Source organism: Macaca thibetana, chromosome 15 (genome assembly GCF_024542745.1).
Source record: "Macaca thibetana thibetana isolate TM-01 chromosome 15, ASM2454274v1, whole genome shotgun sequence".
NCBI classification, from domain to species: domain Eukaryota; kingdom Metazoa; phylum Chordata; class Mammalia; order Primates; family Cercopithecidae; genus Macaca; species Macaca thibetana.
Genome location: NC_065592.1, coordinates 77,993,888 through 78,065,976, shown reverse-complemented (window position 1 = coordinate 78,065,976; position 72,089 = coordinate 77,993,888). Strand labels below are relative to the sequence as shown.

At 38.6% G+C, this 72,089-nt stretch overlaps 1 protein-coding gene across 1 annotated transcript; it reads right to left on the bottom strand.

Annotated features, from left to right (window-relative positions):
- Positions 1-29,103: 29,103 nt before the first annotated feature.
- On the bottom strand, positions 29,104-70,319 carry PUM3 (pumilio RNA binding family member 3). The gene is made up of 18 exons (XM_050762016.1): positions 70,204-70,319; positions 63,133-63,224; positions 61,864-62,082; positions 58,736-58,871; positions 58,062-58,137; positions 55,946-56,039; positions 55,617-55,683; positions 54,255-54,429; positions 53,134-53,237; positions 51,491-51,569; positions 49,126-49,224; positions 48,170-48,223; positions 44,917-44,997; positions 37,160-37,302; positions 36,296-36,518; positions 35,270-35,357; positions 32,762-32,852; positions 29,104-29,405 (listed from the first exon to the last, which is right to left on the bottom strand). Exons 2-18 carry the CDS (start codon positions 63,212-63,214, stop codon positions 29,273-29,275), a joined length of 1,944 nt encoding a protein of 647 aa, XP_050617973.1. The 5' UTR covers positions 63,215-63,224; positions 70,204-70,319; the 3' UTR covers positions 29,104-29,272.
- Between the last annotated feature and the right edge of the window lie 1,770 nt (positions 70,320-72,089).

The following is a 72,089-nucleotide window of genomic DNA, read 5'->3' as shown; positions in this document are numbered from 1 at the left end:
TAAAGAAGCATGTTCTAACCCAATGCACAGAAGCTAAAAACCATGGTAAAACATTACAGGAGTTGTTACCCAGAATAACCAGTTTAGAGAAGAACATAAATGACCTGACAGACCTGAAAAACACAACATGAAAACTTCACAATGCAACCACAAGTCTCAATAAATAGACCAAGTAGAGGAAACAGACCAAGCAGAGGAAAGAATTTCAAAGCTTGAAGACTATCTTTCTGAAATAAGACAGACAGACAAGATTAGAAAAAAAAAAAAAAGAATAAAAAGGAATGAACAAAACATCTGAGAACTATGGTATTATGTAAAAAGACTGAACCTAAAACTGATTGGGGTACCTGAGACAGGGAGAATGGAACCAAACTGGAAAACATACTTCAGGGTTTCATCCAGGAGAACTTCTCCAACCTAGCAATAGAGGCCAACATTCAAGTTCAGGAAATACAGAGAACACCACTAAGATACTCCATGAGGGATCAGCGCGAAGACACATAATCATCAGATTCTCCAAGGTCAAAATGAAGGAAGAAATTTAAGGGCAGCCAGAGAGAAAGGCCAGGTCACCTACAAAGGGAAGTCCATCAGACTAACAGTGGACCTCTCAGCAGAAACCCTACAAGCCAGAAGAGATTGGGGGCTAATATTCAACACTCTTAAATAAAATAATTTCCAACCAAGAATTTCGTATCTGGCCAAACTAAGCTTCATAAGCGAAGAAGAAATGAAATCCTTTTCAGACAATCAAATGCTGAAGAATTCATCACCACTAGGCCTACCTTGCAAGAGCTCCTGAAAGAAGCACTAAATATGGAAAGGAAAAATCATTACCAGCCACTGCAAATACACACTAATGTACAAAGACCAATGACACTAGGAAGCAACTATATCAATAAGTCTGCAAAATAACAAGCTAGCATCATGATAACAGGATCAAATTCACACATAACAATATTAACCTTAAATGTAAATAGGCTAATTTCCCCAATTAAAAGATACAGAATGGCAAGATGGACAAGGAGTCAAGACCTATTGGTGTGCTGTATTCAAGAGACCCATCTCACATGCAAAGACACACATAGGCTCAAAATAAAGGGATGGAGGAAAATTTACCAAGCAAATGAAAGCAAAACAGGGGCTGCAATACTATTTCTGACAAAACAGACTTTAAACCAACAAAGATCAAAAAAGACGAAGAAGGGCATTATGTAATAGTAAAGAGATCAATTCAACAAGAAGATCTAACTCTTCTAAGTATATAAGCACCCAATACAGGAGCACCCAGATTCATAAAACAACTTCTTAGAGACCTACAAGGAGACTTAGACCACTACACAATAACAGTGGGAGGCTTTAACACCTCATTGTCAATATTAGACATATCATCAAGACAGAAAATCAACAAAGATATTCAGGACTTGAACTCAGCTCTGGATCAAGTGGACTTGATAGATATCTGATATGGTTTGGATGTGTCCCCACCCAAATCTCATCTTGAATTCCCACATGTTGTGTGAGGGACCCAGTGGGAGGTAACTGAATCATGGGGGGAAATCGTTCCCATGCTGTTCTCATGATAGTGAATAAGTCTCATGAGATCTGATGATTTTAAAAAGAGGAGTTCCCCTGCACAAGCTCTCCTCTTTGCCTGCCGCCAGCCATGTTAAGATGTGTCTTGCTCCTCCTTGCCTTCTACCATGATTGTGAGGCTTCCCCAGCCACGTGGAACTGTAAGTTTAATTAATTAAACCTCTTTCTTTTGTAAATTGCCCAGTCTTGAGTATGTCTTTATTGGCAGCATGAAAATGAACTAATACAATATCTACAGAACTCTCCACCCCAAAACAACAGAGTATACATTCTTCTGGGTGCCACATGGCACTTGCTCTAAAATCGATCACATAATTGGAAGTAAAACACTCCTCAGCAAATGCAAAGAAACTGAAATCATAGTCTCTCAGACAACAGTGCAATGAAATTAGAACTCAAGATTAAGAGACTTACTCAAAATCACACAACTACATGGAAATTGAACAATTTGCTCCTGTATGACTCCTAGGTAAATAATGAAATTAAGGCTGAAATCAAGAAGTTCTTTGAATCCAATGAGAACAAAGAGACAATGTACCAGAATCTTGGGATGCACCTAAGCAGTGTTAAGAGGAAAATTTATAGCACTAAAATGCCCACATCAAAAAATGAGAAGGATCTCAAATTGACATCTTAACATCACAACTGAAAGAACTAGAGAACAAAGAGCAAACAAACGCCAAAGCCTGCAGAAGACAAGAAATAACCAAGATCAGAGCAGAACTGAAGGAGATACAGACATGAAGAACCCTTCAGAAAAATCAGTGAAGCCAGGAAATGGTTTTTTTCGAAAAAGTAATAAAATAGACCACCAGCTAAACCTATTAATAAAGAAGAAAAAAGAGAATAATAAAATAGACACAATAAAAAAAGATAAAGGGGATATCACCACTGACCCCACACAAATACAAACAACTATCAGAGAATACTGTAAACACCTCTATGCAAATAAACTAGAATATCTAGAAGAAACTGACAAATTTCTGAACACATACATCCTCTCAAGACTGAACCAGGAAGAAGTTGAATCCCTGAGTAAACCAATAACAAATTCTGAAATTGAGGCAGTAATAAATAGGCTACCAATCAAAGAAAACCCAGGACCAGATGGATTTACAGCTGAATTCTACCAGAGGCACAAAGAAGAGCTGGTACCATTTCTTCTGAAACTATTCCAAACAATTGAAAAGGAGGAACTTCTCCTTAACTCATTTTATGAGGCCAGCATCATCCTGATACTAAAATGGCAGAGATATAACAACAACAACAACAACAACAACAATTTCAGGCCAATATCCCCAATGAACACTGATGCAAAAATTCTCAAAAAATACTCACAAACTGAATCTAGCAGCACATCAAAAACTTATCCACCACAATCAAGTAGGCTTCATCCCCAGGATGAAAGGCTGGTTCAACATATGCAAATCAACAAATGTATTTCATCACATAAAATAAAACAAAAACTATATTATCTCAATAGATGCAGAAAAGGCCTTCAATACAATTTAACATCCCTTCATGTTAAAAACTCTCAATAAACTAGGTATTGATGGAACATACATGAAAATAATAAGATCCATTTATGACAAACCTACAGCCAATATCATACTGAATGGCAAAAGCTGGAAGCATTCACCTTGAAAACCAGCCCAAGGATTCCCTCTCACCACTCCTATTGGAAGTATTGGAACATAGTATTGGAAGTCCTGGCCAGGGCAATCAAACAAGAGAAAGAAATAAAAGGTATTCAAATAGGAAGATAGGAAGTTATACTGTCTCTGTTTGCAGATGACATGATCCTATATCTAAAAAACACCATCATCTCAGCCTGAAAGCTTAAGCTTATAAGCAACTTCAGCAAAGTCTCAGGATACAAATTCAATGGGCAAAAATCACAAGCATTTCTATACACCAAAAATAGACAAACAGAGAGCCAAATCATGAATGAACTACCACTCACAATTGCTATAAAGAGAATAAAATGCCTAGGAATATAGGTAACAAGGGAAGTGAAGAACCTCTTCAAGAAGAATGACAAACCACTGCTCAAGGAAATGAGAGAGGACACAAATGGAAAAATATTTCATGCTCATGAATAGGAAGAATCAATATCGTGAAAATGGCCATATCTCCCAAAGTAATTTATAGATTCAATGCTATTCCTATTCAACTATCATTGACACTTTTCACAGAATTAGAAAAAACTACTTTAAAATTCATATGGAATCAAAAAAGAGCGTGTATAGCCAAGACAATCCTAAGCAAAAAGAACAAAGCTGGAGGCATCACACTACCTGACTTCAAACTATACTACAAGGCTACAGTAAACAAAACAGCATGGTACTTATACAAAAACAAACACATAGACCAATGGAACCGAATAGAGACTTTAGAATTAAGACTGCATATCTACAACTGTCTGATGTTTCACAAACCTGACAAAAACAAGCAATAGGGAAAGGATTTCCTATTTAATAAATGGTGCTGGGCAGAACTGGCTAGCCATATGCAAAAATTGAAACTGGACTTCCTTCTCTTTTTTTTTTTTTTTGACATGAAGTCTTGCTTTATCACTCAGACTGGAGTGCAGTGGTACAATCTCGGTTCACTGCAACCTCTGCCTCCTGGGTTCCAGCAATTCTCCCGCCTCAGCCTCCCAAGTAGCTGGGGCTACAGGTGTGTGCCACCACACCCAGCTATTTTTTGTATTTTTAGTAGAGGCAGGGTTTCACCATGTTGGCCAGGCTGGTCTTGAACTCCTGACTTCAAGTAATCCACCTGCCTTGGCCTCCCAAAGTGCTGAGATTACAGGCGTGAGTCACCGTGTCTGGCTGCTTTCCTTCTTATACAAACATTAACTCAAAATGGATTAAAGAATTAAATGTAAAATCCAAAACCATAAAAACTCTAGAAGTAAATCTAGGCAATACCACTCAGGACATAGGCATAGGCAAACATTTCATGATGAAAATGTCAAAAGCAATTGCAACAACAACAAAACAAAAACAAACAAAAGAAAAGCAATTGTAACAAAAGCAAAAATTGACAAATGGGATCTAATTAAACAGCTTCTGCATAGCAAAACAAATTATCATCAGAGCAAACAGACAACGAATGCAATGGGAGAAAATATTTGCAATTTATCCATCTGATAAAGGTCTAATATCACGAATCTACAAGGAACTTAAACTTACAAGAAAAAAAAAACCCCATTAAAAAGTGGGCAAAGGACATAAACAGCCACTTCTTAAGAGGAGACATTTATGTGGCCAAAATACATGAAAAAAACCCCCACATCACTGACCATTAGAGAAATGCATATCAAAATCACAATGAGCTCTCATCTCATGCCAGTGACAATGGTGATTATTAAAAAGTCAAGAAACAACAGATACTGGCAAGGCTGAGGAGAAATGGGAACATTTTTACATTATTGGTAGGAATGTAAATTAGTTCAACCATTGTGGAAGACAGTGTGGTGATTCCCTAAAGACCTAGAACCAGAAATCCATTTGACCCAGCAATCCCATTACTGGGTATATACCCAAAGAAATATGAATAATTCTATTATGAAGATACACGTACATGTATGTTCATTGCAGCACTATTCACAATAGCAAAGACATTGAATCAACCCAAATGGCCATCAATAATAGACTGGAAAAAGAAAATGTGGTACATATAAACCATGGAATACTATATAGCCACAAAAGGAATGAGATCATGGCCTTTGCAGAGACATGGATGGAGCTGGAAGCCATTATCCTCAGCAAACTAACAAAGGAACAGAAAACCAAACACCGCATATTCTCACTTTTAGGTGGGAGCTGAACAGTGAGAACACGTGGACTCAGGGAGGGGAACAACACACACTAGAGCGTGTTGGTGTTGGGGTATGGGGGAAGGAAGAGCATCAGGATAAATAGCTAATGCATGTGAGGCTTAACACCTAGGTGATGGGTTGGTAGGTGCAGCAAACCAGCATGGCAAACATTTACATATGTAACAAACCTGCACGTCCCACATATGTATCCCATAACTTAAAATAAATTAAATTAGATTAAAAAATAAAAACAAAAATAAAACCTAAAACTATAAAACCTCAAGAAGAAACCCTAGAAAATACCATTCTGGACATAGGCCCTGGCAAAGATTTTATTATGAAGACTCCAAAAACAATTGCAACAAAAATAAAAATTGACGAGCAGGACCTAATTAAACTAAAGAGCTTCTCCACAGGAAAAACAAAACAAAACAATAAAACAAAAACAAACAAAAAAAAACTATTGACAGAATAATTAGACAACTTACAGAATGGGAGAAAATATTTGCAAACTACGCATCTGACAAAGACCTAATATCTAAAATCCATAATGAACTTAAACAAATTAACAAGCAAAAACCCAACAACTCTATTCAAAAATGGGCAAAGTACATGAACAGACACTTCTCAAAAGACATACATGGGGCCAACAAGCATATGAAAAACTGATCGGCCGGGCGTGGTGGCTCACACCTGTAATCCCAGAACCTTCAGAGGCCAAGGTGTGTGGATCATGAAGTCAGAAATTCAAGACCATTCTGGCCAACATAGTGAAACCCTGTCTCTACTAAAAATACAAAAAAAAATTTAGCCCAGTGCGGTGGTGTGTACCTGTAATCCCAGCTACTCAGGAGACTGAGGCAGGAGAACCAAGTGAACCTGGGAGGTGGAGGTTGCAGTGAGCCGAGATCGCTCAACTGCATTCTAGGCCAGGCGACAGTGCAAGACTCTGTCTCAAAACAAAACAAAACAAAAAACAAAAAAAAACACAAAACTGCTCAACATCACTAATTATTAGAGAAATGCAAATCAAAACCACAATGACATATCATTTCACACCAGTAAGAATGGCTATTATTAAAGTAAAAAAAAATAACAGATGCTGATGAGATTGTAGTGAAAAGAGAACACTCATACATTGCTGATGGGAATGTAAATTAGTTCAGCCATCATGGAAAGCGGTTTGGAGATTTCTCAAAGAAGTTAAAACAGAACTTCCATTTGACCCAGCAATCCCATTACTGGTTGTATATTCGGAGCAATACACATTATTCTGCCATAAAGACACATGCACACATGTTTGTCACAGCACTACTCACAATAGCAAAGACATGGAATCAACCTAGATGCCCATCAATGGTGGACTAAATAAATACAATGTGGTACATATACACCATGGAATATTACGCAACCATAAAAAAGAATGGAATTATGTCCTTTTTAGCAACATGGATGGAGCTGGAGGTCATTATCCTAAGTCAACACAGGAACGGAAAACCAAATACTTCATATTCTCACTTACACATTGAATACACGAGGACACCAAGAGAGGAACAATAGACACTGAGGCCTACTTGAGGGTGGAGGATTGGAGGAGGGTATGGATTGAAAAACTACCTATTGGGAACTATGCCACCTACTTGGGTGCCAAAATAATCTGTACACCAAACCGCTGCAACACACAATTTACTTAAGTAACAAACCTGCACATGTACTCCCCGGAACCTAAAATAAAAGTTGGAAGGAAAAAACAAAAGTAGGAAGTATTCCCGTGAAATTTTTACCAAATATTAAAACATAGGCCATTCTAATTAAAAAATAAAAGAATCATAAGCACACACAAAAAAAGGAAATTAAAGCCTAAAATTCAGACTGATTCAACTGATGTGAGGGAACAACTTGTTTTTTTTTTTTTTTTTTTTTTGAGACGGAGTCTCGCTCTACTGCCCAGGCTGGAGTGCAGTGGCCGGATCTCAGCTCACTGCAAGCTCCGCCTCCCGGGTTTACGCCATTCTCCTGCCTCAGCCTCCCGAGCAGTTGGGACTACAGGCGCCTGCCACCGCGCCCGGCTAGTTTTTTGTATTTTTTTAGTAGAGACGGGGTTTCACCGTGTTTAGCCAGGATGGTCTCGATCTCCTGACCTCGTGATCCGCCCGTCTCGGCCTCCCAAAGTGCTGGGACTACAGGCTTGAGCCACCGCGCCCGGCCGGGAACAACTTGTTAATCCCTCTGCTCTTCCTACCTTCCACTGCCTGATTACCCTGAATACACTAACTCTTGTGCCTTTTCTCTTTCCCCTTGAACTCTCTAGCAACAGATGTCCTTTAACATGGGGATCTTCTAATAAACCTCAGGGACCAGCCTCAGCACAATTTAAACCTTGATCTCAAGCCAAACTCTGAGCCATTTTAAAGGATTTTCCAGACCCTAAAAAAGTCCAAACTAAATTTACAGAAGAATTTAAAATTATTCTTTGTACTTATGATTCAGGACTCACTGATTTATATCAATTTGTCAATATGATAATCCTGGATATGCTCAAAAATGGCCTCAAAAATAGATTAGAAGTAACCCACTAAAGATTTTGAAAATCCTACTAAGCATTCCTCTAAGGATGGAATAAAAAGAGCAGTAAAATAGGACAAATACTTCTTGATACCACACCTGAGGTTTTTCCTATAAGAATAGACTGGGCAGGCTGGGTGCGGTGGCTCACGCCTGTAATCCCAGCACTGTGAGAGGCCGAGGTGGGCAGATCACGAGGTCAGGAGATCGAGACCATCCTGGCTAACACAGTGAAACCCTGTCTCTACTAAAAATACAAAAAGATAAGCCGGGCATGGTGGTGGGCGCCTGTGGTCCCAGCTACTAGGGAGGCTGAGGCAGGAGAATGGCATGAACCCAGGAGGCGAAGCTTGCAGTGAGCCTTGATGGCGCCTGCACTCCAGCCTGGGAGACAGAGTGAGAATCTGTCTCAAAAAAAAAAAAAAAAAAAAAAGAATAGACTGGGCAGTAATCCAGTCCTGCAAACAGGAAAAAAGGTGAATCTGCTATGAACTACCATATCTACTTAGAAAAAACATTTAAGCTGCACTCTGGCTTTAATGGCTGAGATGATGAATTAGTCTTATAATCCCATTTTGTTAATGGATTGCATACAGAGATAAGTGATTTATTGAATAATCATACACTAGAATAGGAAGTTACTCCCTTGGTGGAGTTACAACATTTAGCTGAACATCTTCAGGGAACATTGGAACAGGAAAGAAACCACGGGGTATGCAAATTAATGACCTTGCAATTACATTTGCAGGAGTCCTGCCCTAACTTTAAAAGACTTTTATAACTCTTTTGATAAAGACACTTATGGTTATCGCAAACAGAAAGGAATTTGGAAGAATTTAAACAGCCGTCTGGACCATCTGACATAGCACAAAAGGGAGACCCTCAACCTCCCACCTCTGATGATAACTGTCAATGTTGATAGAGCTCCAAGGAATCACCATGTAAGGAACTTTCAATAATTCCTTTAAATCAACAAGGAGAAACTAACTTAAATAGAGAAATGTGTACTGTGTTGGCAGTTACTGGAGTAATTCTTTATTCTTAAACCCACTATGATACACTATGATACATACATAGTGTATGATATACACTATGATACATACATAGTGTATGATATACACTATGATACATACATAGTGTATGATATACACACTATGATACATACATAGTGTATGATATACACTATGATACATACATAGTGTATGATATACACTATGATACATACATAGTGTATGATATACACTATGATACATACATAGTGTATGATATACACTATGATACATACATAGTGTATGATATACACTATGATACATACATAGTGTATGATATACACTATGATACAATTATTATTCTTCATCCTTGGAATAATAAAAATATCTTAGTGGTGGGAGTTTCCTATCAAATACAAAGAGTTTCTCTGTTGGAACCCATAACCGTCACCCTTGGCCTTATCTCTGAAAGTCATGCTTTTCTGTGTTACTGTCCCTGTGAATCTCCTAGGTAGAAACCTGCTTTCCGAACTAAAACGTCAAACAAAATCTCCTCTGAAGAAATAACCATAGAAATTTCAATTCATCAGACACTGAAGCATTATGTTCTCCAAGCCCAAATTGATTGTCCTGAGGAGACTATTAAATTCCATAGAAATATAGATATTACAGATCTTGCTGAAATACCTGATATTCTATAGGCCTCTTCTTCAACAGATATGAAAAAAGTTAAAAAAAAATCCTGAACCTATTACAATTCAAATTGATGCTTCAAAACTATCTCCTAAATTGTCTCAGTACTCCTTAAAATCTGAAGTCATACAAGGACTCACTCTTAGAATAGAAGATTCAATGAATCAAAGGCTTATTTCTTGTTTTTCTTGAAATACTCTTATCTATGGAGGCTAAAGCAACTCCATCTTGAATGGGAGACTAAGCAACTCCATCTTTGATGCTAATCCACCATGTTGACTTCTGATTAACCCCAGTTCCAGGAAGGCCTCCAAGATTTCCAGTTTATCTATTGTTTCTTGTATAAAAGCAGGTACTTATTGTAAATCCTGCCCTTAGGTCAAATAACCTTAATGTTACTGCACTTCAATTGTCTTACAACATTCCCTCTGAATCACCTCTCCACTATGGTATATAATCCCTGAATCTAGGGGGTAATGGCATGGGATCCACCATCTTGTCTTGCTGCCACCTGAGACATAGACACTAATTTGTTTGTAAATCCCTATTAAATGTTTCTTCCTGAAAAACTAGATATGTCAGCCTCTTTCTTTGGTCTCTCACCTTCCTTGAATTTGAGGGGTAGGTGTGCATAAACCTACCCACTAGTGAAACACTAGCCTACCTATGGGCAGAACCCATGAAGAAGAATAGAGATCTATACAAGATCTTAGAGCTGTAAGTAAAATTATTCCAAGATTTCCTTTAGTGCCTAACCTAACCACCCAATTGAGAAATACATCAACTGAATCCAAATGGTTCATAGTAGTGAATTTATGCCCTGCTTTCTTTAGCATTCCTGTAGACAAAGGGAGCCAATAATTATTTGTCTTTACTTAGAAAATTTAGCAATACACTTTGACAGTAATGCCTCAGAGATTTACTAAGGCTCCCTCATACTCTTCTCAGGTTTTACATCAGGATTTTAAAATCTTACTATTTCCCAGAAATTCTACCATGATTCAATATGTAGATGATTTGCTTTTTTGCTTTGCATCCAAAGAGGACTCAGAAATTGCTTTGATATATTACTGTAACAATTGGCTTGCAAGACCACAATGCTTCCTGAATAAATTTTATTTCTCATAAGATTTAATGCACTATTTCTTGTGAGAATTGATATTTATTCACAAAATGATTTTTTATGTCTCTAGAAATAATAAATACTATTCCAAGTTATTCTAAACTGGTGACTAAAAGACAATTCAGAGGATTCTTCAGACTTGCAGGATATTGCAGGTCCTGGGTGACTAACCGTTTTATGAGATTATGCTCTGTCTCCCTCAGACCTACATATTCTTCACTGTAACTTGCTGAACCCGGTTAATCCTCTTACTTTGCCAAATGAAGGAGAGGCTCACAATTGAGTCAAAGAGGTTTCCCAAAATTTGACTCTTAGCCTAGATTTACAAGAAACACTATTGGTACTTGATTTACAAGAAACAGAATTGGTACTCAATGTTGACAGCTCCTGTACCAAAAATTCTAAAAGAAAATACCAAGCTATCAGAACTCAGTATGAATTTTTAGAAAGAGTACTTCCTCAGTTTAATTCAGCCGAACAGGCAAGATTATTTGCCCTCACTTGAGCCTGTGAATTAGCCAAAGACAAGACTGTAAATATCTATGCTGATAGCAGAACGCTTTTAGCATTATCCATAATTTTGGTATGTTATGAAAACCCGGGAGGTTTATGATAGCACACCTATGAAAAGTGAACGTGAAGTTGCCAATCTTTCTGTATTACTGCCACCTTCACAAGTTGCTATCAGAGCTGAAGCTCATATCCACAAATCTGACCCTGAATATCAAGGAAATACTGTGGCCAATGTTCATGCTAAACCTGCAACTCCAGAGACACCTAATGTACTAAACCTCTGTAACTTGAATGAGCTCCTTAAGGTTGACCCAAATCGAGTAATTTATGATGATTTGTTAATAAACAATGGTATGCTCCTGAAACAAAACAAGACTGGCATAATAACAGATGCAAATTTAATTGTAAAAAAACCCAAAAAACAAAAAATAGGGACTCATGCAGGGCCTATGTGGATGCTTGGTATTTCCAGAATCTTTAAAACTTCCTTTGCTGAAAGCCTTGCATTCAGCAAATCATAATGATATTAATAAGATGACACAAACTATGGAATAATGTTGATGGAGAGATTGCTCCAAGGTGGCTAGATAGGGATATAATCAATGTCTGACTTGTCAAACTCATAATCCTGGAAAGACCATTGAAGTGGCCCCAGGAACAACTCCCCAACCATCAGAACCATTTGAACATTTGTGGATGTTTCATTCAATTAACCATCTTTATGGGTTATCAATGTGTGTGTATAACAATCTGTATGGTTTTTGGATGTATGGAAGATTTTCCCCCATTAAAAGGCTGATGTAATTACTACTGTCAAAAAATTATAGAAAATGTTTTTCCACTTTGGGGAATTGCAAATAAAATTTCTAATAATAGACTCACTTTACTGTATAAAATGTAAAACAACTAAACAAGATTATTCAAACATCATCATATTATCATTGTCCCCAGTATCTCCAATCTTCAGCAAAGGTAGAATGAACCAATGGCATTCTAAAATCAGAACCAGCAAAACTAACTGAAACCACAGGATTACATTGGTCTAAGGTGTTGCCTTTAGCTCTTATGATCTACACCTTTTAGAAAACAAATTGACTCCTTATGAAATTGTTACTTGATTATCTATGCTTTTAATGATAGAACCCCATGTTCATCCAGTACTTGTAAACTCTGACACACCCAATATTATAAAGCATTAATTCAATATTCCAAAGTATATTTACAACAGGTAAAATAAGTCTTCAGAGACTCACTGCCTAATGATGACTTCCTGCCCAACACATTGCAACTTGATGACTGGATGTTCTGAAAAAGACTTCAATGAAAAACTGTACTTGAGCCTCACTGAAAAAATAAATAAATAAAAAATTCTATCACGTTCCTGTAACCTCTCAAATAGTAGTTAAATTACAGGGCATCAAAACTTGGATCCATATCTCTCAACTGAAAAGAGCTTCCTCAGGCTATTGGACATGTCAAGCCACAGTTGACTTAAAATTAAGTATATTGAAGGAAAAGTTTTCCCCAGAAACATGACAAAATGAGGTGGACGGTTTCTGCCCAAGAAAATGGAACAGTACCCCGTTGTATTCCCTTTTATCTTTCCAGAATTTGCTCTTAACTTCCAAAATAATTATAGTAGGATGATTGTGATCCTACTACTTTGCAAACTAATACACAATATTTAAACTCACACTTTTATTTCTGTTACGAACATACACCACACAAGCTGAACATGTACTAAGGTCTACTCTCCAACACACAGCTTCCCTCACTAATCCAAATAATTGATGCTTTTGTAGCCATCTAAATTCTTGGGAAGGCTGGATGCAGTGGTTCATGCCTGTAATTCCAACACTTTAGGAAGCCAAGGCAGGAGGATCATTTGAGCCCAGGAGTTCAGGATGAGCCTGGACAATACAGCAAGACTTTTTTTTTTCTTTTTTAATTAGCCAGAAATGGTTGCAGGCAACTGTAGTTCAGGAAGCTGAGGCAAGAGGATCATTTGAGCCCAGAAGTTTGAGGTTAGTGAGCTATGATCCCACCACTGCACTCCAGCTTGGGCAACAGAGCTAGACCCTGTCTCTGTTAAAACAAACAGACAGACAGACAAACAAAAACTTGGGAAGAACTGCTATTAATACTAGAACCAGCTCCTATATATGCTTGGTTGACCCATTCAGGAAAATGACTTTACAAAAAGGTTTAATGTAAGTAATTTGACTAATACTCACGGCCAGCTGGTTTGGCATTGGGAAGAAGCACTGGAAGCCATGGGATAGCTTCCAGTTACTTTAAGTGTTATTACTGGTGACTTACCTGTATGCATAGAAAGCCTTAATGGTACTAGATCTAACTTAGGTAAGGTCCCAGATTCACTCTGTAATAAAATCCTTTGGTTTGATTCAGATGATGTAGACTGGACTTCTATACATAACATAAAATCATTAAAAATTGACAATGTTACATCATTAAGGAACTTATTGAAACCCATATGTTGGCTCGATGGAAATTGTAGGTAAATGGAATGCCTAAAATGTACCACTATGTAAGGTAGATAACAGTTCTGAATTCTGGATAGATCAATACACAGGACATATCAAGAAAGGGAGTTAATCAAACTTAATTTATGACTGCATAGATTACTTTATCCAATTCGAAGAAGTGTTTTTTGCTCCTATCCTGGTTTAAACCACAATCATTCAAACTGACAATGTGCACACGCCAACATGCCAAAAAATAATCATGATATTCATCTCACTCCTGATTTGTGGGTAGCGGGATCTGTCTTCATAGTTTATCTCGGTAATACTGGGTTTTTCATTCTGTGTGGTAATAAGACCTATACATGTTTTCCATTCGAATGATCTGGACACTGTGATTTGGGTTCTCACTCCAATTAACTAAATATGACTTCTAAATGATACTCAAATTCTTAACAGGATCATCTGTACATAGAACAACTCCCCTTCCCCATAAGTTTCTCATGAGCCTCAAAACCTCATTATATGAAGAAGTTCTGGATCTTGTTCTCTTACTAGAGAACTCTGCCCTCAAATGGTAGTGTCTGTATTACAAAAATCACTTATCAATGTTTCTGCAACTCTTGCAAAATAACTTAATGGTACCTTAAGTTCTCTTCAACTGATAAAATCTGAAATGAGCAGTTTAGCCTCAGCAGTGCAGATGCTCCCCAACCTATAATGGGGCTATATCTGGATAAGGCCATAAGTAAAAAAAAATCTTAAGTTGACAGCACATTCTAGACTTGTATTTTTAATTTACCATGGGCTTACTGGGACATAATCCCATCTTAAGTCAAAGGAGACTAGTGAAAACATCTCTTTTGCACCATCATTAAGTTGAAAAATCATGAGTCCAACCATCATAGGTTGAGGACCTTCTGTACTTCAAAACAGAAAAGTTCTTGATACCCTAACTATTCAACAAGGAAGAGTTTGTGCACTTATTGGAGAAAAATGCTGTTTTTATGTCCATAAACAAGGAATTGTACACCCAGAATCTGGAGACCTAAAAGATAAAATCCAAGTATTCCACCTAATTGGGAAAGCCCAATCAGTTTATCTGTTAATGGTTAAAACTTGACTCTGGGGGACCTTGGCTTTGGGGTATTTCTCAAACTCCTGGTATTACCCTCCTATTAGTCATACTAACAATATCCCCTGTATTCTTTCAACAGGCTTACACGCTTGTCAGCAGCCACTACATCATTGGATGATCTCCATGAGAATTGAAGGACAGAAACTGTATGAACTCAAATCATAAGAAAATAACCTATACTTTCAGTATGCAATCTTTAGATGATCATGGGAGAAGAAAGCAATATGTGGTGATTGAGAGTAACACTTAATAGTTGGCCACACTCCCAGTTAACTGAGAGCACGACCAAAGAGGCAAAAATGTTAAAGATATATATTTTTAGAGGCCACAGTTTGATTATCCACCTAAAGCAGACATCCATAGCCACTTGCGTGAAAACTAAAACTGTCCTGATTCCCCTGTAATACTAGCTGTAACCATAAACACAATTCAAGCTTTCCCAGGTCAGCGTGACCTTACAATTTCCAGCCAATCAGCTATCAACAGGTAAGCTTACAGAGCACAGCGGCCTGAAGTTTCAAGTAGCCCACCATGATAGGGAATAACGTTCTTCCTCATTCATACTTTATAAACTGTGCTGTAACTGCTGTGGGCTGAGCTTCTTAATGCTTTCAGTTTGAAATTCACCAGATCCTGGCCTGTACTTCAAAAACTTTTAAATTGTTCCAATTTGATCTGGTTTTAATTTGCCAAACTGAAAAGTACAGGTTAAAGCCAGGTTTAGGCACAAGGAAGCTGGACTCAAATGATGTCACAAAGACTTTCTCCCCGGGTTACTCAGTTCTGCTTTCCTCCATGTTGGCTTCCTTCAGTAGTAATTCAAGGCTTTTATCATATTAACAGTTGCAACCCCAATAGCTTAAGCAAAAGATCCAGTCACTTTGGTGACAGGGGACTAGAACACTGATTGTTTAGTCCTGGGTTATTATTTCTATCTCTGGGTATAGAGACTGAGGGTAGAAAAGTGCTGGCCAAGGAAAAACCATGATCCAGTTACCAGGAGAAAGAGAAATCAATGCTGAGCACCCAAAGACAACACACGCCCACCAACACACATCCAAGTGCATTACCTGATCTGTGAAAAAGAGTGAGGAATTCTAATTCACCTCAAAAAAGTGTAATATTAGGATCATTGAATTAACGAACATCAAATATCAAATTATGAAATGTATAACAGTTTAACTACTCTTATAGTATTGTATACGGTACTTGACATTTTACTTTATAGGGGACATTAAGTATTCAAGAGAAAGTAGAGGAGGTTTTCCTAAAAACATCTATGTAGAAAGATTTACAAAACATAGTTGAAGAAACCAGGAAATGTTTGTTTTGGAGAAAAGAAGGCTTAGGGGATACAGGATCTCTGTCTCCAAACATTTAAAGCCCTTACTTCTGACAGAGGATGTCCTGTGTGGTTCTAGAGGGTACAATCATAGGATCAGGTGGAAGATTTAGGCTCCAGATAAGAAACCACCCTCTAAAATGAAGGCTGCCCATGGGTTGACTCTTAAATCTGGGAGGACTTCTTGTCATTAGAAATGTTCAAACAGGGTTTGGATAATCAAACTTCTGGAAGGCTATTGAAGTCTGCTGGGGATATTGCATAGTGGAACAGCATTTTACTTCAAAGTTAGGCTCTAAAGTCAGTGAGGCAAAAATCACATATGCCAAAACTGCCTTGAAAATTACCTGTAAAGTATGGTCTATGAATCATGGTTTTAGGACATGTGATATATATGTACAAATGTATTATATATTTAATAATGCACAATATGATAAATAATGCAATTTTTTAAACACTGGCATCACAAAACCCTGTGAGAGGTTTTACAGATGTGTGGGAACTAAATAAAACAACCACTGCAATCACTGATTCAAGTATCCTATTTCACGTTCACTTTGGGGCACACACTGATGGGGTATACAGTAGGTGCATTGCTGTAAACACCTCACTCTTTGCTCTCACTAACAAACAAGCATATTTAGTTGAATCATCCTCTTGTATAATAAAGAATTTGACTAGCTTTTGTCCCTGGTTCCTGGGAGGGAGACTAAATCCTTAGAGTTTCCCAATTAATAGCAGTGTCTTTGTTATTCATGAATCTCTTGGATCACACCTGAGTTCATGGTAAGAGATGAGATGACTCAGGATGGGGGTTGGTCACCAGAAAAACCTACTGTATGAGGAGAGCTTTGGGACTTTGAGCCAGCCTGACCTCCAGAAGGGTAGAGGGGCTAGAGATCAAGCCAATCCATGGTCAGTGATTCAATCAATCATGCCTACACAGTGAGACCCCAACAAAAACTCTGAACATTGAGCTGAGTGGGGGAAACTTCCCGGTTTTTGAGACCATCAGTGGCCCAGAGGGTGGTGCATGGTGGTTCTACAGGAATAGGACACGGAAGCTTTGCATTCAGGACCCTCCCAGACCTTGCCCTATCATCTATTTGGCTGGTTTATATCTTTTATAAAACTAATTGTACATACAGTGCTTTCTCGAGTTTTGTAAGTTGTTTTAGTGAATTATCAAACTTAAGGGTGTTGGAATCTCTGAATTTGTAGCTAGTGGTCATAAGTGTGGGTGGGCTGGGGACCCCTGAGGTATGGCTGGCATTTGAAGTAAGAGCAGTCTTGTTGGTGACTATGCCCTTAAACCGGCAAATTCTGACACCAACTCTGGGTGATTAGCATCAAAATTGCTTGGCAGTACATCAGTTGGTGTCAGAGCATGTCTTAAAGAAATACAGAAGGTGGTTGCACAGTACCTCCAAAGAGCCTTGTCATTCTAAGATTCTATTTTTTTTAAGGCAAAGAACCAAACAAAATTAATAATTTTATTCTGGCCCATATAGAAGTGATTAGGCAATTGTCTGTTTCACTATCTTGCTTTATGAAATTTGTGTTCAAAAAACACAAGAAAAATGGAATGTAGGAGTCTTTAACTCATGAAATCTTAGCTTAAAGAAGATAAGGTCTAATGATAGAACAACAGCTTGTCCACAGTGAGGCTACGCCAATCAGGAAGAGAAGGCAGAGCCCGTTTCTAAATCAGAATATGGCCTGGAAGACAACAACATTCTAATAACAAGATGAGCATTCCCACAGCCTAATGGCTTAAGGGTTGCCAAGATTTTTCTTTTCTTCTCTTTCAGAGAAATGTGAGTCAAAAATACCTACGGCTAATATTAATGTAGGGGGAGGGGAAATCTATTTGCAAGGTCTTTTGGGGCCAGAAGGACAAGGCATTATTTTCCCAGTCCCTTTAGTCAGAGCCTAACAGCAGCAGTATTCATCTCAAACACATCTATTCAAATCCCTTATGATGAGCCAGAGACGCTGCCCTGTTCCCTTGGCACAGAAGGGCAGAGAACGAATTCCCAGAGAGCAGAATTGGGAACAAGGGTGGAAGTTACAGGGGACCTTCTCAGCTGACTGTAAAGAACTTTCTGGTGGAGGAGTATCCTCAGGAGATAGAGAACAAACACCGTGTTGCCAACAGGGTCTAAACTTAGGGCCACAGCCGTATTCTGGGGACGAGTGGATGAGGATGCACACAGAGAAGGAGCAAAGACACCAGATGATATCTAGATCCCTGTAGTTCGACAGTCTAGTTCTAACCTGACTGCAGATTCAAAGAAAAACCAGGGAAAATATTCTCACATAAGGAGTTTTCTCAGCTGTGTTCTTACCACAAATATTCTTCAACAATAAAGCCCACTAGAATACCTAGCGGCACATTATTTAGTGCAGTTAAGGGAGATTTTAGAATTACTGCAATGCTGTTTAAATTCATTATCTAATGCTAATTAAAATGATCTGTTTTGCTGTCACCAAGGAAAATCTTGTTAGGGAAACTGATGAGGTGCAGCGAGCTCTCTGGTACTGACAGCAGATGTGTGCTTAACAACATCATACATTTTGTGCCATTGACAATTAAGACTGAGAGAGAATTAACCTGGCAGTACACCCTGCCTCAGGCAGGTTTGGGGGCCAGCCAGGCATCTAAAGAGCACTCGACTACACAGCAGACCTGCCTGTGACCCTCTCTGCCAGTCACCTTGGGGCAGTCACCTCACCTCTTTGGGTTGGGTTAGATCAGTGGTTTTAAATCCTGATGCACTTTAGAATCACCGAGGGAATTTTTAATCCAGATTCCCCACCTAAACCAATTAAATAAGAATCCCTGGAGGTGGGGCCCAGGCATAAGGATTTTAAAGCTCCTCAGGTGATTCCAATGTGAAGGTGGGGTCGATTACGACTGCATTTGATGGTCCCTAAGGACCATGCCCATTTCCAGACTAATTGACAGATGAAAAATCATTGGCTTACTTCAACACTCCCTTGCAGACATTGGTTATTAGGAGTGTGACTCAACTGAGTATTCCACGTGGGTATCAGCTAGGCAGTAATCGCTGTTAAACCATGGTCCATGTCTTGGTTATTTTCGTAAATGCCTAGCATATCCTAGGCGCTCAGTACTCATTTGATAAATGAATGGTTCAGAGGGCAACAATTCAATTTTCAGTTCACCCTTTCGGCTTCATTTTGGGTGGCAAAATGAGTTACAAGAGTTACAAATTTTAAATAATGTATTAAATTCATCTTTAATAACAGCACAAAATAGCAGTAGCTTAAACAAAAGTTTATTTCTCTAACACATAAAACATTGGCTTTCAAAATATGGTCCTTGAACCAGGATGATCCAAATGACCTGGGGAGTTAGAAATGTAAACTCTTGGGCTCCAAACCACACCTACTAAAATAGAAACCGTGGGGTATGGCACAGAAATCTGTTTTAATAAGCCCTCCAGGTGATTTAAGAAGCACTGCCATAAAAGAATTTGAGAGGTAGGCAGTGCAAGGCTAGTATACCAATTCCATGAAGTTGGGACCTGAACTCTCTGCTCACCATTCCTTCACTCCTAAGGCACAAACCTTGTCCACATGATATGATATGGCTGCTGGAGTTCCAGCCATCATATCCAAGCTCAAAGGAGAAGGATAGAGAAAAACCTAGAGAAGAGCACTCACTCTTCTTTCACGTGAGTTCCTGTCTGAGAGGATTTCTTGTCCTCTTAGATCTCATTGGCACAAAAACTTTTCTGTGAAGAAAACTAGAAAATGTTATCTTTTAGCTGGGCACATGACCACCCACTAAAAATTAAGGTTCTATTACTGAGGTGCTAAGACAGTAATCTAGTTGTTTCTGCCTTAAATAATTACTCAACAGCGGTAATAAAGAAAATTAAAACTTAAGTGCTAATATGTCCAGGTATTGTGTTAAATTCCTTATGACAGTATCTTATTTAACCTTCATAACTCTATGTGGAATTGTTTTTCTCATCTTGTCGAGTAAAAAAACAAACAGAAAACAAACAAACGGGTTTTTGGAGATTGGTTAATGTGCTTGATGTCACATAACTAGGAAGTGATAAAGCAGAATTTCAACCTAGGTGGTTTATCGGCAAAGCATGCATTCTTAGCTTCTAAGATATGCTACTCTGATAAAAAGTTTTGGTGGAGATGAAAAATGAGTAATAAATGACATTTTATATGTGTTTCTCATTAGCAGGAATAATATAACACTGGTTTTGCCATCATTTGATTAGGTTGAGCTTGCAAAGCAACTCCCACCCCACTCCAAATGGCTGATATGTTCTAAGACTATGTTTTCAGGTCACTTAGGACAGGTCTGCAGTGGTGTCTGCACATTAAGCATTGGGGCTAACGCTAGGGAGAATCCAGGGCTCATGGGACCTGAGGCTTGTACAACTTAGGATCCCCTATTAAGAAAAAAACCATTAAATTGTGAATACACAATTAGGTAGTGGGCTTTGGAATGCCCAGGAAGTGAGGGGCAGTGATACTTAAGCCTCATTGGCTTCATGGGAAATCTACCTCCAGCCTAACGCTTCCTTTCCCAGCACTGCTTGCCTGTAGCATGGAGGATACAATGCAGATCACTGCAATCAAGCAATCACCAACTGTAGAAGAAATACTAGAGATGACATTGATCAGTGGTCTTCCAACTTTGGTTTGTTTGTTATTAATGGCAGAACCCTGTTACAAAAAGAAATCTCACTCTGAATCTGAACACATTGAACAGATACAAGTGTGGCTGCTCTGGCTGGAGACCAGGTGGTAGTAGGTCAAAAGTCCCATCTGTTCTTGCCCATAGTGTAATCTCCCAATGAGTTAGTCTTCCTCCTGCACAGATAAATCCAATTCACTGAGAGAGCATTATTGCAGTAAAGAAGGAGTTTAATTAATGCAAAGCCGGCCAAGAGGAAGGACTGGAGTTATTACTCAAATCAGTCTCCCTGAGAATTTGGAGGCTAGGGTTTTATAGATAATTTGACGGGCAAGGGGCTAGGGAATGGGTGCTGCTGATTGGTTGGGGATGAAATCATGTGGGAAATGGCCCTTGTGTGTTGAGTCCATCTCGGGGTGGAGGCCACATGACTGGTTGAGTCATGTTTCATGGGTCCAGGTGGGGTCAGTTAATTGCCAGGATGTAAAAATCTGAAAAACATCTCAAACGACCACTCTTAGGTTCTACAATAGTGATGTTATCTACTGGAGCACTTGGGGAAGTCACAAACCTTGTGTGACCTCTGACCACATAACTGCTGAGCAGTAAGGAGTTATAGAAAGTACACCTACGTTTTAGCAGAATCCAGGCCCCTTCCATAATCCTAATCTTACGGCCTTTCATTCATTTTACACAGACAGTTTCAGTCCCTGAATAAGGAGGAGGGGGCTGTTTTAGGGAGGGACTATTATCATCCTTGCTTTAAAGCTAAACTACAAACTAAATTCCTCCCATAGTTAGTGTGATGGTTAATAATGAGTATCAACTTGATTGAAGGATACAAAGTATTGATCCTGTGTGTGTCTGTGAGGGTGTTGTCAAAGGAGATTAACATTTGAGTCAGTGGGCTAAGAAAGGCAAACCCACCCTTAATCTGAGTGGGCACAATTTAATCAGCTGTCAGCACAGCTAGAATATAAGCAGGCAGAAAAATGTTAAAGGAGACTCTGGCCTAGCTTCCCAGACTGTATCTTTCTCCTGTGCTGGATGCTTCCTGCCCTTAACATTGGACTCCAATTTCTTCAGTTTTGTGACTCAGACTGCCTCTCCTTGCTCCTCAGGCTACAGATGGCCTATTGTGCGACCTTGTGATCATGTGAGTTAATATTTAATAAACTCCCCTTTATATATATACACACACACGTATATATATACACACATATATATACGTATATGTGTGTATATGTATATATACGTATATATGTATATACATATATATGTGTGTATATGTATACATACGTGTGTGTGTGTGTGTGTGTATATATATATACTAAATTCCTCCCATGGTTAGTGTGATGGTTAATAATGAGTATCAACTTGAAGGACACAAAGTATATATATATATATGTATATGAGTGTGTGTGTGTATATATATGTATATGTATGTGTATATATATATCTTGGGGTGCCCTGGGGCCTCAAGGAACCTATCTAAAAATCACCTGATGTATTCTAAGCCCCTCTTCTTATGGCTGAGAGAACAAAGACCCAGGAAGACTAAGTAACTCAGCCTAGGTCATCACCTGGTTACTGGCAGGGTGGGGACCACAACTGTTATCTATCCACAGATCTTTTCACTATACCAGAATAATCCTTTGATTTCTAGGCCAGCCTTCAAAAGCCTTTTATTGAGCTGTCTCTTGCCTTTTCCCAAATGTAGTATTTGTAGTATATGATAGAATCAAACCACAAGGTATTATTCATTTCTATGGGAAAAGTCAGAAAATGTCTCCCCAGCTGCAGCCCTAGTAGAGAAGGGGTGGGTACTCGCTCAGCTTAAGTCACTAGAGGTTATTCCCCTGAACTGCTGTTGTTCTTCCTCCCCTTGTTTTACCCTGCATCACTAGCCAAGCCCCTGGCACACCCCAGGGAAGGCAAGAGGCAGAGAATGGAATCAGTGGGTAGCATTTGTACCACTGACAGGGAAAAAGCAACAATCCCTTGGGTCACAGGGACATAAAATGTGTAAGTTGTGTATAGAGAGAAGCTACCTTCTTGTATAAAAAAAGGAAACCAACATGCAATGAAATATTACACATAGGCACATGGCTATTTTCTTTTCCATCTTTGATTTTGATTGCTGACTGACTTAAATATGGGCTGCAAATTTAATCCTCCTCACTTGCTGGAATTTCATTTTTTTTTTCTGACTATGCTTCTGGTCCTGGCAAAACTTTGCCTTACGAAATCTCTCCAGAGATATTTTAACTTGATGCTCATTTTCATGGAAGTATCACTGATTTTTGCCCACCTAGGTCTTACACTCAACTTTCTCATCGGGTTGCTTTTTCTTTCACAGCTTTCCTTGATTCAAACAATTCTCAAATAAGTTGTTAGTGGGCAAAATTACTTCATTTAGGTCTTCTAATTAGAAAGGAAAAATTCTTCCATCAGTCCCATGCTTTCCTCAATTATAAAATTTCACTTAAAAATCTCAAACTGGTAAGAAGGCTTAATGTTATTCAGTAACTAAAATTATAAATCTCTAAAGCTTTCTTTAAAACAAAAGAAACCTAAAATGCAATCTGAATGTAACAGAATCGTTTCCACAGAATAGTCACATCATGACCACAGCTGACAATAAATGGTAACTGGAAACAGTTTGTTCTTCTACTTGGGAAATGGGCATCAACGGGCCAACTTTTAAAAGAAGTGAATATCTCTCTTAGGTTTTGTTTTGTATTAGTCCGTTTTCACACTGCTGTAAAGACAATACCTGAGACTAGGTGATTTATAAAGGAAAGAGGTTTGACTCACAGTTCTGCATGGCTCGGGAGGCCTCAGGAAACTTATAATCATGGCAGAAGGGGAAGTAGGCATGTCTTACACAGCGGTAGGAGAGAGAGGAGAAAGCAAAAGGGGAAGAGCCGCTTATAAAACCATCAGATCTCATGAGAATTCACTCACTATCGTAAGAACAGCATGGGGGAAACCACCCCCATGATCCAATCCCTCCTTCAACACGTGGGGACCACAGGTACCCTACTCCACACGTGAGGATTACAATTTGAGCTGAGATGTGGGTGGGGACACAAAGCCAAACCATATCAGTTGTACAAAAAGGCGGCAAAATAACCATTACCTCTAAAGTGAAATAAACAAACGGCTACTTTGTGATGTCAGAATATTAAAAACATGGTTCTCACAAAAATATATGTCAAATATTTACGTAACTCATTCATGAGAAAACAAGCAGGTAAAACTAGTTCAAAGGAGGATACGGTGGACTGTGTTATATATGTACATTTTTCTGTATGTCCATTTCAAGAAAAGTCTACTGGAATAAGATTGCAGTTAGATTAACACCAGGTAATAAATAGGGCAATACTGTAATTTCTGGTGTTGTCTCTACTATTGGGCAGAAATCATTTGCAATTTACTGATATCCTGCTCAGCATTATCCTCCTTCCCAGAGTCTGGGCCCTAACAGAAGAGCAAGTCAAACAAAATCACCCCCCCTCCAGAAAGTCAAACAGCCCTGTGGTTTTGCAGACCATGCCGTAGCATGTCTTTAAATGGGACAAATCTTTTTGCTTTATTTCTAGGCTTTGGATAATTTTACTTAATGGTAGTAGAGCTTTTTTGTTTTTGTCTGATTTTTTATTTTTTTTCTTTATAATCTGTAAACTACAACCCTGTGACTTGAGAACCAAAAAAGGAATATTTGGATCTATCTGGGGAGTCATAAACACAATGTTTTTATAAGGCATCTTCACATATGGTCTTATTTGATTCTGACCCCAGCCTCCTGAGATGTGCAGGTATCATCCCTATTTTCACAGATAAGAAAATAGAGGTTCCTAAAGATTGTGACTTGCCCACATTCCTGGTCAGAACCAGGGTCAATCTGCAAAGCCAGATCTTCTGATAACAAACACCAAGGGCTTTCACTGTGGTGCTGCTCTCAACAACCCCTCACATTGTAGAGAAGCTTATGGTTTAAAAAACCCTTGGCAAATTGAGGGCGCACAAAGCAGGTGGTTTTGTTTCATAGATGGGGAAACTGAGGACCATGATCACCTGCCTAGCAAGTGACAGAAGCCAAATCATGTCCAAGTTGCCCCAAACAAGTCAAAGGCTAGTTCCTCCACAAAACAATCACCTGGAGTTAATCCACTTTGTCCCTTGGCGCTGACCCAGATTTCATCTCTGGATGCCAAGACCAGCAAACAACTTGAAGCCCCCACTTCTCTGCTGTACCTCCACCTAATAGGGGTGTGAGTTCAGTTCACCCCTTTCTCCTGCCCCAAGAAACAAACTCCCTTGTTAACCTAACTCTCTGCCATCTACCTCGGCAAGTTGATAGACTTCACAGGAAGGCGTTAATGACAGCTAGTGGTGCTATTCCACCAGGGTTATTTGTATTTTCAAAGCAGCCCTATTTTGGTTTAAGTACTTTCACCTTTTGCTTCCTAATCTATATTGGCAGAAATGATTACAAGGAGCCTGCAAACCCAACTTTAGCCCAAGCACCAGCTGCCAAGGGAATGAAGGCTCATGTTTTGACTACTTTTCAAATGTATAGTGCTGATGTTCAAAATTGTAAATAATATATTTTAAAGTGGTAATGAATTTGTGGATATTCTTATGTGACTTCTTAGCAAATATATGTTTAAAAATGTAACTGTAACTATGTGTAGGGGCAGAAGCTGCTGAAATGTTTTACGGGAAAAAACTCGAGGGGAACCTAACCCTCACAAAGACACAGCGAAGTGTGATTATCTTCATTTTAAAAATGATGAAAATGAAGCAGAGCGGGTATGTAACTTACAAAGATCATCCAGCTACAGAGCCAGGCTTCAAATGTGGTTCCAGGCCTGTGCTCCCAGCCACTGTTTTATATTGCCTTTAATTTTACCTGATTTTCATTTTCCAAAAGGGTGTGACCTATGTGGCAGAAAACACCTCATCCTAATGCTGATCATCTGTCGGAGGGTCCAGCAATAAAGAAAACTTTTGAGGGGTGAAAAGCTACTACAGAAAAGCAAACCAGGCTTGTGGAGACTGAGAAACATTTGAGAGAGGAAAAGATGGAACTGTATTTTACCAACTGTAACACTTTGCCTCTAAGACGTAACACTATTTTATCACTCAGAAAAAAAGCTGCCTATCAACGGTCATGTGAATATGCCACTGACTGTAAGTGATGTCCTGAAAGATTTGTTAAACGCAAAATATGAAATACAGTAACACGCAGGCAGGCAGCCCAGGTGATAGTCTAAGTTTGAGATTCCAGAATAAGGGAGAGCATCTTTCACATTTTTCTTCCAGAAACTGACTTGATGTTAGTACATTCAACAGTGTTTTAGCCAGAGAACTGTAAGTGCTCTGGTTTCAGTCTCATGCCAGATCCTGATATGGTGCTACTCTTAGTATTAAGAGTACAGACTGTCCCTGATTTATAATAGATCAACTTACGATTTTGTTTTCTTCTGAGACAGAGTCTCGTTCTGTCACCCAGGCTGAAGTGCAGGGGCACGATCTCAGCTCACTGCAACCTCCACCTCCCAGGTTCAAGCGATTCTCCTGCCTCAGTCTCCTGAGTAGCTGAGACTATGGGTGCTTGCCACCATGCCCAGCTAATTTTTGTATTTTTGGTAGAGATGGGGTTTCACTGTGTTCGCCAGATTGGTTTTGAACTCCTGACCTCAAATGATCCGCCCACCTCGGGCTCCCAAAGTGCTGGGATTACAGGTGTGAGCCACTGTACCTGGCCTACTTACGACTTTTCACCTGTGCAAAAGTCAAAATGATGAAGCAAAGTGATACAAATTCAGAATGCTCTTCAACTTACCATGGGACACGTATACTTCATTAATTAATCACGGTGGCCAAGAGAGTGTTGTGGTTCAGAGGCCAGAGTCACATGCCACTGGTCGAGGCAAATCATAATTCCACTCCAACCAAAAAGGCGACTGAAATGTAGGAGGAGGGGAACCTCCAGAAAGGTGCCAGGCAGGGTATTATCACCAAAAGAGCAGATTCCAACAGATATTTAGAACTAGACTTAGATATCGAGTAATACAATGGGGCCAAATAATTGATCTGGTAAGAACAACCGAACCCATGTCTTGTCTGTTTCTTCAAAAGGATATTCCTGCTATTACAGGTCTTTAAGATTCAGAGTTTTTCTATCACTGCCTACTGCTAAATGTGATAACATCAAGTCAGTACGTGCTTACTGGTAGATATACCAGTAAGAACCTAAGTTTTAAATGCAAGAGGATTTTCATCTAAAAGGAAAGTCTGTTGTCAAGCATCTGGAAGTCATTTTAAGATATCTAAATTAGTAATTATGTTTAATTATAGTCATCAGGAGCTTAAAGTCAGATGATTCCCATGACCTTACCAGACTCCTCTCACCTTTCCCTCAAGTAGTTATCACATATCAAGCACAACGAAGAGCTAATCATTTCCTCCCAAGGTACAATTAACTCCCTAACAACAAGAGCGCATAGACCAAAATGTCTCATTCCCACAATTTTGCAGCTCTATGTGTCCACTTACATTCAGCCATGGGCATGAGCCCATGTTTAAAAACTGGATAAAACATTTTGATGAAAAATATTCCAAACACCGTTCTTTTACAGGGTGTTATCTGTGGTATCATCCAGGGCACTGTCATGGGTACAAACATACATAGCAACCAGTGTCTGTCTGCACACTCTGGAATGCAGAGCAGCCATTTAGTTACTATTCATAAAAGACACTCAATCCAAAGAGCGTACCATATCTCTTGGTTAAGGCCATTCATTAAAAAAATTTACTAACGCATTTGGGGAAGTAAGGAGACTTGGGGCACTTTGGTGGCGGTGTTTTTAGGTTCAGAAAAGATGAGGACGATCATAAACTTAGTTTCCTTAGGTTAAGCACTATCAAAAGGTAAGACAAGAGCTCAAATCTCAAATTTTTATGCTTGTTTAGGTCATTAATTTTGGCCTAGAAATAGTTTGATTACGGGCTCCATACTAACTGCTGCTACTTTGTGATCTTGTGTTCTCTTAACCATTATTCTAAATACATATATCCATAAATTTGCCAGACTTAATCTTAAAAGTGATTAATCTGCTAAAAGTAATATGTAACTTTTTCAGATTTTCACTGAAATAGAAACAGAAGTGCCATCTCATGTTTCAAGAGCCAGTCCTTTGAGTTTGTTCAGGTAGGAAGCCATTTCCTCTAAGGGGCCTTTATTCTGTTATGCAAATACTTATTACACCAGACTTCAAGGGAAAATGGGGTTCTCCTTCCTTCTAACAACAGCTGATTCCTAGGAAAAGCAGGGTTTGATGCAAACTGAAAATACAATAAGCTGAATTTTCAAATAAAAGACATTCTCAGATCTGCTAAGTTCATCCACGGAAAAGAAGACCACCATGAAGCCAGGTAGGTTGTTTTCAATCTGTTTAAAGCCATTTGTGGATTTCTGCTTAAAAATGGTGCATTGCTGAGTTTATCTCTGTTCCTTTCAGAAACAGTAAGATAAGACTAGAAAAATAAAATTGTATAAACTCACAGGAACAAAGTAAACAGAGGAGAAGCTACAGTGGGTGAGAGATAGCACCAAGTATCTGGAAGAACAGGAAGCAGTAGGGAAGGCAGCAGAACCATGGACGTGGAATACCTAGCGCATGGAGAGGAGTGAGTCCATTCTCTCCATGATAGACCAGAAAATTCCAGTAGCACATTTCCTCCTATGAGCTTAACTTACCTGAGTGGCTTTCAAACAAAATCTAGCATGGAACCTAATCCATAAGACAGCTAGGAAGGCAGCTGTGGACCCCTCGCTCCCCCGGTACTCATTAAATTCCACTTTACTGTGCCCACGACTCCCCCTGGCTCTTCTTTTCCACATCCTGCCTTCCTTTGACAAGATGAAAGTCTTTTCAAGTCCCACCTTCTCCAGGAAGCCTTCTGAGACTATGCTCACTGAAGATGTCTTCTCCCCTGAATCAACTCGTTCAACTACACTTTATATATTTGGTTGGTCCCACCACATATGATTGGTAAACCTTCCACATTAATTGCCTCACACATTGATATGCTTACTACTCGATGTAACAGAGGAGACAGCTGAGATTTTTGAAAAAGACCATTTTAAAAAACAATTTATATAAATAGATTCGTATACAAAGAAGAAACACATATACAGAGCACCCCAATTACCAGTATGGTGGATCCTACCCCTTCTTTTCTGCATTGGGAAACAGAGAACAGAAAAAAATGATTCCATCTTGCTTTTAACTCTTTCCACCTATGTGCTCAGTTTTTCAAGTAGAGTTTCTATTCCTTTGCTGGTGCTTTTGTTTTTTTCCAATGTGGGAATCAAGCTTTTCAGTGCAGCTTTGACTTTGTTTGCAACTTCTAGGTCACAACTCTGAAGAAGACTGAAGAGAGGAAAAAAATTAAATTTCATAAGAACTCCTACATCATCTCCAATACTACCTGTACCAATAGTATAAAAGACTTGGTTAACTGTGAGACAAGCCTTGTAACTATATACACATTATTTTTCATTCAAAGGATGAATGATGAGGACCAGTAGCTTATATTATAAAGCCATGGAAAAAAATGTTTTAGAATCTTGCTGGTGGAGTCACCCAAGCAAAGACATTTGCAGGACCAACAGCATTCCATACAGAGTTGGCTCTACCTTCACATTATCTTAGGACTTACTTACATCTGTCTTAAAATGATTCTACATGTATTCTATCTTCCCTTCCCCATCTCAGGATTATAAGCTCAAGAGCAGGGACCGTATTTTATTTATTTCATGATGCTACATTTATAGAGCAGCCAGCCAAAAAACGCCCAGCACATGGCTGAATGAAAATGTGTGAAGAGAGGCACAGAGAGGTCAGACTTAGCAGCCTTCTCACTGAACTCCACAGCACTAACGTTTAGTGAAGGGGCGAAGAGCTTCACTGTGGAGCTTCACTGCTTGGGTGTGAAACCTGCCTCTACCACTCAGTAACTGTACATCCAAGAGCACGCTATTTAAATTCTCTTAAGACTCAGTTTCCCAAATGGTAGAATGGGATTCACAACAGAGTCCACCTTCTACCTCACAGAGTTGTTTTCTGAGGTTCAAATGGCCTTGTATCTAAAGCTCCCAGCCAGAGCCTGACACTTAGTAAGCACTCAATAAATGTTAGCTATTCAACAAAATAACCCCGGCCTCTGCTTTCCGAAACCCTGCCCGAGTACCCTATCAAAAGTGAAGGGAGCCCTAGACGCTGGTAACAGCGGGCCCATTTCTCTGTGAATAGGACGTACAGCTCTGACCGCAGAGCACCAGGCCTGAATTTCCTGTTCTCTTCTTTTTCAGGACCATATGTAAATACGGACCTCTGAAACACATTCTAGAAATGAGGTACTTGGTATTTTCCAAAGTCCCTGGTCCCAATAACTTCCATTATGTCAATAAAGAGGAGGATAAATGATCAGTACCAAGCAGTATTCTACTGCTTCTGGAAGACAAGCAACAGATTCAGCTTGCCACCTATGATGCTAAAAAGTAAGGTTCCCTTGTAATGAATTCGTGACTCACTAGGTGTTTTAATTTCATGCATCTTGGCTAAACACACAGTTATATAACACATAATAGTTATTGCTTACTAAGCATATGCCACATATTAGACATAATACTAGGCATTTTATATGCATCATTCCAATCTAGTTTTCATAACAACCATAGGGTTATGATTAATCTCATTTTTTTGCCACCAAGAAAATTAAGGCCCAGGAAAGCTGAATTTTCCCAAGGCTATGCACTAAGCTGGAACCCAGGCAGTCTGTCGAGAGCCAATACTCCCAAATGATAGAGAATTTTGCTTCTCTGAATTACTTTTCAGCCAACATACAAGGCTGATTTTCTTTTCACCTAAAATTTACAAAAACAATTTTTTGTATTATTGTTACATATAGCTCAACTTCCCTTTAGACCTTCAAATATTTCCTGTGCTTCTGTTCCAATTCTAAGTAGTGCTCCATAATAAACCTATAGTATCCTTCCTATGTTTGAAATCCACCTAATGGGAGTTCTGATTGATGAACATCCTTTATAAATTAATTTCATGGCATTGCTGAAATTTCCAGTTAATTGAGTGTAAAGAAAGAATGTGTCAGTAGATGTTAATACTCCAAATGCCTGGTAAAAGAATTTGTAACAAAAAAGTTCATGTATCAGCTAATGAATTCTGACCATTTGACATCAACTGGAAAATTAACTAATTTTAAGCAGAAATGAACAAAAGGATCTGTAACACTTACATATTGGGAGACACTGACATACCTGAAGATACGAATGCTCCTACGTGTGTTTGTGAGTATATGTGTACCAGATCAGGTATATGTTGAAGAAACATTTAAAATAACAGTTGCAAACAATATAAATTAGGTTGCATAGCATGTTGCAAGTGAAATATCTTGAGAAATTCAAACTAGAGTTGGTATCTGTTTTCCCAAACCTTAATAACACAGCAGGGGAAAAATCAACAGTAATTGCTTCAAGGCAACATACAAATCTTTTTTTAAATGAATGCTCTTAACAGAAGGTTTTCATCTGCACATAGAATGTTTGGAAAATTTCAATGACTTGTGGATTGATAAACTCAACTAAGTTCAGAGAATAATACAAAACAGGCCACAGTTCATCACTGTTTTTTTCTCATTTTAAGTCAGATATCAACAATTAGCATACAGACTTCAGTAGCAAATGCTCTTCCAATCCTTTTAGAATCTTTTAAAACAATGAAGGAAATTACATGTAGAATTAGGCATGACTTAAGAATCAACATTGTCACAGTTTTCACAGGGACATAAGTTATTCATTAAAAAAAATACAAGTTGGGCGCGGTGGCTCACGCCAGTAATCCCAGCACTTTGGGAGGCCAAGGTGGGCGGATCACAAGGTCAGGAGACTGAGACCATCCTGGCTAACACAGTGAAACCACGTCTCTACTAAAAATACAAAAAATTAGCCGGGCATAGTGGCGGGCACCTGCAGTGCCAGCTACTTGGGAGGCTGAGGCAAGAGAATGGCATGAACTCAGGAGGCAGAGCTGGTAGTGAGCCGAGATCGCACCACTGCACTCCAGCCTGGGCGACAGTGCGAGACTCCGTCTCAAAAAAAAAAAAAACCATTATGTTTTTGTCAAAACCATAAACATGGTGAAGCCACCTGATATCTTGTGAATGTTATAATTTGTCAAAAAGATGGTAGTTAAAAAATCCTAAGGGCCAGGCACAATGGCTCATGCCTGTAATCCCAGCACTTTGGAAGATGAAGATGGGAGGATTGCTTGAGCCTAAGAGTCTGAGATCAGCCCAGGCAACATGGGGAGACCCCCATCTCTACAAAAAATAAAAAATAAAAAAAAAGCTGGGTGTGGTGGCATGCGCCTGTAGTCTCAGCTACACAGGAGGCTGAGGTGGGAGGAAAACTTGAGCCCAGGAGGTTGAGGCTGCAGTGAGCTGAGATTGTGACATTGTAGTCCAGCCTGGGTGACAGAGTGAGATGGAGTCTCAAAAAAAAAAAAAAAAAAAAAAAAAAAAATTCTAACGACTGACTGAAAGAGTTACATTTGCTTTCTAATATTTGGTATGCTTGTCTAGACCATGACTGACTGGAAGTAATACTAGACTACTGAGAACAAATACTAGAACTGATAAATCAATGTGAAGGAAGTATGTCTTCTGCATGACCAGGCCCTGCTCATAGAAGGGCACACGATATACATACCTAGAAAGAATAATGGCACCTCGATTTACACTAGCCCAGGATTTCAGGTTCTTCATACCAACATGCTCTACAAGAGTTTTTGCAAAACAACCTGTAAAATATACTGAAGCTTAGTGAACATCATATAATAAGATTTATACTCCCCAACCCATTCTCTACTGCCCTCAAACGTGCAAATATTTTTAAATAAAAAAGCTAATAAAAGTAGCTTTCACCCAGTCTCCCTTTTAACACTAAAAATTCCAGTGCAGGTTTATCTAATGCATTTTCAAAAGAGCGATTTCTTTTAACTCTGATCCAAAACCTAGGCTATGTTTAGCAGTAATTACTCAAGATAAACAATGAATTCTAATAAAACACTCACTGAGTTATGTCTGCATTTCTTTGTACTATTTAACGATTTAACTTTGACCTGAAAGCTATTCAGTAAATAAATGTTTCACAGTAGCACCTCATGGTTGGTTGAAATCAAGTTCTTCTTCATGGAGAAATGCTTCACTCAGAAGGTGCCATGAACATAACACAGTGTTCACGTGTTCAACAGTGGTTGATAAATGATTGTTCTAGCTTACACTTGGCATTTCTCTTTACAACACTTACATACTCACAAACCAAAAATACCATTTGTCTCCTGTTATTCTGGTACTTCTGATTCCCAAGGTATTGGTATTATCTTTTTCACTGTGCAATTAATGCTTGGACACAGGAGAAATTCTGATAGCTAAGATTTAGTGTAGATGGAGGTAGGGACAACCTATCTTGACGGCAAACATCATAGTCAGGTAGCATGTACTACATAATTCATTCAGATACCTAAATGTAAGGACTCTTTAAACGTCAAGAGGCCTATGGCTACTCAGCCTTTCATGGTACCTGCTAAAGAGGGACAGAGTTCACCTAGTGAGGCAAACTGTTTTCCAAAGCTGACAACAGTAATATCTCCCGTCCTGTGTGCTCTTCTAGAATGCAGCCACTCCCCCATCTACAGGGGGAATCCATGTCTTCTTTTGAATCACGAGGGGCCTCTGTGATTGACTTGACCAAAATAGTATGATGAAAGTGGCATTAAATGACTGCTAAGGATAAATCATGGAAGTGCCAGGCATTTACTTTGTTCTCTCAGGATGCTCATTCTTAAAAAAGCAACCACTATCTCGTGCAGGAGCCCAAGCAGCCTAGGAAGGGAAACTGAAGCTGTTGATCTCCAGTCAACAGTCAGTACTCACTTGCCAGCCATGTGATTGAGTTATTCCGAAAAGTGGACACTCCAGCCACAAACCGAGCAGCCTTAGATGACTGACTCTGAGCACAGAGGAGGCAAGCTCCACCAGACCCTGATCAAGTCATTGTTTTGAAAATTACTATGTTTTAAGACTATACAGTAAAAGAGAATCAAAACAGCTAGACATGCAGGAGGACCAACTTATTTGGTGCTATAGGAATATGACAAGACAAACACATCAGACCCAAACAGGCAGATTTTAGGGTTCTCAGCACATTTTAATTAAGAGGGATAAAAACCACTGGACGTTAAGCCAGACTACTTTTCTGGCATAAACTCAACTATACATTACCTTTTTAATAATGAAAAAGATGATTCCATATGTTATCTTTTTCTTTAATATTCATCACAAGGCTTCTCTTTTATAAAAAAATTTTCAGTGAAAAATAGCCCCAGGTCCCCATTCTTAAAGGTAAAGTGAGAAGAGACAGCTCTACTGCTATACTGATTGCCTCACTAGCCATTAGAGCTGCCACTTGCCGTAAGACATGAATTCACGATCTGTCACTTTTTTTTTCAGTCATTGTAATGAAAAGCCCAAACTGTTTTAATTCACTAGGGGAAAAAAATCTCTCCAGTGGTTTAAATACCAGATGCAATTTGGATTTCCTAAGTGAAGGTCTGGTTGGAGATAGGACTGAGAGGGGAATGGCATGCAAATGCTAATGCTGTCCTTCTCTAGAGAGCTGAGTTTCTACAGAGCAGCTGTAAGGCTTACAAAAAAACAGAAAGCGCCAAAGACTGGCTTACTCTTTGGTCACATGTATTTCAATACCAAATAAACAGGCACTAGTCCAAAATTCTCTTACGAGGATAATCTTCCTCTGCTTATTCTTTCTTCAAACATAGAGATAAATATCATGCCTTTCTACTGAGGTAATGATACTCAACAATTGGGACCCCCTGCCCCGCTCACCATCCTCATTAGAATGGCATTTTAAGGCATTGACCAAGCCAGGTTAGAAGCCTGCAGCAGCAGAGGAAGGAGAACAGAGAGAGTGAGAGGGGGTGGAAAAAAGAAAGAAAATTAAAGAGTTCTCGGGCACAAAGTTCTAGGGGAAAAAGCATTACCAGCAACCACTGAATCATTTCTTATTCACAGACATCATTTCTAAACACTCAACAAACTTCATTTGAGCCTAAATGGCCGGTATAAAGTTCAGGGATGGCAGGAATTACTGGAATTCCATATAAGATACAAGAAAAGGTCAAATTTCATAGCCTACCTTCTCTCCCATTGTCTTTCATCTTTTTATCTTGCTCTATTAACCACTTCAGAACTAGATGTCCTGCAGGATGTTCTGCAATGTGAAGCTATGAGGGGTCAAGAACAGTCAATCTTAAAAGCTGTTTTCATTCATGCAAATACATTTGAATGAATACATACAATTTATGTCACCACATACTGATAAGGACTCAGCCACTTTTAAAGTTCCACAGGCTTAAGAGGTCTTTATCTAGAACAACCATCATACTTGGGGGGACCAGAGATCTATTCTAATCCCCAGACCAAAAGACGTTTATGTCAGATAACACAACCACTGCACAGCACTTTAGTCTCAGCTTCATGAAATGTGCTCTGAACAGTAGCAGCACAAGGCTCATCTTAATGCCAATCATGTCTTAGACTGAAATATTCCATTCTCAGACACAAATAAACCTACAGGACAGAACACTGGAGCAGAAACATCAAAACCCAGTGCTGCATGCTGTTTAAGTACACCTGACTACCTAAGGGGATTATCTGATGAGCAACTCAAGAAAGCATCTCTTCAGCTCAACCTTACTCCTTTTCAAGAGCAATAGCGATCGTTCCCAGTTACTTGGGTTTCTCCTTAGCAAGTACGGGAGGCAACCGGCTCAGTCTCCTTATAGCGAAACTTTCAAGCTGCATTCATCTTTCCCATTTGTTAATATGGTCAGGAGGAGCCAGGGCTTCTCTAAGATCTCTTCTCTTCCCCAATCTTCTCTTCCCCAATCTCAGGTGTCAGAAGCACCTTGGGCATTCAACACTTGGCAATGATTTCATTCATAACCAAATACACGTCTGCAAAACGTTCCCAAGTGCCAGGCTTTGACCCAGATGGTTAGAGAAAATTAAAGATGAATGTAATTGCTGCTGTGGGAGGTTCTTTGTTGTTATTCAACAGGCATCTCCCTCCCCAGTTTTCTTACTGACACCCCGCATCCTCCAAAAATGAAGTTTTTGTGGCCTTTGCAGCTTTCCTGCCTGGCCTTTAACGGCATATTACCTCTCCGTCCTTGCCACCAGGATGCAGTTCTGTTGCTGCCAAGCTGGCGATGGCATTCATGGCAGGCTGAGCGTCTCCAGTGGCAGATCCCAGAATGTCAGACACCAACACACACGCAGACTTATCTAGCACCACTTCTCGGGCGTGTTCTTGCAGGTAGCTTAACAAAGCTGGAGAAATGGATTCTAGGAGCTCCCGTCTGCGGACCTCTGTATCTTTCTTACTGTTGAATATGTTGAATGGGGTATTAGGGTAAGATAAATCGCAAAGGAAATGTGATCTTATTATCACAAAAACCTCTAAGAGCTTATCACAGACTGTATCACACTCTATTATTATTGTCTATCTTTCTGTTAAGCACGTAGACAGTGAGTGATTTGAGTATGTGTTCTATCTGTTTTTAAAAATATTTCTGTCCCGCGATCTGAATAATGCCTGCCACAGAACAAGCGCTCAATAAAGGGAGTCTGGCTTGTGTAATACCAAAAAAAAAAAATCCAAAAACCAAACAACATACCCACAAAACAACACATTTACACTGCCGTATGGACACCATACTCTAGGTAGTCAAATACGTGGTATCGGTAGCTTTGAAAAGAAAGCAAAACAAAAATCAAACCACACACCTGAATGCCTACTACGTGCCAAGGGCTCAGAGGTATTCTTTTGGCACGACACTTTTGTTTCCTTTTCAAGATAAAAGCTTTAAGAATCTGTCAAAAATACAGGCGTGACAATGGAATTCACCTTTTCAGCAATTTTAGAGAGAGGCGTAAGTGGATTTCTGGACGCATGCACTATTCAACATTAGCAGACAACCAGAGCAGAGGAATAAAGAAGTCAAGCCATTCTACTTGTTTTTACCTGTGTGCATTTCCATCTCCTTTTTGCAGAACTTCAATGATTTCTCGTACTGTATGTGCAGGATCTCTGGGGCTTAGTAAGTACAACAGGACCTTCCTTCCATATTTGTCATTTACTATGCTAGGCAACGAACTGATAATTTCCTATAACATTATAAACAAAAAGAAGAATCAATATCTGCATTCTTAAAAAAGTACCACAGGACCTTCCTTCCATATTTGTCATTTACTGTGCTAAACAAGGAACTGATAATTTCCTATAAAATTATAGTGTATGTGCCGCCGAAGTGAGCACAATGTCCTATAAAATTATAAACAACAACAACAAAAAGAATTGATATCTACAGTCTTAAAGTATGCCCGGAATTTCAATGGTGAAGGACATACTTAACTATTTTTCCCAGCGTACTTCATGGAAAATGTGGAGCTAGTTCTGAAATTGTCTCATTAAAGCACACAGAGATTTACACTTAGAACACAGAATCAATTCTCTTTTGTGACTAGCATTACTGAACAACTCATTTATATTAACTGACCAAGCCCAAGGACTTAAAAAATATTTAAAGGTGTTATCTTCATTCATTATGGCCAGTATTTCTTGGGCCACTATTACGAGGGACATCACTTGCTGAGGTCACTGAGTAGAGACAGTTAATTTGCAGCTGCATTTAAATGTAGCATCGGCATGAATGAAGAACATTTCTATTAGAATTTCCCTGCTGGGATGTATGTGAAAGGAGATAAAGAAACTCTGTTAAATCGAACAAGTGGATAAAGGCTTTTAAAGTTAGGTTGCTTATTCATGGCAAATGAAGGCTGTTCAGCTACCACAATGAAAAACAAAAACAGAGGAGGAGGGGAAACCAAATCCAGAAAGCCTCAACTAAGCAGTTACAAATTTACACTATATGACATTTCCAATCAACATACCCACGAACAGTAACCTCCTTTTCTAGTTGTTCGAATTTAAGGGACAAAAGCAATGTCATCCCCACCCTAACTAAACTCCTGTGTAAATCTGATGTTTTCAAAGACAGAGAAGTCACCTGAAAATTTTTAAAAATTCCTTTATTCTTAATAGAGAAGATGCAACAGAAGAGTCATCAATTTGTTTCCCCACCTCTGACACTCCTATTTCTTGTAACAAACTTTACAAGTATTCAATGCATGTTTGAGCACCCCATATTCTTTAGAACTGGCTGGGCCTCGGAAAGAGTTCTGTCCAACTGGCCAGGTTTACAGATGAGGCATCCAGAAAGAGGAGAGGACCTGCCAGAGGACTCACAGTGGCAGTGTCCTGGTTCTCCAACTCCAAATCCAGTCTCTTTCAAACATAAAACCTCCTCTTAAGGAAAGGGATTCTCTCTGAGAGGACACATTCAGATCTGCTCTTCTTAAAAGGGCCTATTTATTATGATGAGATTAGCAATTTCAGTGTAAGGAACCGAGCTCAAAATCAAGTCAGCCATCAACCATGGGACCATGAATCTCGCTGTGTCATGATCCTACAGCTGATGATGCTGCTCCAGGTTCCAAACACCATGTTTCTCTTTTTAAAATCCCAACCTTCCCTCATTTTTTGCACAAAAGTATAGCATGCTTCTGATAACAGTAGCTAACCCTCATTAAGTGCTTACTAGGAGTCAAGCACTACTGAGAGCTGCGCACTGATCATCTAACATAATCTTCTGACCACTACGTCCTGTTTCTAGCAGTCTGATCCTCATTATGCTCTCCTAATTACTTCTGAAGTCTAAGATCACAGTATAAAGATTTCCATGTAAAACATAAAAGTTTTCAGAGAACTGAAAATTCAGTAGGTCTAACCACCTCAAAATGAATATATAATTTCAAGCACCCAGGGAAAATGAACATAAAATTTCAGTAATAAATGGGAAAACACACACACAAAAAATACACAGAACTTGTTACAAGGTAGGGAACTCTTTCAAGGCAAACAAGCTCCAATGTGAATTTAATCTATGTTTTTTTTTTTTGAGACGGAATCTCACTGTTGTCCAGGCTGGAGTGCAGTGGCACGATCTTGGCTCACTGCCACCTCTGCCTCCTGGGTTCAAGCAATTCTCCTGCCCCAGCCTCCGGAGTAGCTGGGACTACAGGATGCATCATGACACTCAGCTAATTTTTGTATTTTTAGTAGAGACGGGGTTTCACCATGTTGGCCAGGCTGGTCTCGAACTCCTGACCTTAGGTGATCCACCCACCTCAGCCTCCCAAACTGCTGGGATTACAGGCATGAGCCACCGCACCCGGACAATCTATGTGTTGTTGATAACGAAGTGTTTAGCGCCCCAAATATGGCGTAACTTGAGTGTGCCTTCACTGTACCTTTAGGTACCTATATTAAGCTTTAACCAACTCATAAAAGAGGACAAACGCTTTAATTTCTTATATATTTTGTTAATTTGTTGAAAGAAAGAGGTGAGAATAATACATAGGCTGGGCCAATTTCTACAGTTAAAAAAAAAAAAACTGAAACAAAACTTCGCGGCCCTTAACAAAATGATTCTGAAATATAACACCGTTAAAAATGGTTTTTTTTTTTTTTTTTTCAGAAAAAACAAAAACTGTATGTAGTGAACAACTATAATGGCTACTCTTCACTTTTATTTAACATTTTTTTCCCTTGGTATAGGGAGGAGGCATGACGCTGGCAATGTATTCCTCCATATAGCGAGCTTTCTCCACAGCTTCCACGCTTAGGGACTAATCCGACACATATGGCTTGGGCAGAAATTGTTTTATAAAATGAGAAACTGGGACTTCATGATACGCATAAAACCTGTGCTTAAAAACTACTCAGACCAGTCCTCAAATTCATTGAACTTTACTCCCTTTTGGTTTGTGATTAAGGAATTTAGAATCTAAATTCATATTTAATTAAGGCTTTTAAAAGAAAGCCAATGTTTATAAATAGCAATTTTACAAAAAACTAAAAAACATTTACTTCAAAATGTAATATTTTTCAACCCACCTTATTGATCAGAAAAAAAAAAATGTAGTATCATTTAATCCTTCCCCAGATCACCCTCATTCCAGCTTTCCCCTACCATCAAAAACACACATCTTTGAAAGAGTACTTATACACTTCACTTCTCTTTAACTTGGGTTACAGAGAAAATGGGGAAGTTCTGGATTATCACACAGTGTGTACTAACAATTCCAGTAACATGTATAAAAAGAGACAGCTAAGGCATAGTTAATTTTGTGCAGAATTTAGTCTCTGGGGTCTTGAGTTCAAGCTGTGTAGCCTTTGGCAAATCCATTAACCTCTTTGCGTATTAATACCCTTATATTTAAAAGGAAATGATAGACCTGCCTAACGCATGGGCTATTACTAGGAGCAAATCAGAAAAAGTCACACTGCAAAGTGAAAGCTGCCACAAAATAATTATTTCATATGAAAAACATACCTCTCAATATGTATATCCTCCTTAACTACGGAGATTTAATAAAGCTAGCTGAGTCATGAGTTTTCACCCTCAAGAGAAAGAATAGCAAAAATTGTTTAATTTGAAAGGTTCTGGCTTAGCTTACTCCTAACAAGAGTTAACTTACAGAAAATTCACAAAGGCCCATTTATTGTGATTTCTTCTTAAGCTCTAAAGTAGGCAAGTAAACAAAGAAAGCATGGAAGTTACAAAGACTTTCCTTCTGAAGACATCTTTGGCCAGTTCTGACCGCCTTGTGCTGACCTCTAGCTAGATACCTTGGCACTCTTGTGTTGCCAATGCTCTTTTAAAGAGGAAGGGTAAAGGTCAAAATAAAAGATGCACACATGTGTATGCATTTTTGGTCGAGGTTAGAAATGTACAAATCAACCCATCCATGGTGCTGAAGGCTGAGCCTGTGGTGTCCACTCTTACGGTAGTTTGCTGTGGGGACAAAAAGAAATGCAGACTACTATATGGAACCTAAAATCTAGTGAAGAGGGAAGACAGTTAATAAAAAGTTAAAACTAAGAGATTTAACTAATGGCTAACAGAACTATAGAGGGCAGGTTAGATCATCAGGCAGCTTCCCGAGTGTTTTGTTCTGAAAACAGGGTGACTATTTGCAAAAGTCTACCTTTTCAGCTGCACTAAAAAAACTGGAAGGTCTAGTTTAGTGGGTACAGTGCCTCGTTCAGTTCTGCAAAATAAAAAATGTCCTGGAGATTGCCTAACAATGAGCATATTTAATACTACTTAACTGTATACTTCAAAATGGTTAACATGGTAAATTTTGTTATGTGTAGTTTACCTCAATTAAAAAGAAAACAAATGTGAAGATCTGTTGCCATGGAGCTCACACTGCCAGGGACTGGAGCTGAATGGCGCCCACCACCTTGCAGAGGGCGTGTGCTCTCGCCATTTCCTATAGTCCCTCCCACATCTCCTTGTCTCACACCTGGCCTGGCCACTCATTTACCTATCTGGTCAATGAAGGTTTTGCAGGTTTGTGAGCCCTGGGTGAGATCATGATTAACTGCTCAAGGAAAGGATGGCAAAGAAAAAGACTACAGTAGTTGAGTGGGTGGAGAGACCACATCTGACTAGAAGATCACTATCTGGTGATTACACTAGAGCTTAGTCTTAACAGAAAACAAGCAGTGATTATCGGGCTATGATTTCAACTTGACATTTTGGGAAATCTAGTTACTCTAAATGGAATGCTTAGCAACACACTAAGCTTTCTTGGCTATTTTTAAAAGCACTGCGTAATGCAATGGTTTTGTAGTGGCTGAGTGGGAAACAGGAACACATGATTCTCTATAAAAACACATGCAGCAAAACTGGCAGTCCAGAGATTCTGCTAAGTGCCTTAGAGAAACTTAACATGTCCCAAGGAGACATACACAAGAATGTTCATGGATGTGGATTAGCAAAAATTAAGAATTAAAGTTAGTTTTAAAAATTGTAAACAATCTAAACATCCATCACCAGAAAAACAAAATAAATCGCAGTATAGTCACATGTAATAGAATACTATTTGGCAGCGAAAAAGAAATGATTTAGAATGTGGATGGGTAAACTATGGCACATTGGTCAAATCCAGCCTATAGCCTGTTTTTGTCCATCTTGCAAGCTAATAATGGTTTTTACATTTCAAAAGGGTTTTAAAAAACAAAAACAAAATGAATAAGAATATGTGATAGGACCATATATACCCCACAAAGGCTAAAATAATTATTAACTGGTCCTTTATAAAAAAGGCATGCTGACCCGATGCTAAATCTCACAAACGTGACAAAAGAAAAAAAAGCAAGATGCAGAAGAATACATGTAAGACATCATTTATACAGAACTTGTAAACATGTGAAATAAAATTAGATACATGTTTTACAAAATAAAAAATGTCTACATATAGTGAAAGGATAAGGAAATGCATATGAATAATAAATGCCAAATTTATCATAGTAGATACGGGGCGATGACAGGATACCAGGGATGCGTACATGAAGGGCTTAAATTTGAACTGTATTTGTTAAGTTCTATTTTATGCCAGGTGGTGGGAGGCTGGGTGTTCACTGTATTATTCATACCTTTCTGTATACTTTAAAGACAATGCCTTTAAAAATATGCATCAATATTTATTCACCCTCAAACAGCAATTAGCTAGTGTACTTATTTACTTTCCAACGAACATTGCTGTCAAACCGCCTGCGTATCAATGACAACAAAGGTAAACTGGATGAAACTTTATGTTTATTTAGGAAAGTAAAGTAGTTAGAAAGAGCTCGTATCCATTTTGAAAGGTGAAAGGCTCAGCTGACCAGGCTGTGATTTCAACCTGACATTTTTGGGAAGTCTGGGTGCCCTGAACAGAGTGCTTAGCAACACTAAGCTTTCCTGTTTATTTTTTAAAAGCACTGCATACTGCAACTGTTTTTGTCGTAGATGAGGGGTGGGAAAAATTCAAGGGCAATTAGCATTCCAGAATTTTATCACAAGCTACACAGTTTAATAATACACAGAACCTGTTGAACATTTGTCAGTTACAGACAAGAGATCGGCAAATCAGGCCATTCAGGGAAAGCTGCCCTAAGTATGATAAAGTCATTAAGAATGTGGGTTAAGCAGTTGTGGGAATCAAAGTGATATAAGGAATTAAAACTGTTTCAACAGCAACTTTAAGTGGCATACATCTTTGGAAAAAAATGAACAGACAATTCTGGCAAATTGTGAAGGAAATTTGGTTTCTCTTGAAATCCATTTGGAACAGTTATGCAAATTTTAGTTGTCGTGAAAATATTAAACAAAAGCAAACTTTCAATATCCCAGCCTGTTTCCATTTCTGTGAAACGACTTTATTCATTAGCCAATTCTATGGCCTCACATCTCTGTCACAGGAATGAAAAACAATCATTATTGATTGGAGTCAAAAGGGTAATAAAGTCACAAGGAACATGTCAAAATACTCAGTTCGTAACGTTGAAGTCTTGCCAACTTGTTTCTTCCCACAATCCTATCCCAAAGAAAGTCATCACAATCTTAAAATAGTCAAGGGTAAAGTTGGAAAATGACAGCAAGGGCATGAGAAATTCACACACACTGGGACCTACAGCTGGCATCTAAGAAAACAATCATCCCCTCCACTAGCTGGTATACTTTTTCTACTACACTCAGCTCTACTGATCCCGAGGGGCTACAAAGACAGACCATAGCACCACCACCTGACAACAGGTAAATTCTCTTTTTGAATCATCCACATTCTTCTTTCTCGCAGATGTGAAAGTACCACTGGTCATCACTAAGATTTCTCTAAGGGTCCCATTCATGTATATCAAACAGAAAGGCTTGTGTAATTTTCAGACAAAAAACCTATATCTATACAGATTATGTGGTTTTCAAGACGTTTCCAAGTTTGGTCACTACTATCAAGCTTGTATCTTCTTATCCCCACCCTGCTACAACCTCTACCATATACTCAACACCACTCATACACTAAAATTAGAAGAAGAGAAAAGACAATCGTAGAATCAGAAAAAGAGGCTATTGATACAGAATGAAGAAAACAAATAGTTTAGAATGCAATTTTGACTTTGGAGTACTTCCCCTAAGAGGACAATTAGTTTTTCTGAAGGCAAGTTTAGGGACAAATACACTACATTCATGTATTAGCACTTTATGGTCATTACACTGGACTAGAAGGAATTGCTAAAATGTAAAAAGGAAGCTAGAGTTTTAATTTTAGTAATAACTTTTAATTTGACCCTACAAAAGCTCTAAGAAGCATCACAACTGAGTGAGTCTTGTACATTTTTCTTCTCCATCAGCTCAATCCAGCACAGATGTAATGATTAACTGGGTAACTGTGCAGAGGTAATTATTTCTCCACAGGGAGAGAGAGAATTTAATAGGTCACAGATATTCTCTGCTTGTATTTGAGTTCTGGAATAACTGAGGAATTACTATGCTAATTTCTGATCATATCTAAATATTACTTTGTTAACTTTCCATAGTTTAGAATCGCATATAGTCTAAAGTACCATGTTATCCTAATCCAAAATAAAAGTGTTAAATCTTAATTTGACCAGACTTAAATATTTAAAACAGTATTAGTATCAAGTTACAAGGTTGAGATTTATACAGGAATAAAACCTCCAAAATAAAACATAATTAACTTAAAAGTAAGCAAAAATATTGATAGAAGGCACAGCTGCAAGTCTTTACACATGCATGGTGAAATCAAGCTTACACATCCACAACTGGTTTATCGATGTAACTTAAATTCAAGACCATCAGAATTACTTACTGATATGATTATCTGCTTCACAAGCTTAGTATCATCAATACAATCAAATGCCGCCAGTAAAACCAAATGGGAGTATTGGCCCTGCAAGAATTGGAAGCCAGTAAAGGTTAAAAACAAGTGCATAGATTTTCGCTCTTATTCCACACACAGAATATCTTCATAAAGGTTACCTACATTGACAACTTGTCTAACATAATATAAACAAGATGAATAAAAGCCATTCTAATGAAAATTCTCTCTTATCATGACCTCATTCTAGAGGTAAAGTTGATTTTTTTTAAAGCACATTATTCATTACCAAATAGTCTAAAACTAATACCTACGTAAACAGGTACACTGTTAATGAATAGCTACTTGAAAATTATACTTAAAAGTTCAAGTTATAATATTAGGTTCAAAAAACCTACATATATAAACACATATATAAGATACTCCAATCATGAAAAAGAAAATATAAACTCACACAATTTTACACACACACACACACACACAAAATATACATAATACACGTACACAGAAAATCCTGGAAGGCAAGGTATTGTAATAGTCATCTCTGGGTTATACAAATAATTTTTAATTTTCTATATTGCTCAATTTCTTTAATGTGATCTCACAAAATTAGAATATAAACATGAAAAAAATAAACTAGAAGAGTATAATTATACACTGAATGAGAATGATATAAAAATCATTACTTTAAAACACCTACTTTATGTTAAGAACAAAAACAAAACAAAACTAAAACCTGTTTCCAGAGCTTGTCACACGAGTATCCTGGATGTTGATATAATTGTTTTAAACTTTGATAGGAATTTGATTTTTGATAATAGCCCACAATCATTCAGAGCCAGATCTGATGAATATCACAGATAATACAATTTCAATCAGAAACAATAACAGAGTTGCTAATTGTAAAGTCAAAAAGACAAACTGAAGATATAACAACAAAGGTCTAACACCCTTACTATACAAAGACCAACAACCAACTAAAAATGGGCAAAGAACATGAAAAGTCAGATCACAAAAAACAGAAGTACAAATGTCTTTAAATGTATGAAATAATGCTTTAGGAACTAATTAAGGACAATAATTAAAACAATGAAATGCCATTTATCCTATAAGCGATGGTGAAAACCTCTGACAATAGACTAATTTATCAAAGGTTTAGGAAAAAGCAGGCACACTTTTATGTTGTGGAGAATGTAAAGTCGTTCAACTTCTTTGAAGAGCAACTGACAACACCTATACAAATTTAAAATGCAAGTATGACCTGATCCAGCAATTCTAGTTCTAGGGATTTATCTTGCAGACGTGCTTCCATGTAACTACAAAGACTTACATACGAGTATATTCACGGAAATACTAATTGTAATTTTAAAAATTCTAGAAACTAACAAAATGCCCTACAGTAGGGGCTGGTTAAATAAATTATGGTACAGGCATATGATGAAATGTTATAGTCACTAAGACAAGTGAGGTAGACAGATGTATGTATGTTGAAATAAAATGACCCATAATATGAATTAAGTGAGGTAAACAAAATGGAGAACAACGTGCCTACTACAAAATCACTGGTTTCAGTTCTCTTAACTCAGACACACATAAGCATAACCAAGCATAAAATATTTCCAGATGAATACAACAGAAGCTGGTACAGAATTGAATATAAGTGAGAAATAGACAAATCCACAAGTATAGTTAGAAATTTTAACATGTTTCTCTCAGCAACTGATAGAACTAGAAAATAAAAAGCCAGTAAAAACATTGATGGTATGAACACTATCAACTACTTTGATCTAATTGACAAATATAGAATACCCCACCAAACAACTCTACAATATATTATTTTCAAAATATGTAGACCATGTTAGGCCATAAAATAGGTCTCAATAAATTTAAAAGGAACAAAATATAGAGTATATCAAGAAACCCCCAATATTTGGAAATTAATAATTCTAAATAACCCATGGATCAAATCCATGGGTAATGTTAGTTTATCACCCCTTTAGAAGTAACTCTTAAGAGATTTAAAAAGACATGTATTGCTAATTTCTGTTACCATCATGATGCCATGCTGGGATTAGGTTCTCAAAAAACTTAGTGTTGAATTACCTGACATAACCAAACTGTAGAACTAAAACAATCTAATTATTTAAAAATGTCATACTATTAATACCTTTGTGAATTTTCTATTAACATTCTAGTTTTTACTCATTTTAATGTAAAGTATTCAAATTAGAATGCCACGCATAAAAATTTACTTAACATTGAATTATGAATCATAAAAAAATCACATACACTGGAAAGAACTCATCAGAGAATTCCGTATTTCACTTTGTTATAGGAATGTTAGCTGCCTTCTGAATTCTTCTAATCTCTAGCCCAACAGAAGACAACAGTCAAGTATACAATTACACAGCATTAATTTTAACTTGTTTGACTTACTATTTCAAACAAGTTGAAGTATTCACCAGATGTTAGTAGTTCTCACTGGATTTTTTCCGAAGGATAAAGTAGTTGATTACCACATAATTTTAGTTCACCAATAAATTAGAACTTTACTGATGAACTGTTATCCATCAAATATATAAAATATAACTCAAAAATTAAAATTGTATTTACTACATATTTTCTAGTTATAGTACTCCATAGTAACAGCATGAAAAAATTATTTAATATCTAAAAACATATAAACACTATTTTTGAAGCAACAAATTCCCCAGAAAAAATTAGGAAAATTGTTACTGCATTTCTAAAGAACTATAAAACTTCCATAACTACACTGCAAATTTATTCTTAAAAAATAAAAAGATACATTTTAATTTCTTTTATGGTTTTGGTCCTAAGGAAAACTAATATCAAGTTTCTGAGGTGCAATCTGGCATCATTCACCCAGAGACTAAAATATGGACATACCGTATCCAGGCAGTAAATTCCCATGTTTAATTAACACGACTGGACAAATTCACCAAAAAAGCTAGTAAATATCAGGTTTTCAAAGAATATCTAATAAAAGTAGAGAACTATCACAATACAATGTTAAATTTAAAAAGAAGAAAAGAATGCATGTGGCATGATTTCCATTTTGTGTAGATAAAATATGAAAATACATGTATATGCACAGAAAAATATAATAAAACAATAATTTTCTTCTTGGTAATTTTTTGAATTTTTCCAAATTTTCTGTAATATACATGAATACATCTTACTATTAAAAATAATTTGAAGAAATATGTAGTTTTATTATACTTACATTAGCCACCTTTTCAACGTAAGTCTTCATTGTTTTCACAATCACTTTCCTGTCCTTAAAAAGGAAAGATTGTCTCACTGAACTTTCAGTTATGTATTAAGGGTATTTTGTAGTTAAACATTTTAATATATTTATTAAGTTTTCATTTGAATGGCATATTTTTTCATTAGTAAAAATAGTTATGCAGCCAGAATGAAAAAACTGTAATATACCAAAGAAGTTCTCTTAGAACTATCACAAGCTTAGATGTGTATGTGACAATCCATTCAGACATAAATATGGAACCATTAAATTGCAAATTGCAAGGCAAACCTAGTGAAGCCACCTTTCACAGTGAGACCAGACAGACCCTTCTTCCAAGGTCTGAACTGTCCTCAAATGCAGAGTCTAGCAAACAGTTAGTACTCGTCTACATTTGTTGAACAAAACTAAATCTGCATTAAAAAAGTAGATATAGTACAACTACCTTTTAAAGGCAGAATTATGCTGACTAAGGAAATAATGATCATTTTTGTTAAACTTCTGTGCCTAACAAGAATCTTTACCTTTTCCCTCAAGTACTTAACACCTATGGGAGCAAATGTGTGTGGCCAGCTGTTTGTTAGCCCTTCCCATTTCCCTCTGCCATAGTATGATCATTAAGTGAGGAGGTACCAAAACCTCTATAAACTAAAGCTTAAATACGTATTATGTTTACTTGCTTGATAGATCTCTTCCCATCCTTTAATGAAACTTCAAGGTTTCTACTACAGCAGAGAAAAGAAGAAACGCTAGGCCTAAAGAAGATGGCTCATTCCCATCAGGCCCTGAGGCACAACTTTTGGAAGATAATGTTGCTGTGCACAATAGGGAAAAGACCAAAGGAGATTAAAAGTCTAAGGACAGCTAAACAAGCCTGCAGATAAAGCATGGCCCTGACTTGTACAGTTTAAATGCACAAGTGCTGTCACACTTACCTTGGGCGTGCCATGCCACAGGCAGTGCATGGCCACTCTGGCGCCATCGTGTGTGTGTGCCAGGTAGACCACTGCTTCGCGGATGGCTTCAATCATTTCCTAGGGAACAAATGCTGTCAGGAACAGGGCTTTGCTTTATTTTCTTCTTTCTGCTGTTTTACCTGTCTGTCTACAGGGGCCAGTTACACAGAGAGAAGGAAAGGAAGAGAGTGCCAGGTGGCAAACAATTTCATTTTGTAGGCCATCAAACAGAAACACAACCTCTTTCTAGAAACGTTCTTTTCCGTCAAGAGCAGTAAATACTGCTGGCAGACAATTTCTGTTAAACACAATATCTGACTTTTACCAATGTCCGTTAGAAAAAAAAGTCACAAACTATATGCGTACTATAATATATTCTAATAATTTTCCAAGGAAAAGAAGCCTAGGAGGTGGTGGTGATAAGAAGGGAGCTTTTAACAGAATAAGTGAGATAAAGAAAATGCTCCTCCCTAAAAGAGACCTGTATGTAATAAACAGAATCAAAACACTCATTTTGACTGAAAAAGTTCCCTTTTTAGTTCATAACAGGATTATCTCCAAAAATCATATTCTTTACCACAAATATGCTTATATATTATTTCCTTATGAAAAATTTCTGTACTAACATTTAGACTAAGACCTCACCTACAAATGACCCTTTAGTAAAAAACATTTAATTTCTCACTACGTAGCTTAGCTTAATTTAACCCTTAGCCTTCATTTTCCATGTACATAATTTCTTATTTACATTTTCTTTTTTTTTTTTTTTGGAGACAGAGTCTCGCTCCGTCGCCCAGGCTGGAGTGCAATGGTGCGATCTTGGCTTACTGCAACCTCCACCTCCCGGGTTCAAGCGATTCTCCTGCCTCAGCCTCCCGAGTAGCTGGGACTACAGCCGCCCGCCACCACCCCTGGCTAATTTTTGTATTTTTAGTAGAGACAGGGTTTCACCATATTGGCCAGGCTGGTGTTGAACTTCTGACCTTGTGATCTGCCCGCCTCGGGCTCCCAAAGTGCTGGGATTACAGGCGTGAGTCACCGTGCCCAGCCCTATATTTTCAAAGTCTAAGCACATAGAATGTAAATGAGTTCTGGCAACGAACAGCTTCAGAGCCCCATTTTAGTCTATTCCCAATTTAAAAATTTACGTTAAATAAACAAATACAAAGCCTCATTCCAGGAAAGAGAGGGTAGGTGCCTAATTTCATCAAGGAACAAACAATTTCACCCTCAAGTATCTTACATCGCTTCCCAAGATGACTCTCAAGAGCAGTTTCAACTAACATACCTGAACTTAGGAATCTCTTCGAAGCTACCCAGATGGAAAGCCAGGCATATATCCCAATTATGCTTCCATTTTCCCCAAAGGTTTTTTTTTTTTAAGTCTCTTTGGAAAATGCCCCCAGTACCAGAAAAGACAATTTGTCTCATTACTTTAAATGCATGCTAAGTTACAAAATATTTTTTGCTGTTACTGAAACATTCAACACTAAAAAGATACTTTCTACCACTGAATATATTCAAATAATCATTGTGTCATTTCTGAGCATACAGTCCTACCTCAGAACTGTGGGATACTGTGTTTTGCAAGAAATAAGAGAAATCTCCGAAAGAGAAGGTGCTGCTATGGTCATCGAACCATAAGCTTAGGTGGGTGGCTACCGTTGGGAAATTATTTTGCATGCCAATTTTAAGAGAGTCAAAACTCCAGTGAACGTATAGTCTGGCATATTTGTTAAGTCAGTCTCATTATTTTCATTATCCCTTGTGATTGGAAAATGAGGACAAATGGACAATGAGCTCACTGTACGATGAGGCAAGCAAAGTTCAGGGAAATAAATGATGAATTCTCATTTGTATTCCCATGACTGACTTGAAGGGCAGTGCAATTTACCTTCACTCTCTGTTCTTCTATCATTTAAAGTCCAGGTTTTCATGGTCCATTTAATTTTACAAACGTATCCTCCTCTAACCTTTTAATGCCAAGCTAATTTTTTTTTTTTTTTTTTTTGGCACAGTTGAATTTAAAACTACCCGAATGCTTGAATATTCCTCCATGAGTTAGTTAATTTTCAGAGTAGGCTAGCTAGCAGATACCCTCCAGATTATAATTAAGGTATAAACATTCAACATGACTAGTAAAACTAGGGTCAATTCTATTGTTTACTGGAATATCTAAATGGAATTTGCAAACATGTTCAAAGGGAGGTGAGTAAATTATCTTCCCTAAATAAGGAAGCATCTCTAAAATTTCCAAAAGACAATGTACCTCAAAGCAGTTTTTCAAATTTCTACACCGCTCCTTCTCCATGTTTTAGTTTAAAAACAAAAACCAAGAACTTACTGATCTGAGTTTGGGGGGTGCATAGGTAAAAAAGTCCAAGAATACTTTATGTACCAATGAGTGCTTAATCACAGCTTCCCTGAAAACAGAAAAAAAAGCAAAAAGACTCATCAGATCTGGCACTAGTCATACCAAGATAGGTAATCTCAGAAGTCCTAAAGTAATCTAAACAAGTGAAATGGTTTTACTGAATATGATTTGTCATAAAATAGACCGCATCTTTCAGAAATACTAAACTTAAACAAAAACTTAGATGGTAAAACTGATTTAGTGCCATCTACAACCAAGACCAGTACAAATGTCTAGTATCTACTCAGCACACATAAAATTAACATTTGAAATATGCTCTGCTCTGTTAAATAAGGACATCTTCATTTTTTTCCCCAGCACTGGACATGATGATTAGAAAGCCACACGTGGACCTATTTTTTAATAGTTGTTTTATTTCTGTCAACACCCTTCACAATCCATCTGTTTCACAAAATAATTTTAGCAAAATTAAAACTTGAATGAACCAAACATTGTCAGCAATTGCAACAACACCTACTTAATCCAAACCCCCTAGTGTGACACTTGGTGGATCTAGGTGTCCAGTGGAGGGTGATGGTCAGGCATCAAAGACCTAAAGTTCACAGGCGATATCCAAGTATACGGCAAAAACTAACACTGCCTTTATGGGTAAAACAGGCGATATCCAAGTATACGGCAAAAACTAACACTGCCTTTATGGGTAAAACACTGTTCTGAATGTTTTGGAACAACTAACCCATTTAATCTTCATAAAATTCCTATGAAGTCTGTACTATTATTATCCCAATTTTACAGATATGGTAACTGAGGCACAGAGAGGTTAAGTTGCTGAAGGTTACACAGTTAGTGGGGGGAGTGGGGAACCAGGAGTTGTACCCAGGCAATCGGGTCCCAAAAGCTATGCTCAGCCACTCCACTACGGGACAGATGCCATGAAGGGCACAGGCACAGGCTTCTGAGTCTTACAATCCATTTGAAAAAAATTTTTTTTTTTTTTTTAGGCAAGGTCTCAATCTGTTGCCTAGGCTGGAATGCACTGGCACAACCATGGCTCACTGCAGCCTTCACCTCCTGGGCTCAAGTGAGCCTCCTGCCTCTCAGCCTCCCGAGTAGCCAAGACTATAGACACATGCCACAAAGCCTGGCTAATTTTCTTATTTTTCATAGAGATGGGGTCTTGCTATTGCCTCAGCTGGTGTTGAACTCTTGGCCTCAAGTGATTCTCCCACCTTGGTCCCTCAAAGTGCTAGGATTATAGGCGTGAGCCACTGCATCTTGCCTACAACCAAATTTGAGTAAAAATTATATTTGTGAAACTGTTTAGTATACACGGCTTCCATGTAACATTTTATTTGGGGAAAGAATGTTTCATTGCTTAAAAAAGCTAATAAATCACGAATGCATGTTAGTTGCCATTTTATAGGGTACAATATCAGAAAAAGAAATCTCCTTTTGCACCAAGAATGGTTTCAAACCAATACTTTTGCACTCTTATTTAGGACAGATTAACACTTGTAAGTAGGAAATATCTACCTCTTCTGGGCAACAGTTATGTAAAACCTTCCTCCTTTGAACGTCATTTGTTAAGAAAAAAACAAAAACAACTTTCTTACTTCTGGGCCATTGGAGTTAGAATCTGCTTCATTTCATCCATAATAAGCTCTAATTTTTCTGACTGTACCTCTAACACTTTGTCCAGAGTTGGGTGATCTGCTGACTGCAACAAAAGAAAAAATCAAACTCCTCTAAATTTAATCCATTTTTTCACTTCAGGATAAAGAAAAGCAATTACAGTCATTTTAAAGTAAGTTTTAACAAATTTAAGATTTCCCACATTTACATAATGAAAGCTCTGCTGTATATCCTTGTGGAGCAACCTCATTAGCTGATTCTCAGTCTGTATATCTATCAATGCATTTAAAGAGCCAGGCTAAACACCAACTAAGTTAACCAGTCAATAGTTATTTGCCAAGCACCTAGCTCTCGCCTAATTATGAGATCAAGTAGTCAAGTCACAAATTCTTGCCACCATGTGTTTTCTAATTAGTTGGCTATTCCTATTAAATATAATGAACTGTTAACAAAATTAGTACAGCAACAAATTCAACCAAAGAATTGAACCTGACTAATGGAGGCAACCCAGGAATCAATCCATATCCCTTCAGACAAATGTGTGCATTTACGTTCCAAGGTTTGAAATAGATTCTTTAACCAGCTAGTCCCACTGCTCACCATTCTCAAATTCAATCCCTGCACTCTATCCAAGGTTAGGTCTCTCTACTCCCCTTCATCTCTAGATACAATCCAAAGAAGGGCAATGCATGTACATGAGAACACACAGAAGAAGCTAGCAACCAGAGCCCAACACACTTCAGCCAGAGCTGGTTGGGGGTGCTTACACTACTTTGATAACTATTGGGAGTCTTCTCCCTCAGTCTGACTGTAAAAATAGAAGTACTGAAGTGCTACACACAGCATACTTAGGAGAGGACCAAAAGTTGATTTGAAGTGGATTTAAAGCCAATGTTCTGGAGAAAGAGAAGCGTAAGTATGATCACTTGCTTACTACACCAGAGACAAAATAAAGCATGAGGGAATATCAAGGGCATAAGATGGTCTCTTAAAGAACCAGCCAAGGTAAAAAATAATACATTCTAAAAATAGGGCACTGGAAGTTAAGGAAGAGCATATAGAAAAAGTAAAAATACTAGAAAAAGACTTCTGGAGATGTCACCTTGTAAAGTTGAAATGTGTTCCCATAAAGCTCTTCCGTCAGCATGTTCCTCTGCTCCAAAATGGCTTTGTCATTGTATGCGTACTCCACGATGGCTGATGCTTCCGCATGCCGCAGCATCTTCCTCACGTGGCCTTTAAAACTTCTGATTATCTCTGCAATCTGTGGTTTACTTCTAAATGCAACACAATCATGGAAAAAATAAATGATAGAAAGAGAAAGCTGGGTGACAATAAAACACAGCTTACTTCCTCCAAGACCAACTCATCAACCTGTGTTGCTCTGAGGAGTAAATGAGCAAGCATGCATTGAGAAGCTGGGGCTAGCACACAGTAAATGCTCGATAAATGTCAGTTCCTATTAAACTGTTCTGCTTGAAAAAAAAAAGTATGGCAGGAAAAAAGATGAAAGCAAAAGATTCAGGGAAATAGAAAATCATTCTAAGATTCTTTTTGAAGATGGGACTTAATCACAAGTATTTTAACTATATCCTAAAAGAATCAAATAGCTGGTAACTATAGCTAGGAATATGTTTTTGAAAATTTTGTCAACTGCATATATTACACTTTTTGTTGTTGATTATCATATTCTAGCACATTGTTACACTCAAAAAGATTGGTCAAGACAAGTACTAATTCCACTTAATTTAGGAAATTCTCCCACGTTGACATTTTCTAACCCACTAACCCTGTATCAGTCTACGCACCCACCACCCCCTCCCCACTCTCTACCCTCTTAATACTGGTGGCTAATTACAAGCTAATTATTCTATCTCTCTTCTTCCAGAGGATCAAGATAAACATTCACAAATCATCCATCATGCAATATTATTTTTACTATGCTACAGTACCAGTCTACTTCAAAAGCGCTTATTTGTTGCTCACTCTGTCTTTGTGACAGAACTGCCTCTTCTTTTGATGGAAGTCCCCACTTGAACTCCCCCTGCATATACTGTGTTTACTGGATGACAAGAAGACAGACATATAGACAGGAACACAGATGGAGAGACAGCCAAAAAGATGGACATGTGGAGGGGGAGGACTTAGAATAGGGCCCAGCATCTTTTGAATGCCAACAAATCAGAAGGTGAGGGTATACCTTCATCAAAGTCATACATCTCAAGGAGATTTGCAAGACATCTCTCATGTATCTTTTTAGGAATGAAGGCAGTACCATAATTCTACATTAATTTCAATAATTGTATTAAAGATGATACTCTCTAGAAACAACACAAGCATCTGCTGAGAGCCATTACTATTACTTATAAAGACCACAGACTTCCTATTTCACATCTGAGCACAGTTGGAAACTATGCCTTCAAAAGACAAACAAAAAATGTATTTTATAAATAAAACAACTTACCCATACATGAGAAATTTCTTAACAATATTTCTGGAATATTTGGCTTTACTTAATTCAACCAAATCATCTGAAAAACAAAAATACATTACAATGACTTCGAGATCTCATTTCAGTTCTCTGGAAACAAAGGGAGGAACTAAATAAATGCACAATCCTGGAAACACAAATAATTCTCAATTTGTCCCAGGCAAGGAAAAAATAAAAACAAAAAAGGATCTGGAGAAGACACACCTAAACAAAAACTGTTTTCTAGACAGTCTTGGGTATTTTAAGAGAAAACAAGTGACTTACTGCAAATGATAACATAATCTTCAGTATGTAATAAATACCTCGCAATTCTTCAAAAGCCTGTTTTCTCTGTTCTTCATTACCATACTGAATGTAACACTGGATCACACGAGTTGAATCATGTGCAAATGCAATCTGTAGGAAAAAGTCTGAGTTAGACTAATTCTCTTTTGAGAGTCATGTTTCTCATTAATTTATCGTGACCTCTTCTGGAATTTCTTGTGAGAAAATAGGTAGTCTTCATGGATAAAATCAAACCTAGATTACTGAGAACTACTTGTTTTAATTACCCAGAACATCATTCTTTTGTTTTGAGGCCTACCATATTTGATAGGTACAATTAATAATGACATTGAGGCAAGGATAAATTAAACCATTCTGCAATACTCCTCTCATTATAATTAAAACCTAACCAATCCAAACCATCTGATGATTATACAGACTATAACTTCTCATTTCTTTGATAGTTACTGTCCCTAAAAGGGAAATATTTGTTTAAAAGGTCTATTACCCTATGACTTTTATATAAGTGATCTAAGAATGTTTGGCTTTGACAACCAGAAGTATATCCGTAAGATGAATCTAAACGTCTTCCTAAAGAAATAAATATAACTATATCCATACACACTGGCAATTATAAGCTAATCATTCATTTGTCACATTTTCATGATAATTCCTGCACATATAGCCAGTTATATTTCTAGAAGAGTTGCTGTGTTTCGAATCTGATTCTCTAATCCATTCCTCCTCACGACTGCTGGAAGGACCCACTGGTCAATTTTCTAGAGCAACCTCCACAAATCATCCATCATGCAAAATTATTTTTACTATGCTACAGTACCAGTCTACTTCAACAGTGCTTATTTGTTGCTCACTCTGTCTTTAAAGTTTTTTAATTCCAACAAATCAGAAGGTGAGTGTATACCTCCATCAAAGTCATAAATTTCAAGATTTGTAAGACATCTCTGAATATCTTTTAAAAAATTAAGGCTGTTTTTGTGTATATATTGAGCATCTATTTTATAAGCAACATAACTGCCTTAAACATAGTGTTCGTATTTATATCTCAAAGCAATCATAAGAATGAGATAAGAATGAGCTGTCATTATTCCCACTTTACAGATAAGGGGAGTAAAGTTTCGAGAAGGAACTCGCTACCTCTGTTACCCTAAGGAAGAATCTTTACTTCTCTGAGTCCCAAATACATCAAATATATAACACGGATGATAACATATGGTAAATGACAATGCATGTCCTGGTTAACACAATTCCTAACCTATAGTAAATAATAAATAGGTTATTGTTATTATTCAAAGGCACACATATTTTAAGCAGCCCAGCCAGGATCTGAACACCAAACTCACTTCTAAGACCATGGTCACACAGCTGTGACCTCAGGGTAGTTGAGAAAGAATCCTGAGTGAAATATTTATAAGCTGCCAGAGCTGAGGGGGCAGTTCTATTGTAAAAAGATCCTGCTGAATTTATAAGAAAGCAGCAGCTGATGACTTGCTATTTTCCTTCAAGAGGTAATATAGCATCTGGTTAGATCTATGCATCTGACTTGGCAAATGCTGCCCCCCTAGGTGCCGTAAAACTATGAGAATCTGTTGTCTTCCAAGCCATTATGTATTAATCCAAATGCACAAGAGTCACTGGAAATTTATTACAAAACCGGATTAAGCATCAACAATGAAAACTACTTTAGAATTCTCAAATGATTATATTTTAGTTAAAGATCTTTGCATGATGTTTACAAAAGCATGGAGGAAAAGAAAGAAGTAATATGTTCACATCACAAATATAAAAAAGTTGGCAACTGAGAACATACTAAATTATATGGAGTTTAGAACAAGACATTTAAGCAAATACTACTGAACTAGTAACTTCTCAAGATAACTTTAAGGGAACACCGGCTTATTTTAAGAATTATTTAAAAATGACACAGCCAACTGATAATCTTTGCAAAACTCTCCAGCAGTAAGGTCGCTCACTTTTAAATTTTTGTGTAGTTCAGTGTTATGGAAGGTATTTAAAACTTTTGGTCAAATACACCGGAAACAATGACAGGATCACCTGTCATGAATGGTCAGCTACTCCTCAGAGTGAGGCAATTTCAATCGTTTAAAACGGCAACAATGAGTATGTCCTACTTACAGTTTTAATTTTCCCTTGAATCAACTTCTGCAAATCACTCATTAACTTTACTCTTTTTTCTTTGTCACAGTCTTTTCTACAAATGAGAAAAGGAAACACAGTTTAAGTAAAGAAGTTATTTTAAACACACAAAATTAAAAACCATACCAGTATATGTTCTCCAAGTTCAGCATGATTTTCTTTTCTACAGCAGCAAACCTCTGACATTAAAATTACTATTCCAGAGCAGCCAGACAAAAGTAATTTTCTCAAAGGCAGAAACTCATCTCAAAAGGTGTAATTTTATGTATCAATCCAAATCTTAACAGCCAGAACTTCAGAAGTAAAAAAAAATAATAATAAAACAAATCTAAGATAACAAATACTGAAGTATCTCAAAACCTAGCTGATAAGAAATTATCCTTCATTTTCTCAGAAATCTCTCAGGAAGAATGTCAAATTTATTTCAACCTCATACATTTTCATAAGCATATCCGATGCCATCGTAATGATTCTACACACTTCTGCAACGGGCAGATATCCAAGTACTGATGTCTCTACTGGGCTGTCATGAGGACGCCCTCAATAACCCAAGTGCTACGTCATTTATTTTAGGACATCTCCCTATTTACAAGGTACACTGACTTCTCCACTGTCGCAAAGGGACTAACAAAGACATCTTTAGGTAGAATTACCTTCTTAAAATCTCCCAAATCTGCTTTGCCCGAACAACAATGTCATAGTTGGTTTTATCACTGAGTTGTCTGCTTTGCTTCAGTTCTTTCTTCTTCTTTTTGAAGTCATCCCATTTAGGTTTCTTGGCTGCTGATTCTAGTTATTATAGAAATTATTTTCAATTACATTTAACATTCTAAGTGTCATAAACCAACACAAATTAGGTATAAAGGGCAATCACTAATCAGGATCAATGCCCATTCTGGAAGCTAGAAAGGGGAACACACCATTCCCCATATATACTTTGCTTTCTGAGCAGTTTGTACATTTTACATTTGTTACATTGAAATCTTTAATTCTTCTAACAGGATACCTATTAAGAGAAAAGGACATTAAAAGAATTACAAAAGTAACTAAAATATTTTAAATATCTTTTCAATTGTGAAATAAACTTCTGCTTTTTAAGATTAAGATCATTGGACTTAGGGTATAGTCAACTTTCAATGAAAACAAAAATTAGTCCAAATGAAAACAGGAAAAACAACTTCGAAAATTCACTGTTCTGAGTGCTGTTCTATATTAATTCACTTATTTCTTAAAACAACTCCAAGAAGTATTAATATTACCCTCCCTTCCACGGTGGGGAAAAAGAACTAAGCAGTTGAGATCTCTATCTGAGGCCACACAACCTGCTAGAATTAGGATTCAAACCTAGAAACAGTGCTCTGCTATCATAGTCATGACAATGAACAACCAAAATTTCCAAGTTCGCCACAAACAGTGATACTATTAAAGTCGAATATCTTTCTACCACCACTTTTTTGTCTTCAAAATCCAAGTAACTTACCAATGGAACTAATGATGCCAAACAAAGAACAGCTTACTAAAATGGGTATTATTTACATGAGTATCCTGCACGGAATCCTTTGGGGGAGTCACTTCTAACTATCTCCCTTTCTCTTGAAAAACTGGGAAAAATGCAAAAAAGAAAAGAAAAAGCCCTATAAAACCAAAACCTAGTTATAACCACTGATTATTTTCCTCTTACTTTTTCTCCATGCATGTTTTAATCTTTAAAAACTCAAAATGTGGCCGGCTCATGCCTGTAATCCCAGCACTTTGGAAGGCTGAGGAAGAAGAATCACTTGAGACCAGGAGTTTGAGACCAGCCTGCGCGAAATAGTGAGACCCTGTCTCCACGAAAAAATTAAATTAAAAAATTAGCCGGATGTGGTGGTACACGCCTGCAGTTCCAGCTACTTGGGAGGCTGAGGCAGGAGGATCACTTGAGTCCAGGAGGTCGAGGACACAGTGAGCCATCATCACGCCATTGCACTTCACAGTCTGGGCAACAAAGTGTGACCCTATCTCAAAAAAGAAAAAAATTCAGAATCTGCATTCACTGAACATGATTATGTTTTCTCATGAAATTAACATTCCTCAATAACATAATTTCTAATGGCTATCCAATATACTACAATGTATTTATTATTCCCTTATTGTTTACTTATATATTCCCTGCCTGGTAATACAAAAGATTATAGGCAACAGAGGGCGTATTTACCATTATATTAACATGATATCTTCTACTATACAATAGAGGATATTCTGATCCAGGGCTAATTTAGTTCCATAAATATTTGGGTACCCTTGACATATATCATGTTAGGCTGCGATACATTTATCAATGTGGGGGTTGTCTAGTATCCAATCTCTCATCTTATTCTATCAGTCTAGTTACTGATATAAAAATATGAGAAAATGATATCAAGAGTCCCATTTTGAGATATCAGGAACATATCTCCCATAGCAAAAGAAATCATGGCTTTTCTCACATCAGTGTGAGAAATTAGTGCATATGTGTTTAAAATGCAGGCATCAAAAACTCCACTAGAGAAAGTAATATTTGGGATCTATTAGAGAGGCTAGGTAAGAGAAAGTATAAGAGAGCTAGAAGAGAAACTACTGGCAATGGGGGAGGAGGAAGATGAGGGAGAAAGAAAAAATGAAAAGAGAAGAGCGAGACTGAGCATGAAAAGATCCTACATCCCTAATGGCAAACAATGGCACTTCCCCTCCTTCCTCTCTCCCCACCTCCGTCTTAAGGCTGCTGTCCCTCTGGTAAGCAGCCCTTAGGCAGGGTAAAAAGCAAGCACCAGGACTAGGGGATGGCACTGAGAAAACCATCCCCAGTGGTCTCAGCTGGCAACAAAGGAGCAGTGTAAGACATGCTGTGCTGGAGAAAAAGAGAATAAAAGGCACCAGAAAAATTCTCAGGATGTTGCAAAGGAAGTAATGATACGACAATCCACATAACCTGGAACTGCTTGTTTGAGATCAATGCAGGACAATGCACAACAGAGGAATGTTACACAATAGAGAGCAAAGCTCTGGGTTAGAAATGACCCACTGAACATCGTCACAGAGACGGGCAGTTTGTTTCAACAGACAAGCAGGAGACCTGCCAAAACCTCCAATCAGTAAGCAACTTGTCCTGAACCAATTAAAATCAAATCTGTCATGTGTGCACGACACCTTCTCTGGAACTACCATGGATCTGTGCGATCAGATGGGTTATTGTATTAGTCTGGCCTAAGCTCTGTGAAGGCAGGGTCTGTATGTTTCTTGCTCACCAAAGCATCCTTAACCAAGGATGACACTTAGCTGGGGACAGACTGATTCTTTAAAGCCAGATTCTATGATGATTAGTTGGGGCCTGTATCCTTACTGATTGTGCGTGTGTGTGTGTGTGTGTGTGTATGTGTTTTGCCCTATCTTCTGGTGCAATGCATAGAAAACTCAAATACTCGTTGAATGAATGAATCAATTTTAGCTTATAGAAAGAAACATTTTATTGAGGTTCCACTGTACAAAGCCATTATAATTTAGCTTAACTTCATGGCTAAGGTAATTCACAAAAGGGCTAAGAAATAAAAAACTCCAAGCACCAGAGGGAAATTCTGAGCATGAAAGATGCTCTGTTGTTTGTTTAAGCCATCTACCTGTCCCAAAATGTTACCTGCCAAGGAATAAGAATGTGAGGTCTCTAATGCACCTCCAGAGTCCCTATGCACAATGAATGGGTTCAGGCACTAGGTCAGGCAGGGCAAGGATCTGCAAAGACCATGCTGAACAAATCAGTACTTACCATCGCTTTTACCATCTGGCTGGAATTTTCTCTTCTTGTTGAATTTATTTGCCTGCTGGAATTTGTTCTTTGGTGATTTGTCCCCTTGCTGCTTATTCTTGAACTGCTTCACACCCTTTTTCCCAGGTTTTGTGATACTTTTCTCAAAGTTCCTAGATGTAATTTTAGGTCCACCTTCTTTAGCAACTTTTCTTGGAAACGTCTTTGAAGAACCAGAATCTAGTGACAATAATAATTACAAGTTCAATGATTCTGGGCCCAAATCTCTTGTATCCATGGGATTATATCCATTACAGAAAATTACGTTCTTTAATCCTAATACCTTGTCTTACTCTCAGATACGCAACATACAGCCTTTTGAGTAGAACTGTATTTAAACAATCAAAACAAAATTAAAAAATTATTTCCTTGATTATAAAACTAATACAGGTTCATGACAAAACAAAACAAAACAAAAACCCAAGAGTAGAGAAATGTAAAATAAAAGCTACCCATGATTCTACCACTAAACACTGGTGTCAGTTTGGTATGTTTCTCTAGTTTTAAGCATATAGCAAAGCTATTATTTATATACCTTTGTATTCTGCTTTAATGATGGTCTACACAGAATTTTCAAGAGTTCAATAACATAAAAGAAGTCTAAGAATAAAATGAATATTCTTGAAACTTGGAAAGTATAACATAAGGACATCTAAAATGTTAATCTGAAAATTTTCTAGTTTTAAGAAAATAAAATTTTAAAGTCTACAATAAAATTATTTAATAAAAACTTTTAGTCAAGAAGATACAAATTAGTACCTTACAAATGAGATACAAACAGCAATGGCTTTATTTTAAGGAAACAGTCATTTGTACAGTTCCCTGACTTTTCTATTTTACAATACTGACACCTGATGGAATAATAAAGACATCACCATTATAAATTCTGAACCTAAAAGTATTTGGCTTACGAGCAGTATGTATTAAACAGTCCTAATTTATCAAATGTTAAAATAAAACGTATGGTGAACTAGTGTGAATAAAATGATGCAACAGCAGTAACAACTGAGATAAGGAGTCTTTCATGAGTAAGGCATTCCTCAATTATTCTGGCAATTTCTTAAGTGTCTAAATGTTATGAGCAACATGTTAACTCATACACAATAACACATACTTCTTCCTACTATTTTAATCCTAATCCTAGCCAATGAATACAGATTGAAATTTACTACCTGCCTTCCCATCCCCCAACTATAATAGCCAAACACCCACAAGGGAAGCATATCTTACCACTATTTTTATGAAATCTGTTTTTTTCTTGTGATGTCTTTGTACTCTTTCCTGTGAATTGCTTTTTCCCTTTGACTTCCATTGTAGCAACTCTGGAAAATCAAAACCAAAACAATCACTGCAGTTCTCTTCATCAAATAAGAGCTGTTACATAGTCACTGCCGCATTTAGTCCTTCAGTCTACAAATACAATACAAATCACCCAGACATAGAATGGGCAACTAATTAAATCCAGCAATTATGCAATCACTGCCTCAGATTTTAAAACTGAAAATGAACAAGGTATCAATAGAAAAACTAGGAACAACACACACTCTGGCCAGTGTTTGATGTATCTGGAGGCAACACTTCACTTCCACAATAGTACTGGCTAAAAATAGACCACGATTGACACTAAGTATAATACGCATCAGAGTTTGCATTTTGTAACCTGGGAAGACTAGAGGATGAGTAACTGACAAAATTATCTCTTGATTTCTTGGAGCCTAAAAAGCCAGGAACAAACAATAGGCTGCACATACCACTACATGCATTTAATATAAGAAAATAAAGGATTATCTGAAAGATTCCTATGTGATCCAACATAGCTAAAACAAAGATTAGCATCCAGTGTTTAATTTGTGATTGTTTTAGAGGCAGCCAAGTAATTGGCAGTGAACTCCAAAATAAGATCATGTTGAAATAGTTAATATTTCATTGAAAGGAATCTGTCTAATAGGAGCTTTATAGGCTACTGAGACACCATGGTGCACAGGATAAACAAGTTATAATCCCTCAACTACCCAAGGTCCCTGAAAGCAACGGAACAGATCAAGAGCAAAAGCCATTTGGCTCATTTCTCCACTTTCCAAAGTTGGACGATCAACTCATTTGAAAGCTGACTCTAAACAGCAGATGTTAGTGATCCCCAGACAACAATAGATATATCTAGATTAGAATTGCCCATTCAATAACTAATTCTCAGGATATTAGCATAAGAGAAAACAAGGGTTCGGGGATAAAATATATTTGGGAAACAGTAAGTTACATGACAACAATCAGTCTGTAAGAAAAGGCTTTTCAGATTCTTTAATTTGCTAATATAAACGATCAATTGTCAAGCAAAGGCTAAAAGGATGCAGGATTTTCCAACTCCAGTTGAACCACTTTTTCCTGGAACATCACAAGGGAACAGCAGAGTTCCAAGGAGCACTCTGAAAAGCGCTGTTCCAATCTTGACTTTTCTAATGATTTTGAAAAATGGACAGCCCCCGAATTACTCGGCTTCCTTGGGGCATTTAGAACTGAAGGGTCACATTATTACTTAGCTATGTCCATCATAACGTGTCCGGAATTGGTGGGTTGCTTGGCTTCACTGACTTCAAGAATGAAGCCGCAGACCCTCGTGGTGTTACAGTTCTTAAAGATGGTGTGTCCTGAGTTTGTTCCTTCAGACGTTCAGATGTGTCTGGAGCCTCTTCCTTCTGGTGGGTGGTCTCGCTGTCAGGAGTGAAGCTGCAGACCTTCGTAGTGAGTGTTACAGCTCTTAAAGGCAGCAAAGGCAGCGCGTCTGGAGTTGTTCATTCTTCCCAGTGGTCTCGCTGGCTTTAGGAGTGACGCTGCAGACCTTCGCAGTCAGTGTTACACCTCATAAAGGCAGCGTGGACCCAAAGAGTGAGCAGCAGCAAGATTTATTGCAAAGAGCGAAAGAACAAAGTTTCCACAACGTGGAAAAAGACCCGAGCCGGTTGCCGGGGGCTGGGGCAGCCTGCTTTTATTCCCTTATCTGGCCCCACCCACATTCTGCTGAACAGTACATTTTACAGAGAGCTGATTGGTCTATTTTACAGGGAGGTGATTGGTCCATTTTGACAGCGTGCTGATTGGTGTGTTTACAATCCTTGAGCTAGACAGAGAGTCACAGAGTGCTAGTTGGCTAGATACAGAGTACCAATTGGTATATTTACAAACCTTGAGCTAGACAGAGTGCTCACTGGTGTATTTATAAACCCTGAGCTAGACAAAGAGTGCTGATTGGTGCATTTACAATCCTTGAGCTAGACACAGAGTCACAGAGTGCTAGTTCTCCAAGTCTCCACTAGGTTAGCTAGAGTACCAATCGGTGTATTCACACACCCTGAGCTAGACACATATAGTGCTGACTGGTGTATTTACAAACCCTGCGCTAGACTCAGAGTGCTGATTGGTGCATTTACAATCCTTGAGCTAGACACAGAGTCATAGAGTGCTAGTCCTCCAAGTCTCCACTAGGTTAGCTAGATACAGAGTACCAACTGTTGTATTCACAAACCCTGAGCTAGACACAGAGTGCTGATTGGTGCACATATGATGGATCCTCCGGCTAGATATAAAAGTTCTCCAAGTTCCCATCCAGTTCAGGAGCCCAGCTGGCTTCACCCAGTGGATCCTGCATGAGGGGGGCGGGGGGCTTCAGGCAGAGCTGTCCACCAGTCCCTAGCCGCGCCTGCACTCCTCAGCCCTTGGGCCGTCTATGGCACCCGGCGCTAGGAAGCAGGGAGTGGCGCCCATAGGGGAGGCTCGGGCCGCAAGGGAGTCCACCGCGGCGGGGGGCGGGGGCTCAGACACAATGGGCTGCAGGTCCTGAGCCCTGCCCCGTGGGGAAGCAGATAAATCCTGCGAGAATTTGAGGAGAATTTTAGTGCAGCGCCAACCAGCCGCACTGCTGGGGGACCCGGCGCAACCTCCTCCGCAGCTGCTGGCCCGGGTGCTAAGCCCCTCACTGCCTTGGGCCGGTGGAGCTGGCCGCTGAGCCTGCGCGGCGCCCGCCGGAACTCGCGCTGGCATGCTCGCGCTGGCCCCTGAGCACACTGTTCGCAGCCCCGGTTCCCGCCCACGCCTCTCCCTCCATAACTCCCAGTAAGCAGAGGGAGGCGGCTCTGGCCTCAGCCAGCCCAGAGGGGGGCTCCCACGGTGCCATGGCAGGCTGAAGGGCTCCTCAAGCGCCGCCAGAGTGGACGCCAAGGCCGAGGCGGCGCTGAGAGTGAGGGCTCCTAGCACATTATCACCTCTCAATGACCATACCTGCATCTCTTAGCTCTTGTATGCCATGTAGTTTTATAAGAATCCATTCATTTACATGTTTTCTCTATATTTTTGTTCTAATTTTTATATTGAAATAATTTTAGCTTTACAAAAGAGTTGACAAGATACACAGTTCACATATACCCTTTTCCCAGCTTCCCCTAATGTTAACATACAATACTATTAACTAAGCTACAGAGTTGAGTTGGAGTTTACCAGTTTTTCCACTAATATCCTCTTTCTGTACCAGGATACACTGATTCTGGCCATCAAGTTTCCTTTGTATTTTGTAGAATATTCCTCATTTGGGGTTTGCCTGATGTTGTCTCATGATTAGGCTAAGGCTACACATTTTTTGGAAGACTACCAGAGGTCAAGCTTTCTTCTGGTAGTACTCTACCAGGAGGTACATGACATTAACATGACTTATTACTGTTTATGTTAACCGTGTTCACTTGGTCAAAGCAGTGTTTTCCAGGTTTCTCCACTATAAAGTTGCCACTTTAACCTTTCCATCTTTATTAGATCCAAGCCACAAGTCCAGCCCAAACTCAGAGGAAAATTAAGCTCCACTTCCCAGAAGGAGGGGTCTAAAGAATCCAGACATATGCTAAACTACCACAGCAATTAATAAACATTTTAGACAAGATGTTTGGAGAATATGTAGACATCCTATGTCCTCCTAAGTTTTACCTGCTAACTTTAGCATTTGTTGGTAGATTTTGGCTGCAGCAATTACTGCGTTTAAGTGGTGATCTTCTATTTCTCTTATTACTTTTACCTTTGTTATTCTGAACTTTTCTGTAGGGAAGACTTGTCCCATCTTTTCTATTTACTTATATCATATAGTCTCAGATATTTATTTCATTCCTCGGTTATAATCCACTACCATTGTTATTTTGTTGCTCAAATAATTCTAGCTCCAGCCAGTGGGAAGTTTTTCAGGTTGCTTCTGTGTCCTTTTGACATGGCCCATCTGTTTTGTTTTGTTTTTTAAAGCACACCCTTATTTTGTGGCACTAACTCCAGGTTCATTCTGTATTTTCCTTAAACTAGCCCTGAAATTAGCCACTTCTCCAAGGAATCCTGGTTCCTTTCTTTAAGAATGGTATTTAAAAACCATGATCTGAGTGCTAGGTGTGCTTGTTGTCACTGAGGTGTCCCTGTTTCTACGTCCCTTCAGCAGACAGATTCAGGAAACACACATATGTACATTAACCTATGCATATGCACATACCTATATTTATTTTTATATCTATTAAAATAACATGAAGCTCATACTAATGTTTCCAAATCTAATCAAGCACCACAGATTTTATTCTAGGCATCTCCTCTTGCTCATTTGTACGTTCTTTCTCTGACAGTGAGCAACCTGCTTCCCACCATCTACAATTTATTTATACGTATGTTCAACCCTACTATACATGTATACTTTCAGAACTGCTAACCTGTACCTCATGAGAAATAAATTTACAATGACGATACAGTGTTGAAGTACAATTCTTTTTTGTATCCATTCAAAACACTTCCAGAGTTACTTAGAGGCTTGCATGGTGGCTCACGCCTGTAATCCCAGCACTTTGGGAGGCTGAGGCAGGTGGATTACATGAGGTCAGGAGTTCAAGACCAAACCCTGTCTCTACTAAAAATAAAAAAAATTAGCTGGGCGCAGTGGTGGTGCACACATGTAATCCCAGCTACTCAGGGGGCCGAGGCAGGAGAATCACCTGAACCCAGGAGGTGGAGGCTGCAGCAAGCTGAGATTGTGCCACTAAACTCCAGCCAGGGCAACAGAGTGAGACTCTGTTTCAAATGTTAAGCTACCATAGCAATTAATAAACATTTTAGACAAGATATTTGGAGAATATGTAGACATCCTACCTCCTCTTAAGTTTTACCTGTTAACTTTAGCACTCAAGTCGGTGGATTCTGCCTGTAGCAATTACTGCTGCAGGCAAAAAAAAAAAAAAAAAAAAAAAAAAAAAAAAAAAAAAAAAAAGCTACTTAGATCAGCCCTTCACTCTCTTTAGTGAAGTTATATGTTTATAATATAGCTTAATTGATTGGTCACAGTCAGCATTGCATCCCCAGAAATGCTGGCAGATTTATTAAATGTGCATATAGTCAAGTTTACTCCTTCTGGTGTATAATTCTATGGGCTTCAACAAATGGCTGAGTCATGCATCCTCTACCACAGTATCTCACAGAAAAGTCTTGTCACTCTAGAAAGTCCCTTGGTACACCTCCTTTGTAATCAACTCCTTCCCTCTTCCCTGACTGCCAATGATTAGGTTTTCATGCCCATTTTGTCTTTTCCAGAATGTCATTCATATACATGGAATCATACAATATGTAACTTTTTGGGTCTTGCTTCTTGCACTCGGCAAAATGCAATTTGCTTTGCTCAGGGACCCTGTACCTTGATAATCAATCATCACATTCCATAGTGTCTCTCAGAATTGGCCCCTCTTTTTCCTTTCCCTCTATTACCCCATTCTGGCTCCTGTTAGCTCTTGCTCAGTTTTGTTTAGATCTAATATGCTTTGATCCACTTTCTGCTGCCTGATTAATCTTCCACTAGCACACCTATTTCATGTCATTTCCATGCTCCAATAGCTTCAAAGCTTTCCCACTGCCTTCAGGAAAAAGTTCCAACTCAGGCATTCACAGCCATTCAAAATGTGGTCTTAATTCACCCCACCCATCAACACCACACAGAAGTCAATCTTTCTCATTATTCTTTATCTGAATAGTGAAGTTTAAAGCCATTCTCTCTGCCAACACAATTCCTACCCATCCTTCAAATTCAGTTTAAATGACATTTTCTTATAGGCCAACCTCTAAATGTCAGCATTCCTCAAATCTTTGTCTCAGGGAACGTCCATTCTCTCTCCACACTTCTCCCTAGATGGTCTTATCCAATCTCCTGGCTTTTTATGCTGAGTGCTCCCAAATCATGTCTCCATTATGAACTTCTCCTGGGGCTCCAAACTTGTGTATAACTGCTTATCTGATACCTCTAATTACGTGTCTAACAGGCACCTTACCCTTAATATGTCTAAAACATACTTCTCTTATGTTGTTCTCTATGTTATTCTTGTTTGTCCCACAGACAACAAGATACTATTTTTCCCTGCCCCACTGTCCCCTATCTCAACCAATGGCACATCATCTATTTTACTGCTCAAGTAAGAAACCTGAGTTACCCTTGACATTTTCCTCTCTCTTGTCTGCCACACTGAACCATAAGTTAGTTCTCTTAAATGCCCCTTAAGTCACCACCCTAATGCAAACTATTATCAATACAATCTCTTGAGCTTCCAAATTAAATACATCTTCTAAAGAGAACCAGGGCCTATTCATTATTCTCACTTGCTTATAAGCCTTCAATGTTTTCTACACATGGTAATAGCAACGGAAATGTTTTCCTACTGTATAGAAAAAAAAATCCCCATCATGTCCTTCAAGGCCCTACAGAACCTAGTTCCACTCTATCCCAATAACTTTATCTTGTACTCCAACTGTACTCCTTCCTAGCTCCCATCTCAGAGACTTAGCCGATTATTGCCTCTGCTTGAAGTACTCCCCGAGTTTCCAGATCTCCGGGTGGCCTCTCGCCATGCTTTAGATCTCCGCTTAAAGATCACTTCTTCAGACTCCACTATCTCCCAACTCAGCTTCCAGTTCGTTTCCTCCCAGCACTTATAATCTGCGTACATTCAGGTACACCACCTAGTACTGGAGTTGGTGTTTGTGAAACAGCACAGACAGGCTGATCAGGCCGAGCACGGGCTGGGATTCTAGAGTGAAGCTAGTCCAATCTAAACCAGCACGCAAGGCAACGTGGTGGGAGAGAGGTCGGAGCTCCGCCCTCCTCGCCAGGTTCCAATCAGTCCCAAACTCCTAGTCCAGAAAGAGGCCACAGGAGACTGCCCAGTGGACAGCAGCCCCGAGAGACCTTTCCGACTTCCAGCGCCCGGTAGGGCGCGAACCCCTCGTAGGAGCGACCGCTGAGCCGGCCACACTCACCGCACACGTGGGACAGAAGCAAGTTGCGCAGCGGATCCCGACCGCGGCTCCGCTTCCGCTTCCTTGCCTTGCTCCGCCCCCGGACCGCTTTTTTTCAACTTCCGCGGCGGATCAGTGACTAAGAGGTGGAGCTTACCAGGCAATACAAAAATTCGGAGTTTCTATTGGTCCACTGCTGTTATGCCCCCTCTTGAGGAGCGAGTATTTTGGCCCTTGAAAGGATCCGTCGGTCAGAGGACGCGACAACGGTCACGAGAAAATGACGTCATTAACCCTGTCGCTTCCGTGCTGGAAAGAAAGGGAGATCTCTTGCGAGGTCGAACAGGCTGCTGAAGGAGAGACTTGGCCGGCGCGGTTAATAAGAGGCCTGAATCCCGTAGCCTGAACAAATATTGAAGTAGCTAGTTTCTAAAGTGTGTTAATTTGCATACTTCCTGAGCAGTCCAGTGTGGAGGATAAAAGGGGTATCGTGAATCGGTTTGAATTGTAATCCCGTTTTTTTCACTTGCTAGCTGTGTGGCTCTGGGAAAATTACAAAATTTTTCTGATCCTTGGCTTCCTGATCAATAAAATAGAAATAATTAAGTTACACGTGCAAAGCGCTTAGCATGGGACGCTCTCAATAAATGTTTGCCATTTTTAATGTCTGCTCGTGCCTGGAAAGTGCTGTTATTGCACTTTATACTTCAGGAAATAAAATTGTGGTTAGGATATATGCCCCATTTTCCAGATGAAGAAACTGACACCACAAACTTGGTCGTGTCAAACAACAGGATTTTATTCTGTAACAGTTCTAGAGGCAAGAATTCCAAAATCAAGCTGTTGGCAGAGCCCTGCACCTTTTCAAGGCTCTAGGGGAGATTCCTTTGCTTCTTCAGCTTCTGATGGTTCCAGGCGGTCCGTGGCTTGTTGTTGCATGGCTCCAATCTCTGCCTGTCTTCTAATGGCCTTCTCCTGTGCCTGTGTTACCTCTCTGTGTTTTTAGGACACTGAACGTTGAATTTAGAGTCCACGGGGATAATCCAAGATCATCTCATCTGGAGGTCCTTAATTTAATCACATCTGCAAAGGCCCTTTTCCCAAATAAGGTCACTTTCACATGTCCTGGGAGTTAGGACATAGACATACTTTTGGAGATTATTCAACCCACTACATCGGAAAAGTTGAGAACTGGCACTTGATCCCAGGTGCCAGACTTCAGATTTTACTATCTTCCAACTTACTCCGTTTTCTGGCCACTAAGGAGTTAGAGTTGAAACTGGCAATTTAGTAGACTGTATGCTTCTTGATGACAGGGGCCATCATTACTTTCCAGGCACTTATCTCACTATTCAGCACATAGATATTTGATAATTTCTTGTTGTCTGCCTTAACTGTTACTAGTTTGTTTACATTTCAGCTCACTTAAGTCTCATAAGAACAGTTTTAAATAGGTCTTTTCTCATTTTACAGAGAAAGGCAAAACATAGTAGCTTTGGTCCAGTGAGCCTGACTCTAAACTCAACGTGGCTGCCTCTGTACTGCTTTCAATAATTCAGTAAATGCTAAGAGAATACGGAACAGCAATTGCAGGAGGCCCATCAGCAGTGCCTTTTGGGCAAATAGCATAGTAGTGGGGATAATAGACACCTTGAAACACCTGAAGAGTAAATGCTGGCCAAAAAGAAAAAAAAAATTACAAAATACACGCTAGCACACAATCCTGGAAAGGGGTACGTTTGTCTTTTCAACTCGACAGATAGCAGCACCCCATATCCTTGAAGATAGGTCCATATAGTTGCCTTAAGCATCTACACCAAAACCCTACTATTTATTTGCTTTTTCACCAGGGAGGGAGAAAAAATGTTATCACATACCAAAGCCATTGATTATTATTAAAAACGTTT

Bases quoted from the DNA above. Each gene is read 5' to 3' on its own strand.
- PUM3 (XM_050762016.1), bottom strand. From the start codon at position 63,214: ATGGAAGTCAAAGGGAAAAAGCAATTCACAGGAAAGAGTACAAAGACA. The intron at 58,872-61,863 runs GTAAGTACTGAT...TATAATAACTAG, and splicing joins GCCAGATGGTAAAAGCGATG to AATCAGCAGCCAAGAAACCT. The intron at 53,238-54,254 runs GTGACATCTCCA...CTTTTGTTGCAG, and splicing joins ACACATTTCAACTTTACAAG to TCAGCAGATCACCCAACTCT.